This window comes from Homalodisca vitripennis, chromosome 7 (assembly GCF_021130785.1).
Source record: "Homalodisca vitripennis isolate AUS2020 chromosome 7, UT_GWSS_2.1, whole genome shotgun sequence".
Taxonomy (NCBI): Eukaryota; Metazoa; Arthropoda; class Insecta; order Hemiptera; family Cicadellidae; genus Homalodisca; species Homalodisca vitripennis.
In genome coordinates, this window is record NC_060213.1 from 75,205,354 (window position 1) to 75,277,442 (window position 72,089).

The 72,089-nt window shown below is 31.0% G+C and overlaps 1 protein-coding gene across 2 annotated transcripts; it reads right to left on the reverse strand.

The window, feature by feature from the left end:
• Nucleotides 1–30,391: 30,391 nt before the first annotated feature.
• LOC124365984 (cytochrome P450 4c21-like) lies at nucleotides 30,392–56,909 on the reverse strand. 2 transcript variants are annotated; one of them, XM_046822151.1, is made up of 13 exons: nucleotides 56,884–56,909; nucleotides 52,400–52,604; nucleotides 50,068–50,174; nucleotides 47,994–48,084; nucleotides 47,457–47,639; nucleotides 44,337–44,400; nucleotides 44,085–44,217; nucleotides 43,513–43,576; nucleotides 40,633–40,733; nucleotides 37,000–37,068; nucleotides 34,566–34,734; nucleotides 33,278–33,457; nucleotides 30,392–30,899 (listed from the first exon to the last, which is right to left on the reverse strand). In XM_046822151.1, exons 2-13 carry the CDS (start codon nucleotides 52,566–52,568, stop codon nucleotides 30,742–30,744), a joined length of 1,488 nt encoding a protein of 495 aa, XP_046678107.1. In that variant the 5' UTR covers nucleotides 52,569–52,604; nucleotides 56,884–56,909; the 3' UTR covers nucleotides 30,392–30,741. The 2 variants fall into 2 exon arrangements, with proteins under 2 accessions (XP_046678107.1, XP_046678108.1); XM_046822152.1 differs by having other exon boundaries at nucleotides 52,400–52,505; nucleotides 56,884–56,907.
• Between the last annotated feature and the right edge of the window lie 15,180 nt (nucleotides 56,910–72,089).

Below are 72,089 nucleotides of genomic sequence, written 5' to 3' on the forward strand. Positions count from 1 at the left end.
CTGATATATATTTCTAGTTTTTACAGGACGCGATTCGTTACATAACTCACAAAATCAATCCATGCGTCCTTCAGTGCTGACACATACTGGTGAAATATTTAAAATTCAACAAGTTTTCGTAAAAATTACACATACATTGGATGACATAAAGTAGAACGCTCTGCTTATGTAACAACAGGAATCAATACAAACATAAGCAAAAACTGATTTTTGATTTTGCTTAAGAAATATTTAATAAGCACGTTACGTTTTCAATGAGATAATAGTACAATAAAAACAGGATGTTTTTATTTATATAAGTTAATAAATAGAATCTGTAATGTTTATGTTTCTAAGCCCATAATTTGGATATATTTTTGTAAACTAATTTCGAAAGAGCCAGTGACAAAATATTAAAACTTGTTATTGCTCTGCTGTGCTGGAACCGGGGGTGAGGACAAATAAAGTGTGAAAAGCCACGAGGCACTTTGTTTGTTTTGCCGCCAAGATAACGCTTATTGTGGGCAAGAGAGGATTCGCTCGGATATTAGTGAGGGGTGGAGAGGGGAGCAAACCTAATCTACACAAAATAATACCAAAATACACTAGACCCACTGAATTTACAATGACTGTGGAAGTTTTACAGTTAAGTTTAAAAATAAATTCGTCCATAAAACCGTTTTCAAGTACTATAGTGTTAGCGGTTACCTTTTTTGATTGTAATTGAGTTTCCACGTTATCTTCTTTGTAAACAAAAGTAACTGATAACAAGTTTGTTTTAATAAGCAGTAATATAGCGGGTTACACATACTGATATTGAATCGAATAGTTTAGGACCCGAGAGTCTATTTGTACTATATAAGCACGCGATACAGTTTTTATTGAAATAGATAAAGCCATTCTGTACTTTAGAAAAAAATGATCGTCAGCCCCTTAGTTTTAGTGGAGGTTGAAATGGGAGGGTATCAAAAGGATGGAAAATATATAACGATAATTTTTTTAGTTTATATCTTTGTAGTTTGATATCCGCGGGTTACCAGCGGAGTGAAAATCAAAGTTAAAATTAAAAATAGGGATGAAATGAATGATTGCCTCAAAGAGGGAAACAACTATGTTATGACAAAAACTATATGACATATCACGAGCGTTACTTTATGCCTTCGTTACATTTAATATTTTTTTATATTCTTATTTAATACCAAGCATAGAAATAAAACCATAAAAATACGTGGAAGTATTCTACAGGTACAAATAGCCCAAGCTTTACAAAGTCCATGTTATCTGTTTTAGTACATTATTATGAAATTAATCTTTACATTTATTATTAATATATATGGCCTTCATGTATAATTATTTTTAGATCCTTTTATTTTCAATACAAAAATATTAAGATCATTCATTCTATTTTCATTTGTAATGAAATTAGTTAATTATAACCGATTTTTTATTCTGAGTTTTTTTAACAGATAGCGATTTTTCCTTGAAGAAATTGTATTGCATATTATAAATTACAGCAAATCTACAGTACTGATACTCGGTATTTGATACAGTTGGCAGAACATCAGCTATAGAATTCTCTCCTCAACCGAAACAGTTTTATATTGCAATTTATTCCACCGGGGAGTGTATCGTTAGAAATTCAAATCACAAAGCATCACATTTGGTGAAACATAGCTCGGCATCAAATACTTGGTTGAAGTTAGAAAGGATGTTGTGAAACACTACAGTTGGTAAACATAATATTTATGTTTCACTGTTGCACTTTCTACTCTCTTAGTTAGTTTTTTTCTCAATTTCCATGTCAAATAAACTAACTTGTTATAATATTAGTTTTAAAGTCAAATATAATATCTAATTGAATTACAGGAATGTCTACAATTTCGTAGTTTTAATAGTTACGTGATTGAGTATATAATATGTGTGGGGTGAAATTTGTTTATTTTGACCTGATGAATACTGTTATATACCTTTATTTAGAGACTTACGCGACACTCTGTATAACCGAATTATAAAGTATGATAAACTAATGGAGATTTAATGGTTATGTGAATTTGTATAGTCTTTAAATTCAAATAGTACCAAACACTGTCTTTTGGTGCAATTGGAAATTATCCTTCGCAACAGTGTAACAGACCAGTTAACGAAAAACTAATATATCTTATCTATTCAGATCAAGTTCTATATGTCGTACAATAGGGTGGGATCAGTTATGGTTTTGCTGAGTAACCAACGGACTTCATAAAATTAATTGTCGGGCTATATAGACAAGAATGTCTTAATGACAACTATGTTGGATACCGCCGATATATTCACCTCAGAAATAAGAACTAATGTAATTTAATTCGTTCATTATTACCGAAAACATCCCTGTTGGATATCAAACAACCGCTAACGATACAGGTCGAGATCGAATGTGACAATTCACATTTAATAAGGAGAACATTTCTTTCAGATATTACATTTTGATTTCCAATTTCCCAACGTCCTAGGAACTAAACATTTTGATACACGTACCTTATATTCGTAAAAGACAAAAAGAAGTAATTTTAATATCATTAACCTTTAGGGGTTCAAATGAGGTTGCAACTTCTAGACGGACTATATATTTATCTTTGTACCTCTCCATGGCCTTTCACGATTGAATTTGAAATAAACGTAGCTTACGCTCTAAGACAAAATACAGATTTTAATGAAGATCACCACAGTGGTTCAAAAAGTGTTGCGGACTCTAGAATAAATTTTCTTTCAACTTTCCGCTGTCCTAGTAAGGTGAAAATTAAATCACGCGTGTTTTATGGTCTTAACATACTACAAGTATTATTGAAATACCTTACACCGGAAGTATTCGACCTTAGTATAAGTTTCAGACCAAAGTGTGTATGTACTTTCTCGATCAAAATTCCTAAGACCTAAAGTAGATGAACATGGACAGAAGTAGTCGCATGTATATACAGTAAACAGAAGAATTTTATTCGAGAGTTCATATAGTTTACACTAATTTAGAGTGTTTAGCGTTTTTATTAATTAAGAAACCACACAATGCAGTATGTTTCTTCAATAAATAATTACCTTTTAAGTCTGTACACTTGCTTTTAGAAATGTAAGAATTTTCCTATCATACAACACTTTTAAACATTCAGTAACGTACAAATTTTGTTCGGCTTAAGCAAAAGGGTACTAGTTTATATAACCTAGCCACTATTTTAGAATCCAGAAAATAATGTATATTACACTAAATTAAGGCATACCATGGAAATGAATATTAAATAATATATATCTGCTATTAAACTTTGTATATACAGGGTGTACATAAAGTCCTGCACGGGTATAATATTTTCTGAACGATAACAGATAAAGAAACAAGATTTGGTACATCAATACTACACCTAAAAATCTACTTTTTGAAGGAACTATCAGTTTTCTGTAATATCATGGGGACGTCCCGCAAGGAGTCAGAAGGAAATCTTAAATAGGAGCATAGGTCAATATGGACATCATTTTAAAGGGCTTATCTAGCAGAGTTTAATGCCGCAAACCGCACTCAAAAAGATTGATCCAGTACAAAATGGCGGCTGTTCAAAGATTTTACTTGGTTACATTTTATTAGTAGCCATAACCCCAGTAAAGCAAAACTGCAACCAAACGAATACTGCAGCTAACTACTACATTATGCTTGTCAGTTGTACAGAAGTGAATTATGACATTAGTTATCCTCAAGGGTTACAAATTTGGTCCTAATATATTGATAACGGGGAAAACCTGATAACAGTAACAATTAGAAATCTCAGCGAACTATGACGATCGGAAACACTTCCTGTTTTCATAAAGTGTTGAACAGTTCTCCCTACAGTTGTTCTAGAAATTGGCTGCCTCTCGTGAAAGTAGTCATTAAATAAATAGCATGCTTCCTCGTGTGATCGTCTGTTATTTCCCCAACCATCATAAGAAGTGTTATACGTTCACGTTCGTCAAGCGACATAGTGTAGTTGAAGAACTAAAAGCAATACGACAAACTCTTTTGTACTAAAGCGCACTGATAACATGGATGGACAGCACTACTAAAACAAGAAAACTAGAATAGCCTACTATGAATAGACTGGCTAATAGGAAAGTCCTAACTGCGACCCAAAGATAAGAGATTTCTAATTGTTACTGTTATCAGGTTTCCCCGTTATCAATATATTAGGACCAAATTTGTAACCCTTGAGGATAACTAATGTCATAATTCACTTCTGTACAACTGACAAGCATAATGTAGTAGTTAGCTGCAGTATTCGTTTGGTTGCAGTTTTGCTTTACTGGGGTTATGGCTACTAATAAAATGTAACCAAGTAAAATCTTTGAACAGCCGCCATTTTGTACTGGATCAATCTTTTTGAGTGCGGTTTGCGGCATTAAACTCTGCTAGATAAGCCCTTTAAAATGATGTCCATATTGACCTATGCTCCTATTTAAGATTTCCTTCTGACTCCTTGCGGGACGTCCCCATGATATTACAGAAAACTGATAGTTCCTTCAAAAAGTAGATTTTTAGGTGTAGTATTGATGTACCAAATCTCGTTTCTTTATCTGTTATCGTTCAGAAAATATTATACCCGTGCAGGACTTTATGTACACCCTGTATAAAGATACATAAACCCGTGCTTATTAGCATGAGCTTAATTATGAAGTCAAAACAATCTTAACGAATTTACAAACTTCTTTGATTGCATCGTTACTCACACAAGAGTTGTAGTCTTAACTTTGACATGTAATATAACAATTTTATCTTCAAATTAGAGATTTAGAAGAGTATAAAATAGTTATTTAGCTTTTAAGTTTTTAATGTTTGTTGATTTGAAAACTACAGTCAAGGTAAATAAGTTATGAAAACATATGAGAAGTAACATAATTGATTTATATTTAAAATACAAGTAAATGGTATTTCATCTTTACTTATTTACGAAATTTACGTTTTTAATGATCTAATTGACTTCCACAGCACTAGCTAGATTTTATGAACATTCATTTTTACAATTACAGTTATTAAAATTCACGGAACCTATAATTAAGTTAAATCACGTGTTAACAATGTTACTGTAGTACAATGTCGAGAAGGTTAACTATATCTTATTATTATATTTTATCTAATCCACTAGAACTACAATATATATCGTATTATTCTAGGTTAAGTTGATTTATTGTGTAAAATACTTCAGGTCAAATTACTCGTATGACAATTTTAGGTTACCATGATGAACCGTGATTCGAGACCCAAGTTGAAGTGCTACCAATTAATAGTAATCTATATTAAATGTAAAAGGAATGAATTATCATATTTTTAAGGTAACGAAAAAGTTTATTTCCTTCTAAATCATAATATTCATGCAGTTTTTCACGTTAAATGTAAGTAAAGATCTAACCACTGGAATTTTAAATGTATAAATACTAATGGCTAATTGCTGAGTAAATAGATATTATTATACTTTATCGAAACATGTACTAAAAACGTATTTCGTGATTTCGTGAAATAAAAGTTGACTTAAAATATATGCTGTGCTATTATTTATTTTCTCTTTCCTTGACATATTTCAATGCAAATTTCACTAATATCTATGTTTAATTTTTAATAACTACACTGACTTACAAGTTTAAGAAAAAATGAAAATTTAACCTGAAAACTATCATTAATTTTGTTAGCAGTTTTAAAGTAAACAAAAATTTAATTAGATTTTGGACATTTGTTATCGTTATATGTTACAAAATTGTAAAATAAAACATTTTGAGGATCGAAATCTACCTCTTCGTCTGGCGTACAGAAAATGAATTGAATGAATAGAAAAACGTAAATAGAATAAAAAAAAGTTTTTAAGAGTTTTGTACTTTTAAACATTTGGAGTTTATACTTATTTGATAAAGTATTCCGAACGTATTTGGTAAAGTATTGACTTTGTTTGAGTTTGAGAGCCTTCGTAGGCGGCGCTGTGTGGGTTTGCGAGTTTTCTTAAAGAAGCTAATAACTGCTAAGGTAGACTGCAGTGTACTGCTTGCCCGTTTGGACTTTAATGTTCCCCGCCCCTCGTCTAGAGAGTTGTTCAGTCCTCATTTTGCTTACTCAAATCTAGACACAAGTTCCCCTACCAATACAATGATGCGGCTGCATAACGCTCTGCCCGATCATGTTGATATATTGTCATCGACACTGCTTTGAATTCTAGTTGTTTAAATGTTATCAAACGATTGGGTTCAATTGTAAGAAATTAAAAATATAAAATAAAGTGTGTACGGTATTGTTACTGTTAGTGTGTCTATTGTTTTAATGAATGGCATTGTGTAATTTAGTACTATCAATAATTTATTTTTACTATAATAGGGTCTATTTATTTGTTATTTTTTGTTAAATATAGAAAGCTATAAAGAGCATGGACTGGGATTTAAAAGTATATTTTTAAAGTGATTTTTCTGTGTAATTTTCTAGTAATAAGATATAAATGTATAATATATTAATATGTTACAATGTAATTGGATTTTGATATCTGTATTGTAACATTTAAATAAATAAATACCTAAAACATGCACCATACGTCATTTTTCGTTGGTGCTGGGTGACGTGTGTTTACTTGAGTTCTGTGCAGTGACGACGCCTGGATTAATTTTCTCCTGTCAGGACTACAAGCAGTTTTCGGGTTTAATTAATTTCTTTTCTTTTTATAGTGGAAGTCTATTGCTGCAAGTTATATGTTTTAAGAACATTTTTATTTATTAATTTTCTATACATCTGACGAAGGGTGTAAATTTAAAAAAGTTTAATGTTATACAATTTGTACTATAAAACGAAGGAAAGTGTTTGAAATGCTTTCATTCTTTCAAAGATTCAATTAACAATAATAAACTTTAAACAAAGAAAGTTTAAAATTAATTTAAGTAAATATAAAAAAAATCCTTTAATACTCAATGCCCTTATGAGCGAAGTATTCGCTCTGTTCAAACCGTCTATGCATAAATACATACACAATGAGCAAACTTAGATTGTGTCAGGACATCCGATTGGTCCACCTGTAAATTGAGAAATACATGTCGGTAGTTTAGATTTAGCTGTTAAAACGTTTCCATCTAACATTTTCTTATTATTGCATATTATGATAATATAATGCAAAAAATACAGAGACTATATGGCTTGGGTAATTGAGTAAGTCATTATTAAATAGAGTAAAGAAAAACGAATTAAAAATCTTGAAAGACAATTAAAGTTTGATGGAAATAAAAGCAATCTGTGCATTTGGACTCTAATTACGAAGGTTCAACAAATTCGAGAGGATGCTTTATTATTCTTTGATTGCTTCATCGATTAGTTTTGACCTGCGAACGAGTAAAACAAAGTAAGTTAATTAATTTTGTTAGTCTGTGGGAATCTAGGAAGAGACACTGTTTGAAGAACATTAAACATTGTTTATCTACGTCTCGTTTGACATTTATGAGCTTCCTATTAATTCACTGTTAAAGGAGTAACACTGTCATGTTTTTTAACTGTAATATGAGTAGACTTTTTGCCTAAAATTAGGTTAACTGAGGTGATGTTGAAAATAAAAATAAGAATATTACACCAGACGATGCTTAAACAAACTCCACCTACTTTAAAATGTTGAAGTGCAGAGGTATCTTCAAATATAAATAACTTCAAAAGATACTGATAAATGTTATTAATATAAATCATGATTATAAGTAATTTATAATTATAACTAAATTTGGATTACAATAGCCTACGTATTATTTTAATTTGATAAAACACTGTTTGAATATAAGTAAAATCAACTGAACTACTCTTGTATTATTAAATTAAATTTTCTTGTTTACAATCTTCTCAAGAACAATAAAGAGGAGATAAACTCCAGAGTTTAGCAGAGTATAGTGGTTTAAACAGCGGGGGTTGACATCGCAATGTACGTGACGCAATGCTGCTCCGCTTATTTCCTGTCATTTCACTCTTCCTTTAAGGAGAAAGGTTTCAAGTATAACAACTACTTTTAAATCCTTTTCACTTCTAACAACTGCTTTACATTTACTCAAGAACTGGTCACAATAGGCTATGATGTCGTATTTTATTCGAATAGTTCATTGGTCATGAATTAGATACAGACTTTCAGATTTTTCTCCTAACCAAACCTTCATTAGTGATATATGGTTTTGGAAGGTTTACATTATTAAATTACTTTTTTGCGTTTGAAGTTCGTTGAATTTTCAACACAATATTGCCCTGCTTTAGTTTGGTAATATATGTAATAGAGAGCCATTAGATAACATTTTTTCAGTAGTTAGGTTTTCAGAAAGCAGCAAGAGAGAAATATGACGGTAATGTCGGCATGCTGATGCAGTCTGCTGACATGAATGGTGAACTAAAAGTAATTGTTTCAGCACTACTTTCTGAGATGTGATCCACAGTCACGCAATATTTTTGGGAGATTGTGGGTACTAAACGAGATCATTTACATTTCCTCTTTTGGCGTATTGGCGTTTGCACTTAGCGAAAACATGTACAACTTTACCAAACATGACTATCAGAACCCAGAACCCAAAACTTAAAATTACAAATATTCTACCAAAGATTGATCTTATAGATACCTCAGTATGTTTGTCATTTTACGTGGTAAGCAAATTGTTTTCAATAGGGCAACCATTAAAAAAATTGTAATACTGATTTATTTATAAACCTATAGAAAACATATCAAGTGTTCGGAAATGTTTATACCAGTTGCAAAACATTTTGTATTAACAATGGGTTTGTATTACAAATAGTTTTCGAAAAATTTATTATACATACATTCCATAGAGCCCAGGAACTGGCAATAGTAATGCTGAAACAAGTACAAACTTGGTACAAAAATTGATTTTATAAACTCGTAGGCCAGCATGTTACGCCATTTTAAGAAACCTATATGTTATTGTAAAAAAATGTAAATATGCTTCTGACAAACCAAATACAACAAAGTGCCGTCGTTATAAGATGTTACACAAGAAGTATTGTCAAATTTACCAATTCTGATGTGGCACTCTCGTCGCTTCTGTTACGGAATATATCAGAATACCAAACGTTTGAGTTATGGAGATCCAAGTCTGATTGACGTGTTTGTGTTGTGCACGAGTGAATTGTTTCATTCTGTATGGTGAATTCAACTTAGAGATATTATTGAATACAAAACCAAAAACATAACATGGTTGAAATTTAATACGTTTTAGTGCTGATATACATATTGTCGTATTAATAATTTTGTATCACAACTCATCATGGAATAAAAGCTTGAATAATGTTAGATGACGTAGCTATGCTGGAAAGATTTGATTCAATGTGAATGTTGAGTAACTCCAGTTCTTTCCTCTTAGTGCAGCGTCTGGAATCTGACGCTGTCAAAACGTGACTCCTAGACTCTGGAGTCAAGTTCGTTCGTAAATATGTTCGAATCCATAAAAGGCGGTGACGAACAAGTTGAAAATGAATTCTTTACATCTTTTTGGCATCAAAGGCATCTAGACTACTAAATTCTAGCATTCACATTAATGTTAAATTTATTATTTTTAGACGTAAAATAAGTAGGTACTGTGACATTCTGTAAATAAAATAAACTTTTCAATGTTAAGGTAGATGAAAATCTAAAAGACCTAATCTATGGATCCATGGAAATGATTTTATTTGGCGAAAACCAAAATCATTTGATCGTTTTCAGCTTATGCTAGTACATTAGAGTAATGACTGAATTTACAGCTTTATTTAAATATATTTTAATTAAATACACGGTCTTAGGGAAATTAAATTAGAGTGATTAAAAATACACTGCCCAGAAATAAAGATAAAGAATATTATATTAATTATTGTATTACATACTCCTATAAAAGTTCAATGCATGGTTTTACTTTTATAAATTAACAGAATATTACATTGATTTGTATTTATTCATTCGTTTTTTAAAACAAACATATTTTTTGAATAAGCTGTTTAAAACTGTTATAATTAAAATGTATTAAATGACCGGTAATTAAATACAATTTCTAGAAAATCACCCGTCTCTCAGAAATGTTTATTGTTGGAGTTTTATGAGCAGCTGGTTTTAATTAAAGTTTTGATTTTAATTTTCAATATATATATATATATATATATATATATATATATATATATATATATATATATATATACAGGGTGATTCATGAAGTTCTCCCCCCACTTCTACAGCACATTGTACTAGTAAAAAATAATGAACAAATGTTATATAAACATAGGTCCGAAAGTACTAGAACCAATTATGAACGAGCTGTCCAACTTGATGATGATATTGTTATTAATGCTGTTCATCGCAGTCCAGGTGTAAGTACACGACGTATTTCTAGGCGGATAGGAGTTTCGCAGTCAACGGTGTGGAGGTCACTTAATCGAAACAAATTTTATCCGTTTCATAAACAAAAGGTTCAACATCTACAGCTAGGGGATGGTCCGCTTCGCTTGGAGTTTTGCAACTTTTTGAATATTAATAATCAACTCTACAAGCGTATTTTGTTTACGGACGAGGCACAATTCACTCGGGATGGTGTCAATAACTTGCACAATGAACACTCATGGGCAGAATAAAATCCACATGAGGTAGTGGAACAGAACTTTCAACACCGATTTAGCGTCAATGTCTGGTGTGGCCTTTTGCACAATCGGCTGATTGGACCTTTCATATTACCTGGACGCCTAAATGCTGAGTTCTATTTGCATTTCCTTCAAGAAGAGTTGCCGCAGCTGTTAGAGAATGTTCCTTTACATCTCAGAAAAAATTTGTACTTCCAGCATGACGGAGCACCTCCCCACTTTTCACGTGCCGTTTCTGCTTACTTAAATCATCAATTTCCTGGACACTGGATTGGTCGTGGAGGGCCTCACCCTTGGCCACCAAGATCACCAGATCTATCTCCATTGGATTTTTGCTTCTGGGGATGGATGAAAGACATTGTATACAAGACAAAAGTGAATTCTCGTGATGAATTAATTGCCCGTATTATGGATTCGGCTGTGCAGATACAGGGAAGTCCTGAAAAATTAAGAAACGCAACAAAAGCAATACACAAACGTGCTGCAAAATGTATTGATAATGATGGCCTCATTTTCGAACATCTATTGTAAAAAGGTGCGTACGGTTGGCCCAACCTGATTAATTTTGCTTAAAACTAGTAATGTATTATACTGAATAAAATCGATTTTTTGGTACTTATTTCTGTTTTTATTTTAGACTTTGATTATATCAATTTTCTCAGAATTAAATTCTCTACAATTGATGTTTGTTGATTTTATGTATTTATTACCAATTTAACAAAGTTATTGTACATCAAACTTAAAAAAACATTGTTTCGTGCCCCAATTTTTTGCATTTAACCCTGAATCCCTCAAAAACTACTACATGTACAGTTCTGAAACCTATTTTATTAGCTTTATCAGGTAAAAATACATAAGAATCCACGATATTTCTTACTTAATTAACCTTTCCAAAAGTTCAGTATGGCTTTATTTTACTCTTTACCCAGGAATTCAGGCGAAATCTTTCGCTAGCTGTAACTCGCTAACGAAGCGTTTTCGGACCTATGTTTATATAACATTTTTTCATTATTTTTACTAGTACAATGTGCTGTAGAAGTGGGGGGAGAACTTCATGAATCACCCTGTATATATATATATATATATATATATATATATATATATAGAGAGAGAGAGAGAGAGAGAGAGCAACTATCGTAATAATATCACTATTTATAGTGGCAAGCGTCATAAATTCTATTTTGTTTTGGAATAACACAACAATCACTGAAAAATGAAATACGAATTTAAACTTTATTCGCCTTAATCATTTATACTGAAATTAAAATGTGTTAAAATAATGATGCATTTGTTATTATAATATGAATATTATTGGAGCCAAAAAAATTCAATTAGGTAGTTTAAAAAATTGCAATGACATAAAAAGTCGTTATGGTTACTATGACGTATATTAGTATTTGGAAATTGCATCATATATTATATTATATAATATCATATCATAATTTTGTATTCTTTAAAGTTTAGAGTTGGAGCACTACGAAATTTCTTTGAGAAAATATTCATGTTACAGACCAAAATATATTTAAGTTCATAGTAAAGATAAATTTAAAAAGAAATACTTTTTAATCTTCATATCTGTAGTTAAAATACACAAACCGTAAGCTACTATACATTTACAGCGATTTTTAAAACGTGAAATATAATTTAGTTTCTTGTTTACCAAAGTGATTGGGCTACAAAACCTTTAAATGTTGTGAACCATTACGTATTTCGATGGTTAATCGTATGCAAATATACTCCCCTCCTCCCGCCCAGAGATACAAAAGTTGCTACACTGGACATTTTAAAAGCAATAAATATATATTTAGTTATTTCAAGAGTTGATTTTTTGGTGAAACCTTTTGACTGCTTTTAATGTACAGTTTTGCCTTCTGTCATATCTGGGATCGATAACATATGTGTTCACTCCAATAAAACTTTACGGACAATAACATTGGTCTAATATTGTTAATAATATAACATTGTTGCAACATTGAGAATAGTATAGAATTTGTATAACATTGAAATACTTCTTATAACACTTCTGATAAACGTGATTAAGCAATTCCTGCGGCTCTCAGGATTTATGTTAAATCCGTTACTCCTTTAATCCCACCAAAGTTAAACACATTAAACAATTCATTTAAAACAAGTTATTTGAGTATTTATTGGAGTTCAATACCTACTCAAAAATAATACATCGTGATTTTTTTAAAATGTTTGACTATACAGAATATTTATTTAAATTAATAAAATGAATTGTTAGTTTTTTAAATTTATTTGAAAAAGGCTTCTCATAATCACGAAAACATTGTTTTTACCACAACTGAAATTTTATTCCGTGTAGCCTTTAGCTATTTTAGTCTTTAAATATTTAATAATATATGTTGTAAATGTACAATAGAGTTCATATAAGGATTTATCTTTAAAACACTATAATGAGATTCTAGAGAGGTAAAAACGTGGTCCAGTGTAGACGACTACCGTGTATCCGGTGCCGGTATGGGGGTTGAGAACTTGTGTATTTGAAAGTCGAGATCGCTCCCATTACATGTTTTGGTGGTTACAATATGTCACAGTTGATATCTTGTGTGACCTATTTTTCAGTTCTTTCATAGACAATCTATGCAATAGAAAATAGTGGAAGTACAATCTTATTGTTTAAGAAAAATGACAAAGTCCAATCAAACAATTTAATAGATCGCTTAAGTTATAAACGGTTTAAAATATTAAATATTGTTCTATTCTACATATGTGGTACTGTGGATATTCTATGGAAATTCGAAATTAACTTCAATATATAATGCATTTTTCATGTTCTTTAAGATACTACTATGTGCTATTGTAAAGTACCGTCATTGTTATTGAACGCAGGAGTTTCAGAAATCTATGAAACAATCAAAAGAAACCCTTCAGTGCTATAAGAAAATGTGATGTTTGTGATGTTTTATAGTTAAAGAAATACACAAGTCTAAGGAAAACAGGAAAATACTGTTCAAGAACGTTTTTTGATCTTCTAAATACCACCACTTATTACAGCGAGTTTTGAAACCAAATCCTGCTTATTTATTTTTAAGTTTTCTGGATTAAACTCTTTTATCTTGAGACAGAAAATCCTGCTCTTCACAACTTTACAATGGAACGGTTCATGTTTTTATTTTACTAACTAGGTATTAAAACTTTAGCCATTTAAATGCACTTTATGTACTGATTGATATGGAAACTCAACATACACTATTTAGCACATTTATTTCGGTATTCTCTTTAATATGGTCATATTTCCTGAATAGTGTTTTGTTGAGTGCGGAAGTGTATATTGCCTACTAAGATTTCATAGTTGACTATGTTTTTATAGAGTAAATGTTGTCGAGTTTATTTTAAACATTATTTGTTTCATAAATACACATTCAACAGCCTTATAAAAAATTGTTAAACACACAATTGAATATAAAATACCATTTTCGGTATTCTTAGGATGAAGATGAGTTAGTTTTGGATGAAATAGAGGACGCAGTAAAGTATTATAAGTGCGATTTTATTAATTATCTTCTCCCTATAACCTTAAATACAAGAATACAAGGACTCTGTCCAATAAGAAATCTTGCTGAGTCAAGGACGAATACTAGTGCCAACGGACAGGAAATTGTCTGCGATTCTTCCCACCCGCAATATACAAACAGAGATTAAAATATACCAAGATAAATTAAAAGAAGTTAAAACATGTATTTTCTACGATGTCCAACACCGTAGTTACGCCTCTAAAGTTTCTTATTCATTAATTACTTTATGCAATAGAATTCAGGAGTATTGTGTAAATTACATTTAGACTTGCAAAAACCATGGCGCGGGGAATGACACAAGGATTGATTTTTCTCTGGAGGGGATTCATGTAAGTTCAGAGTTTACCTAGGGGGTGTGACGCCTTTAATCTGGTCTCCAGGGGATATGGATTCAGTCCTTGGACAAGCCCAGTTCTGGAATTATTCCCATCATGTTACTTCAAAATGAGGCCTAATTCTTTGGCGGGTATCGGATTTCCGGGGTGAGTGGGTGGAAAGTTGCAATAGCCTGATAAAGTCATACCCTTCACATTCACCTCCAACTGAATACACTCTCTAATTATTTAGTGGTATGTGGCCTGGATAGAAATTATATTAGTAACATATGGATGTTTGTAATTTAGAATTTTAACTACGTATAACGTACTTCCTGAAGTGTTTTGTTTCAAAATATGTAGTTATTACATCCAATATACGTAGGCATTTGTAAATAATTCTTAGAGTACATAAAAACATTACATATTTGATTTGAATTCGGCCAAGTTATATTCTATTTGCTGTTATTGAATAAATTAACGATGGACACTCAGGGAGGTCATATAAACTGTTCTCGTGTTAAATAAAAACAACTTACAATATTTATCGTAGTTTTGACTTTCAAACAAAACAACAATATAACGAACCACACCGCGTATAGTAAGATTGGACAATTACGTTGTGGACCATTAACTAAGAGATAACATTTGGTTTTAATTCAGAATTACCTCAGGCATGGTAATACGGTGGTCTTTATTACTACAATTAGACCTCCAAGTGCAGTCTTTTATCTGGGATTAAAAGAGAGATAAAGCCACTTTAAAAACTAATTCCTTTTCAGATTTATGTACCGAAACAAAAAAGTTTAAAGGTTCTCAAAGATTCAACCGACATAAAGTATTACAAAACTGTTCATCAAATTCCGGATATGAATGAGTTTGTTCACCAGGCACATATATATAAGGAAAGCGAATGTGAGAGGTGTATAAAAATTGTATAACAAAGTTAAAACATTATAGCTCATATGCGTTATTAAGAAGGCGACATCGACAGGTCCTTTTTTTAATTGTTTCTGTACGCGCAACGATTCTCGATGTAACGGATCCGGAAATTCGACACTTGTTGCATAAGACCCCATTGGTTTTAGGCAGAATTTTACTGACTTTTGGGTTAAAAGGGGTAGCAAGCTCTCTAGGGGTAGCAAGGTAGACTCCTTGTCTTCTGTAGGGTCTTTCAAGGCTCCGAGGCATTAGTTTACTATAACTTTAAACCGTTCAGTATAAACAGAAACAGACAGAGATGATATAATCATAATGAATAATAAATTCTTATAACTTAAAAAATATAAGTATAACCGTGTATAGAAGTTTTAATTGAACTTTGTTTTTAACTCAACTGCTTTTATTAAAAAATCAATTGTATTTTTTAACTTAGTAACTAAATAAGTTACCTCTATAAATTGTAACACTGATTTATAGTGATTTAGCCTCTGCATGGAAATCCGCTCCAGTGACATTAGCGTTCTAGAGCTGCCAGGCGAATAATTTAAAGAGCTGGTTCTTTAAGAGAGAAATGATAAATGACAAGCATTCTAAGAGACGGAGCCTTCCTAAATATCTTTTCTTTGTCTGAATCCTTCCAAATTAAGTACGATCCTGGAACTGTAATTAATGACTGCCATTAAAATTAAATCATGCAACAAATTAAATGCTTTTTATTGTAATATAAAAAGATAAACCACGTTTATCAAGCAGTAAGCTGTGCATTTTTAATGGAATTCTTGAACAATAAGTTTATGCTTTTTCCAAAGAATCAATAACATACTAATAAGCTAACATTATAAGGGTAAGTTAAATATAACGTGGAAATTGATATATCCAAAATTAGTATTGAAATGTTAGGTTCTGTTTATGTAATATAAAATAACTTATCTACTACGGTAAATCGAAGCCTGTCACTCAAGGGGCTGGGAAAATGTCATTTATGTCTGTCTGTCTATACGATATCTCGAAAACGAAAAGACATATGGACTAAACGCACGAGTCTTAATTTCTGTGTAGGCAACACTGAATTTGACGATGTTGCTCTAGCTCAATGGAACTTTAATTAGCATTATGTAATATTTTTGATTCATAGTAAACCATGATGACAAAAAAATGGCTAAATAAATTTGTAAAGTATTTGAGTACAATCATATGAGGATTTAAAGTGACATATAACTCATTTAGCACTAGAAAGCTAATGTTAAAATTCTGTAACAAGATTAAATTTCAGCGCATTCTTACATAATGGGATCCCCCTAAAAAAGCGTAACTTTTATTATTTTAAACACTGCTGTGAATCTTAACTAAAGGAAAAAATGTGAATGTATTATGTAGTAAGATATCTGAGAACGATTTAATCTTTAGAATTAAAATTTAGCAGGAAAGTTCATTTCTGCATGGTCATGAATGAGTTCTATTGTGGTTGGATGTCAAAATTTCTTTTCTAGAGCAGAGTGTAAAAATGTTTTTTCTAATTGATGTCTTTCTGAATCTGTCCACAGGAAATTTCAAGAATGAAATGAGCTTAAAATGTTATGCGTATTATCAGCGAAGCTGTTACGCTGTAATTTTGTGTGTTAGTTTTGCCACAACACGGGTAGCGCGCGTGTTATGGATATACGTGTCAAAGGGATAATTCACTCTACTTTAAAACTGTTTAATTTATAAGAGTTTTCTTCATAACCGCGGTTATGTAAATATCAAGCAATGTAAAAGAGGATGATAAATAAATAAAACCACAAATTCTGCTTGGTTGAATCATTTTTCATTCCATTAAACTTCTATAAACGCTTGCAAACCGCATGCCTCCTCCCACACTATGAGTGTATTTTGCAGGAACGCATCGCATTTAACTCACGGTGGAAAAACACATTTCGCTGCTGAAAGCTTTTTGTTGTCCTACAAAATGCCATTGTTCCTGGAGTGTGTTTTCTACTGCATGGTGAGCCTGAGTCGTTGTTTAAGCTGAGAATACAAGCGAGGAAAATGAAGCGAGGAATTTATTTACTAGTAAATAGGAACAAAATGGAATATAAAACGCAAGACCGTCGATATTTCAATTTACAATTATTATGAGTACAGTGATTAGATATAATCCTCCTTAAATAATCCTTGAACCAGGTAATGTTTTTATTTAAAGAATACATTTTTATACTTGAGCAGGCTGAATGAAGTTCACATCATCCAGAATCTCCAAAAAATATTTTACGTATTTTATCAACTGGCACTTGAAGTTGGTAATTGAAATCAAATGAATAAATTAAAAACTCTTTATTTTAACAGACAGAGTTAGGAGTACATGTCCCTTTCTTACACTTAACCTATTCGAAAAATAAAGTAGATAACAAAATGATGTAGCCCTATTATTCTTTGAATATTTAATATGAAAATAATGAGGGACTTGAATTGAAAAAAGGATAATTGACAATAGTTACGAAACAATGTTATTCCTCGAAGAGCTTCTGAAGGCAAGTCCATATAAATCTATACACAGGTTTTCATATAAAGTATTATTTTTAATTATTATTTAGTATTTTTAGTAATTGAATTGAAATTTTTATTTACTTTAGGGTTGTAATATTATTTTTATAAAAAATGTCATTTGGTTGAATAAATATGTTTATTAGAAGGCCCATTAAATAGGTTAATAATTTGGCACTTACCATATGTTACACTTTAATATTTGTTTCTTATAATTAGTTTTTATTAAGTGAATAATTTAAGGTACGGCGTGATATGCTTCTAAACTCTCAAGGTAATAAGCAAATCATAAACGAAACCCAATATAACGGAGTGTCGAGGACCTGACAGTATGTAAGGTATAACGAGCGCCTTCAGTCCTCTGTCTGCAACAATATTATACCACTATACTGTTGTCATCGCACGCTAGGCGCATACTTTTTTTGCTGCCCTTGGCCTAATTCTTAGTATCAGTATGTTTTTGTAAATATTAGTACAAATTTAACAAGTTTTTGTGAAAATTACATATGAGAATTTGGTCACATTGGATGACATAAAGTAAAACGCTCTGCTTATTTAACAACAGCAATCAATTAGTTTATTACTCCATCAATTATAAAATAAACTTGAAAACCAAAGAATAACATAATTATACATTTAGGTAAATGTATATATTATTCTAATTTAAATATTCCTATGTAATATTTGCTCAAATACCTTTAAGAAACAGAAATTAATTTATATAGTTTTATTTAAGAGAAAAGCACAGTTAGATTTGTCATTTCTCTTTGAAACTATTTAATACAGCGCTTCACGTTTTCATTGGGTAATAGCGCAATTCAAATACAGGGTTTTACTATTTACAAAAGTCAATGCGCAGAGTCTTTAATATTATGTTTCTAAGCACATCATTTAGAAGTATTTTCAAAAAAATTTCGAAGGAACCAGTGACAAAATATCAAAACTTGTTTTTTTTTCTGCTGTGCTAGAGCCGGAAGCGAGGACAAATAAAGTGTGAAAAGCCACGAGACCCTTTGTTTGTTTTGCCGCCAAGATAACACTTATTGTGGGCAACAGAAGGTTCGCGCGGATATTAGTGTTGGGGGTGGAGGGAGGGATCAAACCTAATATATTCAATACAATCCAGAACTGCACTAGTATCACAGAATTTGTATAATCACACAAAATAGTTTTTATTGAAATCGATAGAGGGACTTGTTGTATGAAAGAAACTTATCGTCAGCTCCTAGTGTCGGTGAAGGTTGAAATGGGTTTCAAAATGGTTAAAAACATCAAACGATAATTTTTCAGTTTATATTTACCCTGGCTTGATTTTTTCCGCAGGTTACCATAGTAAAGATAAAAGTTGCTACTAAAAACCTCTAATGACAAAATGAATGATTTAGTCAAGGAAAGAAAAAAAAATTATATTATAACACAAAGCGACGACATAAAATATCACGAGTGTTACTTTACACCTTAATTTACATGCAATATTTTTGTTTATTGTTTTGTATATTTGTATTATTTTTGTATATTTTCATTTTGAAAAAATGAGGTTCCCAAAGTAATATGTTACCTTATTCCAATTAATTTTGTGCATGATAATTAGTGTTTAGTTTTTATTAAGTGCAATTTTTGAAGATAGTGTGTATAGAATAGACTGACACACAACATGGCAGTTGTGGTTTCTGAATTATGCGTGTCACAGTGCTCTGGTATGTTTTGTTAATTTAATTCTAGATCGTAATTATGTGTTAGGTTAGTCATTCACGTAGGGAAGAGTCAGACTGCAGATCGCGAAAGTAAGCATTTATGAAAACTTTTAAAATGTGTACATTATCTCCCTGATTTTAATCTCCATTTAACAGTATTGAACAATTTTTTTTTTAAAGTAATAAAAAAATATTATTAAATACAATTCTTTGTAAGAAATCAACATTTATGCTTTGGCAATATATTATGTAATTTATTGTTAACCCCTTGGCAATATTGTACATGTGTTGAACTATAGAGTGATTTTTTATAATAATTTAAATTATTTTGTAAACTAAACAAAACCATACATTTACGTATTCTCATACTTATGACAGTCATAGAGCATTATCAGACTAATGCTGGAATACATTTTAAACATTCTTAAAACACTACTCTCCTCTAGTGCTTTATACACTCCAATTTGAACGTTACGTCACTTTCGATATTAATTCTATAGATTTTTGTCATTTAAAGAGCGATAATTTTATACAATAGTATTATAATAACCACCATAAGCTGAATTGTAACTTCTTGCGATGAAATTCCTTACTATCAACAGTATTAATAATCGGCTACATTTTATGATGTATCACATCCTCATCTATGCGCCACAAAAGGCCATGCTAAGAAAATATGGCAAGATATGATCAAACCCTGAATTGTCCTACAGGACTTCCCACGTGTCAAAAGTTAGCTCAAGCTCTAACATCGCTACACACTGACAGTTAAAACACGGGGTAACTCTTCATCCAAAAATTTCTGAAGTACTTATTGGGTTCCGTTTACAATATAGCACCTTCTTTATAGTTCTTGGTTACCATTTATACAGGAATGGTACGAGGTGTGCTGCTTCCTCGGAGGGAATTGGACTTTTATTAATAGATTTTGTACTGATGAGGGTAGGGGTGGACCATAGGGGGTCATATTGCCCCCAGAAACTCAAACTCAAACTTAACAACTGAGAAGTGGAAACAAGGTAATGCGTAATTTAATTTCAAATTGTCCTAGCGTGCGTTTCTCGGGGAGCTAGCAGAACTTCATATAGCAGATTAAGTAGTGTTACAATAGATTTAAAATTGGATTTGAATTTATTATAATGGCAATGGTGTTCCCTGGTGGCTTTATTTTTTGTTTATGAATAATTTATATTGTTACGAGCATGTAACCATGGCTAATTTGTATACAAACATCCGTGTATTGAATTACTCCTACAATTTCATTAACACTTTACCTATTGTGGGGGAACTCTAAAGTCGAAGTGAAAGCACTTATGATGTAATACGATAGGATCCTAAGATATTAAAAAATTGAATTCGTTATATAATCAGGAACCCATTTTTCAGTGTTCATGATTAAGATAGGTTTCGCACTTATAATTAAAATTCATTGTATCTTCAACGGTAAAATGGAGTTTACTATTTTCCCTCAAGGAACAAAATACATAGTAATGAGTCAGCGCTCGTTGAGGAAGGTTGTGTCTGATAAGAGCTCACGTCTCTCTTGGGAGTCTTAAATTCGCGAGTGAATCAATTGTCAACCTGCCGCGCTGTGTTAATACTATGGGTTTTTGGAGAGTTTTATTTTGGTGACTGCCACATAATTAAATTTTTTTAAAATGTCTATGTGTTGGATGTGCCTTGAACACAATTACGGTTAAGCAGATAAGGTTGTCGTGCAAAGACTGTGTTAAGGATTTTCACGCAAGTTGTCTAAAAATGAGCAAGGCTTGATGTAGAGTGTGTGACAGCGGATAACCTAGTGTGGAGATGCCAACCTTGTGCTTCAGAACGGCGAAAGAGTATGAGGTTAGAGTCTCAAGCAACGGAGGGGAAACTCACCATAGAAGACGTTATGAAGAAAGATTATTGAAGTGGCAGAAAGCCAAAAAGAAATGGAGAAAAAACTTCAATAAGTCGTATGAAACACTCTACAGTAAAATCGACGAGAGTACCGAAAGCCGTCAAGATACAAACTGAGGAAGGAAGTGGAAAAAATGCCTCGCAATAGTTGATGGCCTAGTAAATGAGAATAAAATACTCAGGGAGAAAATCAGTTCTCTGGAAGCACGCATCGAGGAGCAGGAGCAGTATTCAAGAAGGAACACTGTGTTGAAAAAAAAAAAAAAAAATCCATTGTATCCCACAGGAAAAAAAATGAAGACGTGGTGTCTGTCGTAAAGGGAGGTGGAGAGGAAAAGCGTTGGACTTCAATATATCCAATACAATGATTGATGCCTGCCATCGTCTGGGAAAAAGATCTGAGCCCAACAGTCCTCCGCCTGGAATAGTGCTGAAGTTTGTAAGCCGACTAGATAAAGAAGAGCTGCTAAGAAAAAGACGTGTCAAAAGTAACTTCTCTCGACGCGGCACATGAACCTGGAAATGGGACAAGCCGGTCTATATCAACGAGAGTCCCTGACACCGATGAAGAGGAAGCTCATGGCAGAGGCACGGAAGTTTAAGCGTGAGAACAATTATCAGTTCGTTTGGGTGCGGGATGGAAGGATCTTTTTACGAAAAGAGGAGACTTCTAAAGTTATTCATGTAACTTGCCAGGCTGACCTGCCAAAGGTAAATGTAAATAAATAGCTTATGTATGAAGGTTAAATCAGTACCCAGTATCTATTTTCTTTTGTATGTTAATACATTAAGTGTTATTTTTTTATTTTATTTATATATTTAATGTAGGTCAACTTTGAATAAAAAGTATACTAGTTATTTTGTATTCAGTATTAAGTAAATATAAACATAAAATCTTTAATTATGACTAATCAACATTCTGTAAAATAATCCATCAAAACATAAGAAGCCTTCGTAAAAAACTTTGATCTTTTTATACTTGAAATTGAACAGAGAAATACTTTTTCCCCCGATATAATTATTTTTATCTGAAATATGGATCAACAGTAATGAAATAAATTTTTATGAAATACCAAATTATGTTTTATATTCAAAACTGTAATGATACCTACAGAGCTGGTGGGCGTTATCATGTATGTTAAAAATTCAATAACTGTTATAAATTCAACAATAGTAGAAATGCAAAAAACAGCTGACGCATTAAAAATATCATTAAAATTATGTAACTTTGACCTTTGTATTTTGGCTCTATATAGATTATATTCATATACAATAGATTCGTTTATTAAAGAGTTTACTAATATTTTAGATGATTTTTAAGAAGGAAAAAAGTTTTTTAGTTGTAGGCGACATTAACATAAATATTTTGGAAAATCATTATCTTGTAGATAATTATCAAAGGTTAATGGCAGTAAATGGTTTAGAAAGTCTTGTTAATGAACACTACAAGAATTACAGTAGATTCAGCAACATGTATTGATCATGTCTATGCGCGTTTATATGATAAGCGCTCGGTAACAATCGATGTCACAACAATACACGCTGGTATCACAGACCACTCTCTGGTATGCATTGCTCTTGGTGGGGTGGCGGAGGGGGAGACCCGGCCCCCTCCTACCGCCCCACCGGGACGGCCAGCGTATCAATTTATGTGAACTAAAAGCAGCTGTTAGCCGCTGAGGATTGGTCTTGTGTTTACAATAAACTTGATCCGTCGTCAGCTTTTGGATTCGTTTATTAAAAACATTTAAAAATTGTATAAGTTGTAGCAGAGAATCAATATTACAAAAAAATAAATTCAAGAAACTAAAACCTTGGATTAATGATACAATCTGTTACAAGATTAAAAAAAAGAAATTCATTATTCAAATTAGTCAAAAAATCATCCTCAAAAACATTCAATTGAAAAATCATTATATACGTTTTAGAAATAAGCTATTAGAGGAAATTAGGATATTGAAAAATGATTATTATAAAAATAAATTAGAAAGGTGTGAAGGCAATACTAAAAACACTTGGAAAGTTTTGAATGGACATTACAAACCAAAGAACAAAAAATAGCAAAACCATAGTCTTAGATGTAAATGGCAAACTTGAATATGATTCAAGAGTATGTAGCAAATGAATTTAATCAGTATTTTCTTTAATGTAGTAAGAGGATTAAAATTGTCCGATAATGTTCCATCTGATTTTTCTAAATTAAACATAAGAAATTACTTTATAGATAAACACCAACAAAGAACTATATTTTTAGAAACTGTATATGAGGAAGAAATCCTTGGTATAATTTAATTATTGAAAAATTAATACTTCTCCAGGTATAGATGAAATTAGTTCATACACTATAAAAACTGTCGCACCAGAAATAGTCACTATTCTCTCATATTTGATCAATTTTAGTTTTCAAAAAGGAATTTTTCCAACACAATTAAAAACAGCCGTTGTAATTCCGCTATATATAAAGGTGGACTAAGCAGTACGTGTTGTAATAGCTATCGCCCAATCTCATTGCTTTCTTGTTCTCAAAAATCTATGAAAAAACTCATGAAAAAGAAAATTGTTAATTTTTTAAAATAAGACCGATTTTTTTAGTAAAAATCAATTTGGCTTCAGAGAAAATATGAATACCGAAAGCGCTCTATTTAATTTTACCAAAAATGTATACAATGGCCTAAATTCAAGTAAATGTATAAGTGGTTTATTCTTTAGATATAAAAAAAGCATTCGACACAGTAGATCATACAATTTTATTTAAAAAAACTTTATAGGTGTGGTATTCGAGGAATAGCTTATTCTTGGTTTGAAAGTTATTTACGGGATAGGTATCAGTGTGTCAGAATGCACTCCACATATAGTGAAATGGGTAAAATCTTATATGGCGTGCCCCAAGGGTCAGTATGGGAGCAATATATATAAATGATCTATGCGATGCCAGATTTCACAAGGAACACTAACATCTTTTGCTGATGATACAGCCCTTAGCTATGTCAATAAGATAGCTGGACTGATATCCACGTTGCTATGAGCAAAGATCTAGAAATAATTCAGTGGTGGTTCACAATGAACCATATGCTTTTAAGTACGGAAAAAACAAAAATATGTCAATTTCAGTCTCAGAAAAAAATGACAATTATATTTGAACCGTTTTTTTCTATAGATGTGCTGACTGTATTTTGAAATCAAAGCCAAATCAATAATGCTTAACAATGGATTGTTCAACGATACAACATCGGATATTATAAAATATTTGGGAATTCATATGGATAGTGAATTTAATTGGAAAATTCACATATCGAAAATTACAAAAAAAACTCAATAATATTATAAGAATTTTTTATTTTTTAAGAAACATTTGCAATTTAAAAAATACTTAGAATGTTATATTTTGCGCTTGTTACAAAGTCGAATTGAATACGGCATATTTCTTTGGGGAAGTGCGTATGATTCAAATTTAAACTCATTACTTATGCAGCAAAAAGCACTTTGTCAGATTAATAACCCACAGTCATATATTTGAACACTCAACGACCATTATTTAATCAGCTTAGGATTTTCCCTATCAAGATGTTATTTATATATAAAGTATTAAAACAATACATTTGATTTGATAAATACTACCAACTTAGAAGCAAATGAATACAGCTTAAAACTAAGAAATTCAGGAAATATAAGAGTTCCAAAAACCAAACAATACTTTTTTTTACTAAATCATTCATTTTTATGTCACCGTGGATTTTTAATAAATTACCTAACAATATAAAAAACTCAAATAACAAATTAGTATTTTTAAAAAAATTGGGAAGGTGGTTGTTTGAACTAGAGGATATAAATTCAATTTTATATATTCAGGACATAGTAAACTGGTTTTTTACCTCACGGCCCATATTTAATAATATTTTCAAATAATTTGAAAAATCTAATCTAACTCAAAACAAGCAGGTTGATTATAACTATTATTATATTATGTTTTTGATTAGATAATATATTAATTTATATCCTCAAGAGAGATCTAAATTGTTAAATTAAGTTGTTTGCTGATGTTTTTTTATGTGTTAAAATATAATAAGGAACCTCCAAACAGGCTTAGCCTTGGAGGCCCTATATTTTCTCATTTATTGTATGTATAGGCCCTAAGCGCATTTAGATGTAGGTTATATTTTAACTATAAATTTAGTTTTTAGGTATTTTGAAGAAAGTAATTTTTTTATTTCCAGTCTTTTGTAATGATGCAGTCAGACCTGGCAAGATTTAGGAAATTTATAACCCCATTATATTAATTTACCGTTACGTACTGATGTATGTATGTAGCCCTGTAAGAAAATGAGAAAATAAATCATTCTTTATTCTTTATTCTTTATTCTTTGTTCCAAAAAAAAGGTATTACAAATTTCTATTGATGCCAGTATTCATCATTTCAAACAAAAAGTGTCCTATAAATACAGGTCGAAAAATGTCTCGTTTAGCCAGTAGCCACCATTTTTGATATTTTATAAAATATGTATTATCTCTAAAATTAGTTAGACTAATGAAACTCAATTTACAAATAAACTTGAAAAGACAAAATAAAATTTAAAATATAATTGTGTTATTTTCTTCAATATTACCAAAATGGTGTCTGTTTAAATTATTAATGCAAAATATAAAAAAAACCGATATTGTATATAAAAATGTTGTTTTTGACAACAAGTATGTAAAGATTTTTATTACAATTCCAATAATACTTGTTTTAACGAAATCAGTCAGTTCATAAGCGAGCACGATAATTTTAAAGTACGCTTGCACAAGACGGGTTCAGCAACCATTATTTCTTTTAATACGCATCAGCTGTATTCATAGGTTATACAAATGTTTCAAGGTACCAACTATTTTAAAAGTGTTGAAAGTGAAAACAGTACTTTTCCAACGACCAACGCATAAGCGACCACGACCACTTTAAAGATACACTTGCAACAGCTTTCGATTTGATTTTCGTTCATCCCAAATATAAATCCTTTGAAGACAGCTGTGAAGTTAAAATCTGTCAGTGATTCACAGTGACTTGTACCGAAAAACCTTGTCATTTCATTGTTGGCTTCATTGCGATATCTAATTTCAACAAAGCTTATGTTTTATCACACAAAAACAACGTAATTATATATTTGTACTGTAAATCATCTCTTCCACATGTCACCAATTCATTGAATATTATATATATATATATATATATATATATATATAAATATAAATAATATTCAATAATATATATAATCTGTACAATCTGCTAGCGCGGCTCGATTCACTCGACTGGGCGTAGGTTTATAATGACCAAAACCCATCGACCGCTTTTGAGACGTTTCATAATATTATTCAAAGATCAATTTCAGAAAGTAAAATCCAAACGTCCGAAAATCGTAAAATTTATTTTAAAATTAAACCATGGATGAACGACTACATTGGCAGAAAAATCATACATAAAAACAAACTGTATCAATTAGTAAAGAATCATCTAAATAATGAAAAGCTGAAATTGCATTTCAAAAATACAGAAATAAATTACAAATGGAAATAAGAATTATAAAAAACTATTATTACGAAAATATTTTTAAGAAATTCAGTGGTAATGCCAAAGCTACATGGAAAACTTTAAATGAGGTGACAGGACAGAAGGCTAAAAGAACACCCATACAAACTCTAAATATAAATGGTAATTTAGTACATGATTCTAAAGTTATTTGTAATGAGTTTAATACATTATTTCTATCTATAGTAAATCAATTAAATATACAGAGAGTAAAACCTGCAAATTTCGACTCTTTATGCTATAGAAATTGTTTTAAAACAAAATACTCTTTCAACTCTATGTTTATGGGCATGGTCTTTGTTGAAGACTTAAGTGCAGTAATAAAAGATTTAAAAACAGTACTTCACCAGGAATAGATAACATCAATTCTTTTTTAATTAAGTTAATATACCCAAAATTAGTAAACGTTTTATTGTATTTACTAAATTTAAGTTTTGAAAAAGGTATTTTTCCAGAAATTTTAAAAACAGCTGTAGTGATTTCTGTACATAAGAGTGGCCTAATTACCGACTATAATAACTACAGACCGATCTCTTTACTTTCTACCTTTGCTAAAGTGTTTGAAAAGTTACTGAAGAAAAAGCTAATTAAATTTCTAGAAAAAACGAATTTTTTCAGCAACAATCAATTTGGTTTTAGGAAAGGTTTAAATACTGAAGCAGCATTAAAAAGCTTCATGGATAATGTGTATACAGAAATAAATTCAGGGCAGAAAGTTAGTGCTTTATTTTTAGATATTAAAAAAGCGTTTGATACTGTAGATCACACAATTCTTTTACAAAAGTTATACGGATGTGGTATTCGGGGAAATATTTATTCTTGGTTTGTTAGCTATTTAACAAAGAGAAAACAATGTGTCAAAATTGATAATTCTTTTAGTGACTTCGGGTTTATACAATGTGGCGTATCTCAAGGGTCAGTTTTAGGCGCAGTAGTTTTTATAATCTACATAAATAATCTTTGTGATTCAAATTAAAATGGAAATATTACATCTTTTGCAGACGATACAGCTTTATCGTATATAAAAAAATAATTAGAGCAAGAGATGAATTCAGACCTTAAAGTACTGCAGTGGTGGTTTTCAAAAAATAACATGTTATTGAGCCCAGAGAAAACTAAGTTCATCAATTTTAGTTTAAAAACAGATCAGCAAATTTTTAGTAATTCAATTTTGTATCGATGTGTCAATTGTTTGTGTAGTAAAATTCAGTGCCAACAGAACTGTGCTGTAGTATACCAGTGCGAAAATTTAAAATATTTAGGAGTCATGCTAGATAGAGAAATCAACTGGAAGACACATATTGAAATTTTAAAACGCAAACTAAACAATATTCTAAGATTTTGTTATTTTTTACAATACATTTGTACCGAAGAAGTGTTAAGAATGCTGTACTTCTCTTTGGTCAATAGTGGGCTTGACTATGGAATATTTTGTTGGGGTGGAGCCTATGAAACAAATCTAAAGCCACTTCTAACTCAACAAAAGAAATTCATAAGGTTGATTAAACGAAAACGAAGAATGGAGAAATCTTTTCCTCTTTTTGTTGATTTAAATATTCTTCCCCTTAAATATATGTTTGTTTATAAAGTCTTAAAATATTTTATGTCATAAGTGGCAATTTACCAGAATTAAAAAATAGCTACAAAAACAAATTAAGAAAGCAAGAACCAATACCAGTTCCAAAGCCTAACTTAGCATTTTTTTCAAATAGTTATTGTTTTTTGGGACCTAAAATGTTAAGCATAATTTCTTCAATTATTAGTTGTGAGAATATAAAGTTATTTTCAAAAACATTAAAGAAGTGGTTATTGGGTTTTGATAAATTAAATTTTCTTCTCTGCATAGATTCCTAGTTAATTAAAGAAGGTAACAGTAAATTATAGTTTGAATTTATTTAAGTGGATTTTCATTTGCTTTGTAACTGCAGTAGCACACTTTTAATCAATTTTGTTTAGGAGCTTATAAAAAAATCAAAATTTTGTTGAAATTTTCTTTTAACTGAAAAAGATTTTTGTTATAAAAGGAACCTCTCCACAGGCACTTGCCTCTGGAGGCCCTAGTTATTTTTGAAAATATTTCTTTTAATTTACAAGTGTGTTTGTTTTAATTTTATTTACAAGAATGTTAAATTTTTATTTAAGTTTGCTCATTAGGTTTGTACATTGTGTATACATTTGGTTGTTTAGGTTAATTTATTGATGTATTACATTGTGTATACCATTGTATATAATGTGTTATTGTAATATTTTCAAAAATAAATCATATTCTATTCTATTCTATATATATATATATATATATATATATATATATATATATATATATAAAACCCTTCTATTATAATCACATTCCATTATTACTTAGCATTAGTAGTATTTTAACATTGAGAAAAATATAGTAATATTTTATATAACTACATAAATTTACCCCGAGCATCGAAAGCAATTTTCTACTAGGTAATACAAGTATAAAAATTTTGGAAATTCATAGTAATTTAGTGTTTGCATGATTAAAATTAAACACTACTGAGTCCATGTACTCCCTCCATGTACCTTTTCCATTTCTACCTGTGTCATATTCTAAATGATTCTGAATGTCAGTAATATTTACATGTAATGGATGAGCGTTAGTGAAGCATTAATGAGTAACAAATTCATTTCTGTCTGTATGTTTACCTGTCTGTCTGTCGACATAAAATATCAAAATCTAACCGACCTATAAACTTCACTCTTTGCATCACAATTCATTTCTGTACAGGCAACACTACTTTCGATGACGGTAAATGACACTAAATAGGATTTGTCTGAGCGTTAGCAAATGTTTTAATATTGCTTTTATGGTTAGCTAAGATGGTTATGCTATAAATAAAATAGCATAATATATTAATTTGTAAACTAAACTGAGAACAATAATATGAGATATAACATTTACCATATTGACACTTGTAGCTTAGTCATACAATAAAAATGCAAAATGATATTGCATTTGAAAGTCTATGTTAAGACTAAGACACAAGATTTAATTGCAGCACACTTTTGCATTGTAGTACCCTCCGTTTCTCACAGGAAATTTCATCTTTTAACTGATTTGAAACATAACTCAATGAAAAATTTGGAATGTATCGTGTGGCAAAATATGTCGAGAAACATTTTAGACTTTTTTGATGCCTAGTTTTGATTGAAACTTCATTTCTACATACACAAGAATAAGTTCTATGATGTACAACAATAGAATTTGAAGGCATTAAAGTGATTTAGGTCAACAATGATTGTTGCTACTAGTGGTAAAATAATGTGGATAGGATATTACAGTAAAGATTACCAGGAAAAAACTTTTGCACTTTAACAAACAATATTTTTTATTTTTTAAACATACAATGTTACACAATAATAAAAGTAGACTTGTAGGAGATATGCGTTCAGGAAGATAGTCCCTTTTAAAAAGGATTCAAGTAAATATTAGTAGTATATTGAAACAGTTAATTGATAAACAATTATTTGAACTATAACTCATGCATATTGTAACACATCAATCATGTAATAAAACAAGAACAACAATAACTAATCAATTTAAGAGTCGATTATTACAACAACAAAAAACACATTCGTGAAGGTTCATGCAAAAGTAACTAATAAATACATATTCAACTCATATAGTCTTACTATGTAAGAGACTAAAACAAAATCGTTTCTATCGCGGATGAAACGTGACCAGAAGCGGAGTCTTGCTAAACATGACCACCCTTAGCTCGTACTCTAAGTCTGACATTTTAGTGTGTGACGTCACTCGCATCCGTCTCAGGATATGGACCAGGGCTGTCTTCAGGATCAACATCGCGTATGCCTTGCCTGAGAACACAATTTGGAGATTAATGTATATTTAGATGAAATACACTTCAAAGATTATGTTTTAGAATTTTTGGGAGATATTAATATATCTTCAATAAATAAATATTTCAGATGTTACATTTTCCATGTCTTTTAGTTTATTCACTATCTTATATAAGATTGTATTAGATTCAAAGGATATAAAGGACTCTTAGTTCCCGACGCATGTACGTTTATGGCGCACTCCAAATTCCACTAATAGGGTCTCGAGATCCAAACGTGTCTGTCCAATGCCGACATGGAATTTATCACCTGGGTGTGAGGTTAGATACCACCTAGGCTTGTTATCTTTAACCTCGAGTTTCTCAAAATACAAAATAACGTGTTTATTTATTTATTCATCAACAGCATACGCCATTTTACATTATTACAGAAAACAAACAAAGATGGTCAACAGAGTATATCAAGAATTATAAATACTGTTAATTAATAGATATTTAACGAATTAATGAGTGACTAACAATAATATAATAAAGTCCACGAAAAGAAAACAAACAGTAACTACAATACTTGTTATGCAAGCAAATAACAAGAAACTAAATACACAAAATTTGACTAAGTAACACTTAACAATATAAAAAAATCAAGCAAAGAACGTAAGTATTAACAAAACAAATAAAAATTTATAAAAATAACAATATAAATCATTAATTACATATACAATGAAACAAATATAACTAAGAATAAATGTGTATGAATAATGACAACGTAAACAAATCAACAAAATAAATGGTCAAGGTAACAAACAAATACTGTAGAATAAATTATAACAGTCACGAATTGAATAATGAGACATCAAAGAACAGGCTGATTGTTTAGAAATGTCCTGCAGCTGATTACGTACATAGCCCTAGAATCTTCAGTAGTGAGTCCTAAGTTGTGTAAGTGTCTCCTGATATGAGTCCAGTAGTAAGGAAAATAACCCGTATCAAAAGTCCTGTGTTTAGCTTCATCAGCCAGTTTATTAATTTGATGTTATTGACTCTAACGAGTTTCTTACCAAATTATTACCCAAAGAAACTATGCCACCGATGACATTACTTATCGTTGAACCATTTCCAAATATATTGGTAACCAGATGACTTATTTATACCACAAGATAATTCAGGCCCAAGAAGGCACTTTTTGAGAGGTTTCTCACCAAGTAGTTAACGGGTTCATTGCTTCCTAATATGACAATTTCCAGGAAGCCCGCTGAGATGTACTTCGTAATTCATTACGACTAGCTAGAACGGAATAAGTCTGAAGGATTTCCATGCCTGCTTTGAGGGTCGTAAGAGAGGCTTGTCCATCACATAGTAACACTGTCCTTTGATTATTGTATATTAATGAATGAAAAAATAGTGTAGGTAGATTTCAAATTTTTAATCAACCTCAAAAAGAAGTAGATTATCAAAATCTATCTGTTTATATATTAATTTTTTATGTATGTCCACAGATCTTTACAAAAAATATCCAATCGAATTTTGCTGCTTCAGCATAGTTCTTCATAAATATTTAAGGTTTGGAAAAGTATACTACCAGGAAATTGGTTTGAAGGTGTTCATGAAAAGGACGTTTTCGTGTTTGGCTTCAAAAAGACGTTCATATTTGAAGATAAATAAAAAGACCGTCCTTGAGCAATAGAGCAGAACTGAGTTCTGAGATTCTAATTTTCAAATTCACTAAATTTCCTCAGAATTACTGTGACACTTTTCCTAATCTATATCAGTGTTTAAGAAAACTATTGAAAACTATTTTGTAGGAGTCCTTTGAAACATGAAACATGGAGAAACAAGACGAAATAAGTTACTGAAATGCAGTTTATAATTATGATTCTAACTTTAATAGGAGGTACAGTATGTTCCTTGTTCTCGGTTATGAAACATTACCCCGTATATTTAGAAGGAATGCAGAAAGAAAAAAATGTCTATTTGATGCGTAGCCTTTTTTTTACAATACGCGTGTTTCTTGAATTTGGCAGAGCATTAGGACATTTAGTGGTATGGGTTTTGAGTTACTTTCGGATTATTATATAAAATTATATTTTATTTGTTTAATATCTTGATTTAATTTAAATTTGTTGAAGCCAGTTTATTAAGATTTAAGAAATTATATTATTTTTATACTTTGTCTTGCAATGTTATATTACCATGAATGTTAATAATTTCTTACTAAATAAATGTTAATGAAAGTACGCAATATTAACCAATTCGGTATTAATTTTAGTTTAAAAATTGGAAATAAAACGTAAATATTACGAGGATTAGGGGTACTCTTATATTTCCCTGCCAACAAAAGAATATTTGCAAGCTTATGGCTATCAAAATTCAATCACTTTGTTATATGATGTTACTCACCTATGCAGTTGCGGGGGCCAGCGCTGAACGGGACGAAAGAGTAGTTGTGTCGCAGTCTTTTCTGTTCCGGAGAGAACCGTTCAGGCTGAAACTGTTCAGGATTTGGGAACCGTTCTTTGTTCCAACCCATAGCGTGGAGCATCAGCCCCACCCGACTACCGGCTGGTAGAGTACAGCTGGCTAGAATCAAACAGTGTTTACGTAGTTGCGCTAACAAAGTAGCAGGTGTGCTTATGCTAGGTTATTGCATTCTACATTACTGAGAAAGTCAACCATGATGCTATAAGCAATAAGATACTTTTATGAATGAAAATGCACTCTTTACTTTTTATTTATTTGTAGCCGGATGTGGTGTGATAGTACTTCGTAACGTTCATTATACTTATATACCTTAGTAAATCTAAACCCACTAAATAGCATATACATGACAAACCGCAAAACACTCAAAATGAGTTTTTAAACCAAATGTTGCAATTTAATTAATAAAACAGTATTTGCAGATTAATATTTAAAGCATAACAAACTACGTTTTTGTACAATTATAACAAAGCAGTTTTATGTGCATGTCACAACAGAATTAACCATCACATTAAAAGTAATTATTATAAAATTTTTAGCCTAACCTAAATGGTTTTTGGCAAATATTTTATACAACGAAGGAGGTAACCTTATCAAATCTGTAATAACAGTTTCCGATCAGATGACACCTCAGACGCGCCTTGGCATCTTTATTATTAGGTTATTTCGTAAAATATTTGGCCATTGAGGTAAATATTTTTGGGCCGTAGAAATATAGTAATTGTTTAAACAAACAAGACCTGAATTTTCATGTCCTGAACTCTGATTTGCTTTTGGGAATTGTAGTTATGTTTTACGATAGGAAACTTATTCAGGCACCGGAAGGCAAATATAAAAATGTATGTGATAATGAGTAGTGACGGAAACGTCAAGACACCATCCGCGCACGTTAGATGCGCAGTGAAGTGAATATTATAAAGTGAAGGAAACAAAAGCGCATGTTAACTTCATACTCTACTTTGTACGGCTACCCTCTAAAAATCAAAGAGAACTGTGTCGTTGGTTAAAATACTAAAAAAAAAAATACTTTTCAGAATAAACAGATTTGGTCATTTGTCAACTATATCTAATAAATGAGATAAACTATTTTTAAAATCTAATATTAAAAATAATAGAACTCTTAATATAAGCATGCTTCTATGATAGGCTACCAGGCTGCAAACAAATAAGAAAGGACTTACTCATTTTGGTGAACAGATCATCGACTTACCTAACTTAGTATCACTCGCAGCATGTCTCATGGTCATAACAATGCTACCGTGTAGCCTAATGTTTTCTATAATGACCTGGTCCAGGTACGTCATTGCGTTAGTGTCGGCATAGGTGACGTCACGCTCGAGGTCTCCCATTACTTCCTGGATCTCCGTGAATATCTTTTCCTAAACATGAGCGCTAGAATGTAATTAGTACACTGTGGCTGTGATGGCACGATGCAGTTCCCCAACTACATTCTCCATAAATATTTCGTTCTAAACATGAGAGCTAGAATGTAATCAGATACATTGCGGCTGTGATGACACGGTGCTGTTTTCTAATTATTTCTCGGATCTTCATGAATATATTTTCCCACACATGAGCGGTAGAATGAAATTAGTTACACTGTGGCTGTGATGGCACGGTGCAGTTCCCCAACTACATTCTGGTTCTCCATGAATATCTCGTTCTATAAATGAGATCTAAAATATGATTAGATATAATTCGGCGTCAACGTCATTGTGCAGTTCCCCAACTACATTCTAGAATATAATTAGATATACTTCGGCGGTACCATCAGGTTGCAGTTTCCAAACTGCATTCTGGTTCTCCATGAATATCTCGTTCTATAAATGAGATCTAAAATATGATTAGATATAATTCGGCGTCAACGTCATTGTGCAGTTCCCCAACTACATTCTAGAATATAATTAGATATACTTCGGCGGTACCATCAGGTTGCAGTTCCCCAACTACATTCTGGTTCTCCATGAATATCTCGTTCTATAAATGAGATCTAAAATATGATTAGATATAATTCGGCGTCAACGTCATTGTGCAGTTCCCCAACTACATTCTAGAATATAATTAGATATACTTCGGCGGTACCATCAGGTTGCAGTTTCCAAACTGCATTCTGGTTCTCCATGATTATCTCGTTCTAAACATGAGAGCTAGAGTGTAATTATATGTTATTCGGTGGCTTAAGTCACGATGCAGTTCCCTGACAACATTTTGGTTCTCCATGAATATCTGTTTTTAAACATAAGAGTTGAAATATAATTAGATATACTTCGGAGGTGACATCACGTTGCCACATCCGAATTACATTCTCGTTCTCCATGATTATTTCGTTCTATACATGAGAGCTAGAATGTAAATATAGATAATTTGGTGGTGACGTTAGGGCTGAGTTCTCCAGCTACGTTATGGATCTTCATGAATATCTCGTTCTAAACACGATATCTAAAATTTAATTAGATATACTTCAGTGATAGTCACGGTGCAGTTATATACTATACTATAATACACTAACGTAGTAGTTATTTTATTTCATGTATATAACTTGATTATTTTAAAGTGATATCTAGCAAATATTTCATTACTCATTTTAACCCTCTTCAGATAAATCGATTGTATTAACGTACACAAAGCATCTTTAGCAGAGCTATTTACATCGTTGAGGGTTTTAATAGAGTTAAAGTCTATCACTTCATAAATAAGTGGACATTTTTCAAATTAGGTACTGTATGACTTTAGTACATAATTTATTTTAAAATAAAGAAAATTGAACATTTTAAATGAATAAATGTCATAAGAAATATTCTAATACTTATAAATGTTCTATAGTCCTGAGGTAGAAATGTATTGACAGGATTAAAATTCGTTATGTAATTTTTACAACAAGGATTCGAGTTCAGGTCGGGAACGATGTTTGGTAAAATTAGTTGACTTCCACGACGTGACATTAGACTTAGCTGTTCTCCTATATTATACCTTTGGCCCGTCAACAGTTGATATGAGCGAGAGAACCTTGCCTTAAAGGTCGGGTGCTGGAACAATCAGAAGGCTTGGATAGTAAGTAATAAAAAGGGGAATTAGATGGTAGTTTTTTCGTATCTGTAATATGATTGACTCGGCCATACAGTGTGTTGAAATGAGTAAAGATTATGTGCATTAGTAGAAAGAAGAAAGACCTTTGACGCCTTAGGCGTTGGAGCATCTTTAATTGAATTGGGCAGTCTGGTGAGGAAAATCACACCCACTTGCGGGGGTAGGCGTTTATAAACCACAGTTCTGTGTCTCCCAGTTTGATAGTTTGCTCTGCTACATGTCCCATACATGTGTATGTCTTGGAATATGGTTTAAGCAAATTGACTCATACAAAACTAAGTTGTCTCCAAAATAATTTGAGGCACGGCAGAGTCAACAGCTGCAATTTTTTGAAAGCTTGCCGGCACGACTCTCTAAATTTGATTTTTATTTCTCATTTTAAGAGATCAAATTTAAAATATCATGATTTTCTTTACTTGAGTAAAATATTCTCAAATCTGTGGATTATTCTAAATTTGTTATTACATAATATACATATTATATAATTTAAATATATATTATACATAGTTGTATATTTGTGAATCTGATAATAATGTGTGGTAAACGCTGTACATTACCTGGACTTCCGGGTGGTGTCCTAGTGTGAAAAGTGTAAGAGCCAGAGCTGAAACAACTGTGTCAGATGCCTAAAACAGAAAAAACATTTCCTGATCATTTCAAAAACGACTAAACTATTTTATGTGTTCACGCTTAATCAATAAGAGTGTTGTAGATCTTAACATGTAATACATTCAAGAGGCAAATTAGCATTTTAATAGTTGAATAGCTTAGCGAAACTTTGTAATATAACATTCACACATGTGATTCTGACAAAAATACAACTTTGTTGTTCTGTCAGTAACTTAATCATTTTTTGTGCCAATATGATTTATGAATGATTAAGAAATACATTATTATAATATGGTGTTTCTTATTAATTCATATAATATAAAACAAACGGAATGGCGTTTGGCTTCAGAAAACGGAATGAGCAAACATTTTAGGCCCTCATTTATGGATTCTAAGTCATCGCCTAGAAGTAAAAATAATAGTATAAAAGTTAGATTTTTCATATTTAAATTCATAAAATTTCATTTTATAACGGTTTGAATAAGGCCTATACAATTTCTGGCAGTCTGGCACTACTCAGTAGTATATGGAAGCTAGTACTTACTAAGTGCCTCATTATGAGGCCTGCCAAACCCTTATTTTCCAGCAACCAGCGCTTCTCAATTTCACATAGTTCAAATCTTTCCTGCCGAAAGATAAACTCATCTATAAAGTACTTTGAGAGAGAGGTCACTTGGCTGAGTAACAGTTTGCAAATGTTTGAGATCAAGCTTTAAGTCACCTGTTACTGTAGTGTACTGAGATGTTAAGAATCTTGCTGGTTTAGATGCTATCATGCCGGTGTTTACGTTGCAGCAACTGGAAGTGGACGGCCACACACAAGACACACACAACAGACACATGACACATGACACAAATGACACATGATTAGACGTCATGACAAGTAACCCGATCCCAGTTATCTCACTCTAGTGGTTGCTTATATAAGTATATTCACGTGGTGAGAATGGCTGCGTCTTAAATGACACTCCTATTAAATGTTATTTAGAGCCTGAGCTTAGCTCTGAGTATTTTTAAGTACGTGGTCTTAAAGAAATGGGTTTACTTCCAGTTAAATTCTACAGGCATCGATGAAATATCATCCAAAACAATGAAGACTTGTGCAGATCAAATTTTTATACCTCTTGTAACCATTTTCAATAAATCATTCAAAGAGGGAATTTTTGCATCCAGCATGAAAATATCAAAAGTCATGCTAAAAAAAAAAAAAACTAAAATCTGAAGAGAGTACAAATGTGGAAAACTATAGGCCTTAGACTATTTTTCTCTTGTATTTAAGTGCAAAACATTGTTGTGAGAAAATTTTTCCTTAACTGCCCTTAAATAACTATGGTTAATAACAGATGATCTAGGTTTTTCGCTTGGCACTTAAATGCCTTAATTTCCCATTTTCCTGATATATTACAGATGATTGCATTATTTAGGCTATTGTTTTCTAATTCAAGAACTAGAAAACGATTGGTATATCTTATTGTTTTTTCATTACTATGTCGAGAACAACTGAACTCTTAGAACCAACTCACACTAAACCCAATCTTGGCTAAAATGTTTTTACAGGAAATGCATTTGTGCCCTAGGGTGAGCTTATATGAACTACTAACTTACTAGCTATGTCAGCAAACATTAAGTTTCAGAGCGGACCAGTATCTTGCTTAAGATTATCCTATTACTATTACCAACTCATAAGAATACATAACTTTCATTAAAAAACCTCAGTTTTCTAAATAATTTTTTATATAATCAGCTTTACCATTTGAGTTAGGGAGGAACCCATAAAATTACTCTTACGATTCATACTCAACATTGCTGCTAAAAAACTGAAAATAAAATAAAAATTAGTGTCATCGTCCCGTCTACTATTAAGAGAGGATTTCCCTCCGTTTTTTAAATTGGGGAATTTAGATTTGTTAATAGGTCGGCCAATTCTATTTCTTGTTTATTCCTAGCTTCTATGTCTAAGCTAATGTTAGCAATAATTTTATCTTTAGCATTACAATTAGACTACAAAGACAAAATTCATGCGTTATATTTTTCCAACTCGTTGTTAAAGTCGACTAAACTAGAGGATATGATTTTATTATTCAGAGAAATATATTTATCTTCACGAATGAGGTCCAGCTCATTAAATGAAGCATCGAAATCACGTTATCATGGCTATTTCTCCCATTCAAGACGGGGCTCATGAGTTAGAATGAAGGTCCTTAACTAAACCATAATATTGAGGCTAGTATTTAAAATTTATTGATTTCCATTATTTGTTTATTGTAACAAATCCAATATCTTTTTCGATTTGTATATGATCTTTAAAAATGTGATATGCATTTTAGTTAAGCAATTGATTAAATATGTATTTTTAATTCATACAAATCTTTTATATTACTTCTTAAGTTTTCATATTGTTCAAAATATTTTCATATACTTATAGCTAATATTTATCATAAGGTAGATTTCGAATCAATGCGCCATCACATTATGTAAATTTTTTGAGTCCCAAGGAGGTGTTAGCGGGCTCTTTTAGCATTAATGAAGGATGCGATAATGATTAGGCTTGTTAGATTTAACATATTTCCCAGACTCAACCAATAAAATCGGATGATAGATAAATAAAATATTTTAATTGAAGTACATAGACTGTATTTTATGGGGTTTAAAGTGATATTCATGCTTACATTAAAATTATACTAAAACAGGTTGGGAGATGGAAATACCTTCCAGTGGCTATCACTTAATTAAGGAATGTTTAGTATAATTATTATATGCCCTAGCGTCCCGATTATTTAACAGGAAATCGCGTATAAAACGATTTGATCTTAATAATTTTTTTTATTCCTAATTAAGTTAAATCGCTTATATTTCATTTAACTCACTTAGTTAAATATTAAATTAATTTTATCCTACGTCAGAGATTAACGTATTAATTAATAACCACAATTAAGATGTGCAATCCTTATTATTTCATTAAATTTAATGAAGACAAGTGTCAGTGATCTGTAAACTAACATTTTTATGCCATTAAAAATAAATGATTAAACTTATATTAAAACAATTTTCAAATTATAAAATTCAAGAAATTGAACTGCATTTGTGCCTCTTTAAATGTTTGCCTCATAAATATAGTTTTTTAAGTAATGCGTGATTTATGAACTTAACAAAATTTTATTTGTTATTTTATAAACATTTATAAAGAATATTTTAACAAACAACTTTTGATTTTAGAGCCAGCATTAACGTTTGCTGATCTAAATCTACAAACTTCTAGATTAGTTTGAGATTTTCTTTATAAGAGCAAGAAAATTTTTAAAATTCTTACACTTATTTAACTGGTTTATAAGAAATACATGTAATTTTCTGCTAATGGAATGTACGATAAAACATTATAATGTTTTACGAAAAATTCATTATTAAAATCTATTTAAACTATAATACTAACTGACCAATCATATTTTAATAATAACTAAAGGTCTATAATGAAATATAAACATTTATCTGTGCGTTATTTTATAGTTAGAATCATTATTGAATAGATTTCCTGCAAAATATATTTAGTTTATTGAATCACAGTTCTTAGTGTATATACTTACAATTATTGTCATGCTAATAAGTTCATCCCTCCAATCATGGTCCCCTGATACTACTGGCAGATTTTCAAACATTACATCCAGCAAGTTTATGCCTGACAAGCCTGAAAATTAAACATAAATATATGACTAAATTTGTATTATGTTTATATTCAAGTGTTATATAGTTACTTTGTTTTAACATTGAATGATTCCTTTTTATTACTAAGAGAATGTATAAAACTTTAATAGTAGCAAACGTCCTAAAAAAATACTTCCTGATGATGAGGTAGATTATGATGTCTTTATAGTATTTTTGTGGCATTTCTTTAGTTCACGAGGAAACCATACGTACTAGTTCCCTCCGTCCATCTAACTGAAATTAAATTGCATTAGACCATAGGTCACTACACAAACTCTACCTAAATACGTATGCTTAATAAATAAATTGATATTATTTAGTTTATGGATCTTAAGGAACGAATTACGTACAAACAAAATTGACATATTTATTGAAGTACGTGTAATAAAATTAATGTATTGTGCACGTATAAAACATTTTTGTAATTAAGCATCTTAATATTGTAACGTTTAATTTTTTTTAATATGTCTGTGATTTACCATTATAAACATTTGAGTCCAGAATTTTTGGAATTTAGTTGATTAGAATAATATTATAGAGCTTATCCTTCGCAAATTTTATTGAAATATGAAGCTGAAACTGAAAAATCTAAAGACAAAAATCCTAAATATGATAAAGTTTATAAATAATTGTTAACACTTTATTAAAATCATTATAAATACCTTAATTTTGCAATACTTTTAACAAATTTTACTAAATGCTTTTGAAATTATTTCTAAATGATTGGTGGATTATCAAGATTATTCGGGCAATATTGAGATAGCAGGGTTTAATGGTTTTTATCCAAGCAACATTTTAACGATCCAAATAAAGAAACATAGTTTAATATTGATTTTTGAAATATTTTGTAACGATAAAAATTTCAATTTTATACTTATGGAACAAAAGACGTCATATCTTGGAACAAATGATATTAGATTAATTTACAATTTCATACAGTTTTTATTTTCTGAAATTGAAATAAGAAAACACAATAAATGTATAGGAGGATTATAGCGAATTAAGTATAATTAAAGAAACCATTTCTTATTATAAAAGTGATGTTATTTCTTAAAATTCAAATGGGTTTGAAATAACTTTTAAATTTAGAAAATTTAAAGCGGTTGGCAATATATTTAATTTCAGATTAGAATTATTTGAAAATATAAATTGTACTATCTATAAAGTTGGGTTTTATAACAAATTAGTTTCATAACAGCTGAAGACGATAATGTGGTATTAAAAACAAAAACTGTATGTATTGAGTATAACATATTTCTGGAACAACTTATTAATTTGATATTATAAATATTTATAGAAATATTTTCAATACTAAATTTGTTAGGCAGATTAATCAATAACAAAATCCTACTAAATTAGATGTTTTTAATGTAAATATTATATGAAAGTGAAAGAGTGAAATTAAGTGGTTTTTATCATACAGATGAATTACAAAATTTCAACATTTCTGGAAATTTTTTCAGAATTATGAATAAGTTGTATAAATTTTTTAAGAAGCTTTACTGCAAAAATGTTGAAATTTATTACATATCCAAATAATTTATAGAAAATAGGCCAAAGTATGTCATCGATGAAACAAAAAGTTTGACAAATATTACTGGTTCAAAAACATTATTTATCAATATGAGTTTTCAAAATGTTGTTGCAAATGCGTTTTATTATGTTGTTGTTTCTGAGAAGTGTTTACCATATGATGTAATTAAGAATGGAAACTCAGTAATTTGTTAAAAAAATATTTATAAAACGTTCGTTGAATATTGTTGATATTTTGTGCACTGATAGAATTATTCATTCTTTATTTCAATAGAATATCTAAAAATATTGCGAAAAATATATATCAAGATCATCTTAATGGTTGGGTCGGAAGTGATGATTTAATGGTTTTTAATATTTACTGATCCTATGTACCAAATGTAATCGAAAAAGCTGTAATAGTTCATGAGATATACTAGTTTCAACTAATTAACAGATTTTGATCAAATTTGGTACACATATTGATCAAAATTGGTACACATATAGTAACTACCTAATTCTTTCGATTTAAATTATCCACGAGGGCGAAATCATTCCCGATGTTTTAATACTCATGTCGAAATAAAAAAATTATTGGAGAAACCTGAAACTTAAAACACAAACGAGTTCGACTGAAATTGTTATTAAATAACAAAAAATTAAAATCAACCCCAATCATCCCTTATTTTAACACTGATATTTTCTTATTTATGGTACTTTAGACTTAGAATTTAAACAGCAGCGGTTTATGTTCCTTTGAATAGTAATTTGAGTTGATTTTCGGTCTATCCCAAAAGTGTTCTAGAACCGCGATATTACTATCTACTGCTATATCAATATCGGTGAGTTGGCATCTATTATCATTTTCTATCGCTCTTTCTATCTCATGTTTAACGTGTCCTATCTCCGGATGTAGCTGTTTCTTTATTGCAATCTCTAAAACTATACATTTGTGGCCTCCGAGCCAGGTTCTTTGTCTCACTTTCCAAGCTAACCAGTATAAAAAGGGCAATGATATTTACCATATCTTCTTTGTGAAATTTACAGTTAGGGAATTGTGATAAAACCCTTCTAGCTAGAACCAAAGTTGCGGGACGGTATCTGTCTATTTCCATACGTGCAATTAGTAGAAACCTGGATCATATCATCAATAAAAAGGTACAATTATTCCTTCCAAATGAACAAAATAGTAACCATTTACTTACAATAATCATTTAACAATCTATAATAACAAGCAAATATGTACTCACGTTCGGTACTTGGACTTGTGTCTGGAATCCCTTCCTTGCGAACAGTTTCCTCTTCTTTACACATCTTTAAAAAGTTGATGTTTTATAATGCAAAAACTAATACATAAAAGTGCAAATAATTCTGAATATAAACATAGGAGTATTAGATAATCTACTCATGGCCTATGGATTATGTTATTTGAGACCAATAATTAGTTGTTAGGAAGTGAAAAAGAATGTTTTAGAAATGGTGAAAAGTATAAGCTGAAATGTATACCTTACTGAATTGTTTCACGTTACTGTCAGAAAGTAAAATGTGTATAGACGCCATAATTGACTATTGATAAATAACCATCCAACTGTATTTATATGTGATATATGTTGTATTTAATGTAAGTATAAAAATAAAGCATTTAAAGAATTCCATTAAAATACATAATGCATAGTTTGTTTAGGAACTAACTTAATGTAGCAATTGTCAAAAATAACGTGTATAAAAGTAAATTTATTTGGGCGGGATTTGGTGCTATAAAATGTTTTCTTCCCCGTATTCTATAATTCATCTTTTTAGCACATCCAGTACTTCAACATACCTGATTGACAAAGTGCATACACCTGTCCAAAATTTTGATAGATCCCTCCAGCTCCTTCCAATAGAGGAATTTAAACAGCCATTCAATATGTAACCAAACCTTGAAAACACGTAGGACGACTATCCTGCCCACACTAAGAACAGAAGGAAATATGCGTAATTTAGTTTAAGGATAACAAAGCACATTAAATAATTAATTTCCTGCGAAAAGTACATTTCTAATTGCTAAATACGAACTGTAATGTGTGCTTACCTATCAGTTATGGATTTTACATCCTTGAAATCATCAATAATAACTTTTCTTGAAAGGTTCGTCCCTGAAACAACGCAGGATACATTGTAATTTACTGTAGTGCAATGGTTCAGTTTGTGGTTTACAAATAGTGAATTGAAACAGGGGCAGACAATAAAGGCTGTGGCCGTCTTAGTACGAGGTCATAAAAGTTCACCGAAGATAGTAAAGAAGGCGAGTATTGAAGGACTTCACGGAACTAAAGCGAGAATGATGACATAAGTGAAGATACAGCAGGACAGACAGACGTACACAATTATTTATCCCAACTGTGAACCCACTGCACAAGAAAACTTACAGCTTAAGATTACATGCAAACATATACATCTAGAATATATATCATACGTGCAGGATAGTAATGTATTAAGATTTTAAGTAACCTATAGCAATAAATGTTTTTAAAAAGTGCTGCACATAAATCTAAATGTAGTGATAAATATAAGCTAACTACATTATATCAATAATACAATGCATTAATAAATAACTAACAACAATATATTTAAAATATATGTTTAAGCAATAAATATTAACTAGACGTTACGAATAATCTTATTGGAGATTAGGACAGATATAATGTATCTCTCTCTCACTTGAGCTCAGCGAGCAGAACATAAGCTATCTTTATCCTTATTGGAGATTAGGACAGATATAAGGTATCTCTCTCTTACTTGAGCTCAGTGAGCAGAACATAAGCTATCTTTATCCTTATTGGAGATTAGGACAGCTGATATAATGTATCTCTATCTCACTTGAGCTCAGTGAGCAGAATATAAGCTATCTTTATCCTTATTGGAGATTAAGACAGATATAATGTATCTCTATCTCACTTGAGCTCAGTGAGCAGAACATAAGCTATCTTTATCCTTATTGGAGATTAGGTCAGATATAATGTATCTCTATCTCACTTGAGCTCAGTGAGCAGAATATAAGCTATCTTTATCCTTATTGGAGATTAACACAGATATAATGTATCTCTATCTCACTTGAGCTCAGTGAGCAGAATATAAGCTATATTTATCGTTATTGGAGATTAGGACAGATATAATGTATCTCTATCTCACTTGAGCTCAGTGAGCAGAATATAAGCTATCTTTATCCTTATTGGAGATTAGGACAGATATAATGTATCTCTCTCACTTGAGCTCAGTGAGAAGAACATAAGCTATTTTTATCCTTATTGGAGATTAGGACAGATATAATGTACCTCTATCTCACTTGAGCTCAGTGAGCAGAATATAAGCTATCTTTATCCTTATTGGAGATTAGGACAGATATAATGTATCTCTCTCACTTGAGCTCAGTGAGAAGAACATAAGCTATTTTTATCCTTATTGGAGATTAACACAGATATAATGTATCTCTATCTCACTTGAGCTCAGTGAGAAGAACATAAGCTATTTTTATCCTTATTGGAGATTAGGACAGATATAATGTACCTCTATCTCACTTGAGCTCAGTGAGCAGAACATAAGCTATCTTTATCCTTATTGGAGGTTAGGACAGATATAATGTATCTCTCTCTTACTTGAGCTCAGTGAGCAGAATATAAGCTATCTTTATCCTTGACGTCGACAATGGTAGTGCGAGAGAGAATCGATGGGAATTATAGGTAAAAATTAAAACTGACCCAATCTAAAATGCCTCATAAATCGGATTTGCATGCGTCCAAGTGTTGCAACATGACCAGATAGGTATGAACTCTTTACACTGAAGAGTATTCCAGAATCGGTAGGATTATAACTTTGAGAACTTTGGGCTGAGTCGATAGAGAACGGAATTGTATAAACACTATGCATAGTAATCACATCAGAGTATTGGAAATGTTGTACACATAATCCACATGGTTCCAACGGTTACGTATAGATTCATTACCACTCAAAGGTCTGATTAAATTATAAAGCATGTTTTCGAACACAATTGTGAAGGGGGGGGGGAGATGAGGGAGGTGACTCTAAACAGAGTGGCACTATTGCTAAAAATTTAGTCCATTGCATTCTGCTTATATCAGGCACCAGTAGACTACAAGGTATCCTGTAGTGGTTTACAGTCCTTCAAACAAGTCACTTCGAAGAATACCTTAACTTCCTCCGAGAACATGAGACATTCATTATGGATAACATTGCAGAGGTCATTTACGAAGAGGTTGACGAAAGGTGTAGCTAAATGCGACCCTTTAAACCTCCTAGAATCTCCAAAATTGTGAACTGACAAATTCGACTATCATCTGCGTTATCGATTTAACTAGCAGGAATCTTTTATTCGAAAGAAAACTTCAACTAAGAGGAGCCTATGCACTAAGGAATTTATGGGGTCTTTCAATCAAAAGCTATAGTACAGATGGTCAGAGGGAGTGGAAAACAACACGAATCTAAGATCGTTTCAGGTCCTTAATAGTTTGTACGACTCTCTTCCGTGAGCACAATATTATGGGAGCCTCCGCTGTTCGTGGCAGTGTGTGAATTATAGGATAAAAACGAAGTTCAATTATCTCAATTATCAGCGATGAAGGGAAATTTGGACACGAAGTTGGTGTTTTGTGGTTAGAGTGAAAATTCTTTTAGCAACATTTAATTCATCTTGTAAGATGTAGTGCTGATAATTATACAAAATCAATTATATGAAGTTATTTATCAGGAGAAAATATAAATAATATTGAAACAAACGTAGACACAATTATTGGAGTCTAGAAAGCCAGTTGTGCTCGGACAAAGCCTTTTTTTATCAATTGTAGAAAATCAGTTATATTATTGTTTTTATCATAACTATTTGATGGCCAATACCAGTTCTGTTAAACGTTTATACACATTAAAACATCAGGTAATTTTAACGGCTAATGATGATCTATGCCATGAAGAATAATAAAAGTAAATGATACATAAATCAAATTATACATCGATGACTAAATTTTACACTGCTTTTACGGCCCTTATATAATTGATTCTAAATAGTATAAACAATACTCATTCACAAATGAATATAATTTCTTACAACACAATGTTTTTTCCAATGCTGGTTTTAATTATTTGTAGTTTTAATTTAATTTGCTACATATTCTCCACCTCAAAAACCAAACATACTTACTTATGCTAGCATCCAAGGCCATTTCAAAAATCTCATCAGTAGGATCTGCAGGTGGGGAGGAGCTGACCAAGAACCGCTCTGTTAACTTCCTACTCGCTTCATTGAAGACCGGAAGGAAGTGCTCTACATTAGAGGGATGCATCACGGGGTTCATCAGCTTCCTATACTTCTTCCACATCTGAACTGTAGCAAAAGTGTAATTTAATGGAAATATATTTTTTAGGCCTAAATTACATTACATTATACTGTGTATTAATAATTTTAAAGAGGCCTTAAATGTTTCAATCATAATAAAGCACATATTTCATTTTAAATTACACGATTTCTTAAAAATAAATCTTAATGGCCATTAAGGCTTTGATAGACTACTGTTATCCGCTTAAATCATAAATAATATCTCGATAGCTTTGTATTTAACGGCAAATAGGGACTAAGTTCAAACCATCAATGTCGGTTTTAAACTTGTGTTGTATTCAGATGAGAAAGATACTTTGACTAGATATAAGTCAAATTTCCTTAACAATAAAATGTGCTTACCTGGAGCCTGAAGAAGACTATTGCCCAAAAATATTTTGATCAGCGAGTAAACGTGATCTTTTTCCAACATACTGGAGCTGTTCAAAAGAATCTGAAAAGAAGTAATTCAGTTAATAGCTGTACGATTTTAATATCTGTCTATATTGTATAATAGAGAAAAAAACTGCCAAAAGGTGGTCAGAATCTGAGTTCACGTTATCTTAAATCTCACTACAACTCCGATTATGGCAGAATATTATGGTGTAGTTACAATTACTAGGAGAATCCAAGGGTTGGCAGACACAGAATAAGGCTGGCGACACAGATAAACTAATCCAAAAGGCTGGATCAGAATGGAAATCTTAGTTAAACTGGGAATACTCAGAATCTTAATATCTAGGCCTCTGTCACATGCAATTTCCATTACGCGGATTACAAACAAAATGTTCGTAGCATAACAATTGATGAACGCGGGGTGAGGGAATTTACATTCGAAATAGGTTTACACAGCTAATCGTTTCAAATTCAGGGTTAGAGTTAGAGAGGGGTAACCTGACGAAATCTATTGTAATGAATAAATTACTCTAACCTATCTTAGACGAACGAGATCACGTAAACTTAGAAGGCAAAATGGTTGTGTACAGTATTAAGTATAATTATACAAAGCGCTAGAATAATTGTCCGAATCGAAGATCAAACGAATAGACATGTAAGGGAATAGGTTAGTTAAACAAATATAACTAGAGAAAGACCTTACAGTATTAATGTGTTAATCGGAGAGAGCTGGATTGTAGAGGGTTAAATAGTGGTAAAATAGGTTTGTGAAGAGTCACTCAGTAAGTACTTTTTAATGTATTGACGTGTAATCCCTCATATGTGACAGCACAACACAGGTTTGGTACATGGAAATGCCTTGGGATGATCTTGAACAACAAAGTTTTCATTAAATATCACCGTATTGGTATGGCAGAGTAAACAGCACACAGTATTAAAGGAACCTAAGAGGGAGGGGCGAGGTATAAGAAGGGTATTAATAAAGGGTATTTAAGGGGGGTTTTTAAGAGGGATATTTACGAGGGGTATTTAAGGGGGAGGTATTAAGGGGGGCATTAAATTAAGGATGCCCTCTTGACAGCACATAACTCGAGAAAAGGCCCCTATTAAACGGGGCTTGGTGCACTAAAGTTTTAAGAACACGTGAGCATCAGCTGGAGCGAGATATACCAAAACCACGCACCTTGATTAAGGACCGGAATGGTCCATTATATGAGAACCTCTAGCGACGATGCTAATTGGTGTCGGCAGCAAGATACGCAACGCTATCCTCCAATACAGTCCGAGAGGAAATTAGGCTATCCCGTTCAAAACACCTTGGTATGTGACCAATTAGAGACAACAGAAGTGATTAGATGATCGTTGCAATCAGGTTCTTGTGCATACCAAGTAGAGTTGAGTAAAAATGTACCATTTTAAACAAAATTTGTAAATATTATATAAACGTCAAGCATTTTATCATTGTTAATATCCTTCAGCCTGTATAACATGTTATACATGATAATATTTATTCATGCAACAAATATATATAATTTTCAAAGGAAATATTATATTCCAACAGTGTGTTCAATGAGTTTTATTAGTTATATCAGTATTAGTTTAAAACCTGTAGGTTATATTTACTTAATAAGGAATAAAGATGGAATAATAAGGAATAATGCTTATCATTATAAAAAGAAATATATCTGTTAAATAGTATTTCAAAAAGTTTTGTACTTTAGACTTGTAATGTAGTATTAAATTTAATTTCCCTTGCCCATGATTATGCCTAAACTGCTTCGCAAAAACGCAAGAAGGACCATTTTTTGAAACTGTCTTCTCCAAATAGATAATAGGTAGAACCAAAGTAAAGCTGTAAGACAATATATATGCTGTAAATGTGAACTTATAGATTTTTTCATTCCACTTACGTTGTAGTTACCGTATAGCAATGATAAACAGTGACCTAAAAATCAATAAGTTATTTGTTTACTTTTAAATACTACAAGCAACATTATAAACATTAAACAACTTATTATCATTATTTTTAAGTCGTACTTACTTGGATATCCGCAGGGTCCACTACTACGAAAATAGGAATTGGTCCTATCCAAAAGCAGAACATGGTATCGAACTGTGTAGTGACTTTCAATAGATTTTTAGTCACATCTGGAATCAAATAAAAGGTATTATATACAGTAATCTTTAAACTCAAAAATACGAAGATATAAAAAACATTGTATTTTGAAGTTTTGTTTAAATGCTAATCAAAAACGTTATTCTTAATAATTATGCAACAGCAGTGAGCCAGTTGAGAGGGTGACCGTATGGTATGAGACATTGGACTGGTCCAAATTCCATTTAAAAGAGGTCCAAATGGTCTTAAAAGAGGACCTTTTCTTGTAAATACTTCTATCTCGTAATGCTGACTACAATTAAAAAGAAGAATTGCGCCTCCTTACAAGAAGTGAACATGATGTATCTGATTAATACCAGTCAGCACAAACAAATGTAAGCAAAGTACATGTTTGTTTGTAATATTTTATGGGGTTTAGTGTTTTATGATTCTCGTTTCCTCGATGTATGCTAATTAATTTGTAATAGCAAAGGCAATTCTATTGTCTACAGAGAGGTGAATACCTGTACATTGCTGGTATTCTCCTACCAAATGCATCTTTGAATATCAGTAAACTAATGTATCCGTTAGTAAAAGTCAATTATCAATCGACTTCAGATTAGTTATTTTGACCACAATTATGACGTACATAATTTCTTGATCTACAGCATGGTGAAAAAAGCAATCGTTCTAAAGGTTAGTACACTACAATTTAAATTAGTCGATGAAAAATCATTTCATGTTTTCTATAGATTTATATTTTCTTTTCCTTATAGGGCTATCCAAAAAGTAATAGACGTTTTTGAATGGTGCGGCAGTGGACGGGTCTACAGCCGCCATCTTGGTGCTAAAACACTGGTGTTCAGTACGCATCGAGCTGTAGTTGTGCGCTGCTATTGAAAATCCCGCCACTTGAGAATTAAGTTCAGTGATAGGGTTTTTGTTGGCAAAAAAACCATAAACCAATTGAAATCTATCGCCAACTTTGTGAAGTTTATGGAAATGGAATGAATGAAAATAATTGTGTACTGACTTCAAAACCTTTGCTGTAGGGAAGCTTGAATACGATAATTTTGTGCCAGGTTTTTTCCCAAAATCCTTACTAAAGATCACAAAAAAGACTTACTGCATCGTTAACTGGTGATGAAACATGGGTGAAGCATGTCAAGTGTAAAACGAAAATGCAGTCTATAGAATGGAGGCACACACGTTCTCCAAAAAACCAAGAAAATGTCTCCAAACTCTGTCAGAAAGAAAAATTACGGCAACTTTTTTGGGATGCTAAGGGTGTAATTCTGGTTGATGTACTTGAGCGAGGATCAACAAGCAACGCAGAGATGTGCTGTGAAGCTTTGCCTAGCGATGCAAAACAAGCGTAGGGAAAAATTAAGTTCAAATATTTCGTTTTTCCGCGAAAATGCACTCCACTATACAGCCAAGCGTATAAGACAAGTCTTGGATGACCTGCCTTATACGCTGTTCGCAACGCAGTGCTTCGATAGCTGAACTTCAAGCTGGAGTTAATCAGTGGTTCAGATTTTTACAAAGCTTGCTGGAAACGAAAAACTTGTCACGTTATGAAAAATATCTCAATTTGAACGGGGATTACATTGAAAATAGCCTGTGTGTAGCTTTTAAATGTATATAATAAAATGTTTATATTTAAATTGGATAAAATGTTTAGTTCAAAACGTCTGTTACTTTCTGGATAGCCCTCGTATCTGTTTTATTTGGCTAAGTTATTATATATATATATATATATATATATATATATATATATATATATATATATTATTATTATTATTATATATTATAATATCATATAAACGTTTGTGCCAGAATTTTTCGGCTTGTTCCTTATGAAATGACTTTGAATTCAACATTTTAAAATTTTCCTCGTTCTTCGAGACAGTATCGTCAATAGGACGGCATTTTCTTCTCAAATTAAAGTTTGGGTTACATTTGGACTTTCTAACCAAGTTTTCAATTTTTTTTGACATTAATTATATTTCATTTTTTCACGTTCACCCATATCTACTTCAAACATATGGCAGGAGTCTTCAGATGTGCCATAAACTATAGTATTTAATTTTATCAGCAAATAGCATCTGTAAATCTGCAGTTGAACACAGTAAATATATTTTGTGATGACTAAACCACTTAATGATTCTGATATTACAGCCTCCTATATCTAGTCTAGACATTCAGAAATCTCAAACCAAACGCTAATAGGATAAATTATAGTTGCCGTAGACTAGATAACTAGTAATAATCTTACCGGCGATGTTACCGACGAAGAGTAGTGCGTTGCCGAAGATGGGGAGGGTGGGAGGACACGGCAGCTTGGCAGCGGTGGCGAGAATATGTCTGTACTGCCATCTGAACTGTAAGTAAATCGTCAACAGGAGTAGACAGACAGCGTACAGAAGAATCAGGAGAACTGACATTGCCTTGACTGACCTGGCCCGTAACTGCTAAGAAATCTGAACAAAGGAATTTTAATTAACACAGCTCTGACAGAAACATTCTCGTATGCTATTCAGTCCGCTTCATCCAGGCTTTTAAAGCTCGCTAATCACCATTCCGTGATGCAAGGACACTGCACCGTAGGCCTACGTGTCTCCATCCTCTTGTGTCTTAACTTGTTTAAATTTTCTTTAGTAATATGCACTTATATAACAATGAAATTCAATTGAATTATCTGCTATCTGCAACATGTGCATAATAATGAGGTGGTTTTATTACTTGGAATAAATGAAGGGTATTATGGAATATTCTCACGATCGCCAAATGAGAAGCAGATATGCAATGAATGCAGATCTCCTATAAACTTGTTCGCAAAACCTCATTATGGTTGAGACCGTATCGCTGGACTAATCTTGCCTTGACTAACAATAAAGTCATCTGCTAAAAATAATTATCATTCATTATTAAACTCGGTGTTAAATTTTAAATAATATTAACTATATTTGAGCTTTTGCTGAATAAAATTATGTTTTTATACTTAATCGATTGATCATACAGTCAGTTTCCTAGACGTATGTTGGTACTGGAGGGTTTTCCTAAAATAATTAAGTTCTTTTTCTAAGTCGGTTGGTCTTTCACTAGAATTGCTGGACACAATAATTTAATTTCAAAAATAATTACTTGGAGATCCTACAATTCAAATTAGATTAATTTATGGAGACGTTTGATTTTCTATACTTTTCATGTTTCTGTATTAGAGTTGAGCAATACAAGCTAAATCTATATAACCTCATTAGTTCTACGAATCAATGCATTGTTAATGGTTAGCTATAGCTTTAGGTTTGCTCCATGTATGTTGGTACAGCTGTGACGTTCATTGATTCCGTCTTATTTGAATGTTGGCCTCGCCGAATACATAATCGTATTTTTAGTCACCTATATAACACAAATTAACCTTTCATATTAAAAATCCGGCTTCGATGCATGCAAGTAAAATGTTTACGGTATATGTCAACGTCATTAAGGCGTAAAAAATGTTTAGGAAAATCAAGAAAATTTGCTTGATTCCTAAAACAAGAAGGGATGATGTCATCAGGCTTGCCAAGGGGTGTCATAGTAGTGCTTGAAGTGCCAGTGAAAGAGAACCAAGTGACGGTTGCATACATAAAACAATCATTTAAGCGAGATGGCATGCCGTCGCTGGTGGTCTAGTTTCAGAAAAATGTGGTTAAGGACTTTTAGATCACCAAGTTGACAGACAAGACGGAAAACAAGAACACCACTGCAAGGGATATCGATCCAACGTACCCTTCTAACAAGGTCTACGGCGACGAGCATATCTATCGTGATAAAACTTTCTCTTGTCTAGTCTGAAGAAAACGTGTAAAGATACAAATAGGCCTTTTGCTGGGACAGATAATTTATTATGAGGAAGTAGACGGTGAGGGTACTCAATGGGTAAACTGTTTTTGTTTATATATTTTAGTATTATGTCATAAAAAGTTTTATAGTTCATTTTATTAATCCGCTTGAATCTTAATCATTTTAGTACGTAGTTTTTCTTAAATGAGTGCAAAAAACACATATAGTTATTATTTATAAACACATTTCTTAAAAATTTGCGCTGGTTAAGAATATAAAATTGATTTAACAAAAAAATATTATTTACCTAATCAAACTAAAAGTTGTAAATTATACAACTATCAATAATTTAATGGACGGTAGTGCAGAGTAATAAATAATGTCCTTAATAATGGTAATATTGTTATGGTCAAGAAAGTGAACTAAAAATATGTAAACGTCCAGTCAGACTTTGTTAATGTCAATTCTACCCAACACACACGACCATTGAGCATTCATCATATTAGATATTCTTTTTATGCAACCAACACCTGCAACACCGTATAAGAACGAAACATAAAAAGTCGCCGTGATATGTTACTTTTACCGCAGCTTTTACAAAACAATTACCGAATAAAACAGCTTAGAACCTTTTTTTATTATAGGTTAAATTTATTTAACACCTCGTTTGACAACTGTGGTGTTACCTTAATAATTAACTAACGTTACTTAATCAAAAATTGTCTAGGACAATAGACATATTTCATACCTAAGAGTTACTATGATAAGTACAGTAATTTAAATTAGAAATATACAATTACCGACTTATTTATCGATTCTAAAATGGCGTCTGATTTAGTATGTAGATGCTGGCAGTGTTTTAATTGAGGAGTGTGGCCTTGGAAATTTTCCACTGATATCTCACTGACCGCTGTCACTGTGGCGGGTTGAGGAACAGCCTAAAGCTTGCCACTGACCGTTACAGTAAATTTTTATTCAGGGGGCTGTCTTCTCGGCCTATCTTATCTTAGTTGGCTGAGCGTGAGCGAAGCCTATCACTCAATGGTAAGGAATCAATGGGCTTTTCTTCTGTTAGTCCGTCGATACGATATCTCAAAAACGAACTGGGCTATAGATTGGAAATGTTGGAAATAAAGTTTAATTTCTATATGAATGAGCAACACTGAGATTATTCATGTCACTCCATGGGATTTCGCTTAGTGTCAGCGAAAAATTTCAAATTTGGTTTATGGCTAACGAGAAAATAGCAGAATAAATAAAATTGAAAACAGTTGAGTATAATAAAATATTAGATTTTACCATGTGATATTCAATACATTTAGCGTATTCACACATTATAAAGAAAAAAAATGTAATGGAAAGACAATGTTAACATTTAGTCGCAAGATATTATTATTTTACGCGCACTCTTGCATTGTAATACATTCCTTACCTCACCGGAAATTTTGTTATAATTAAACTCCTTAACTGAAGGCACAATAAATGGGACAATTCATTACGAGGAACAAAATCATTGATAAAGAAATTACGTCATTTGATAAAGATACAATACATTCTCGGCTTTAATATAGAATAATTTGTTGGAGAAAATAATAATTCATATATCTAATAAAGAAGCCAAGATTCGCACACAGCTATGAAAAATTTACAAGTTATTATTACAAAAAAATAAACGAAATAGTTACGATCCAATTTATGTATTTTTAAAGTACCTTGGCTCTTTTATGATAGTCAAAGTACCAAAACTTATTTTACAAAACTAAAACCTGACACAAATTTGTTTTTTTGAATAGAGAATTCCTAAAGTCAATAAAATTACGTTTAGACAACCTCACGACTATAGTGGTTATAAATATTTTAATAATTTACCCAAATCTATAAAAGGTAGCAGAAACATAAAAAAATTTTTCTTTAAATTACATTTTTGGTTTATCCATAATAGCTGAAATCTGGTTTTAATACATTATTGATTTAGTCCCTAAAATAACGCTAACTGTTCAATTATTTCTCTAAGTTTTCATTCCACATCTTAAATCATAGTATTACTGTACTACTTCCTATAAAAAATAATTTAGTTTTTTAAACAAAAAGTGTACGTGTTATTATAATATTTTGTGCAATGTTTATATGTTTAAATCTTATGCATTTCATTTAATTCAATAGCAAAATAATGTTGAGATAAAATTATATTATTGTGTTTTAACATTGTTCCTTTTAGTTAGATTTTATAATGAATTTACATTGATCATAAGAGTAATAATACTGGTATACTGTTAGCATTTTTTTATATTTTTACCTGTAGTATAATTGTACAATGATAGAAATAATTCATTATTTAACTCCAATGTATTGAAATTGCCAATGCTTTGATGGGTATGAACCTGTAAACGTCAAATAGAGCATTACATTTCCCCATAGTTTGAATGTTTTTAGACGTTGAGGTGATGCGGGTAAAGTGAGTGTTTTATGTGATGCAGTATAACGACATACTTACCAAGCAAGTGTACACAACCACAAGACTACTTATTCAGTCAGACTACAAAATCTGCCGTTTTATTATTATTTTTACTAGCCTTATTAATGATATCATACAAAATAAAATATAATACGGAACTTTAATATTTCTTAAGACCTAAAATATCATATCTTTATGACGTTAATGATTTATGTGACTGCAGAAAAACGATGGACTACTATAGTTTACTCATAAATATAACTATTGTGATATTTGTAACTATGACATAGATACACATGTATTTAGATTTCTGCAAGTGAAAGTTTAAACGCATACAACTATCTGGCTATGCAGTTTTTTGTTACATTATAATTAATATACTAAAAAAGTGTACAATTAAATCCACAAGATCAGTACGCAAACAAAATTTAATACATATATATATATAAGTGAACAGATGTGTAATAAGAAGTACATACCGATGTATGTCAGCTCAATCCAGTAGCCGCAAACTGACTAGTTCTCAGTCAAGGATCTCTAGATATCAAGGCCAAGGCTTACTTCCTTAGTTTGATAGGAAAAGCGAATCTATGGAGTTCATAATAGTAACGTATAAGATAACATAATAGCTAAGTTGGTTATAAAATTTGAGTTTTAATGTAGAGAAATAAAAAATACAATTAAAATACTTCAAACATGTTACACAATCTAAAAACATAAAACTTTTAATAAAACAGCAAACGGTGTTATTTGTAAATGCTATTATCAACTATTATTATCGTTCAAAGACCAATAAAATCGCTCGATATTAAACAATGATATCCTATAATTCTTAAGCGAATAAGTTAAAGATAAAACATTCAAATTTAAAAATAGTTGTTAAAGTATATTATATATTTGAAATTGAAAAAATATGGTGTTAAAAATGAAACTACCTAAAAAGTTTTGAATTCCCTACACATATGTTCAATGGTCACTGAAAATTTCCATGACATTTTGTGCATTTTTGTAAATTAAGCTGTTTTTGAGATAGCAAAGGAGGTACACTGAACATGAAAACGTATAATTCTATAGAGAAATATTATAATCGTTATATTAAATATGTATAAATTGTACAACGTTACTGTTTAAAAATACGTTATATATGCTTAAACTTAAATAATTGTCAAAATTCAAAAAGATTCACTAGAAATTAGGAAAAAGTACTCATGAAGCAAACGAGTAGTATAATTAAAAATAAAAACGTTATTATATTTAGAAAAAGCCCCTTAGCAAAACATTTATTTGCAAATTTCAAAATTGTCAATAATAAATTGAGATCGCTAAATTGCCAGTTTTGGTGTCTGTTCATAATTTAGCCAACTTCAATATTAATAATTTAATAATTATTATACTTAATTTGATCATTGCACTAGTACGAACGCAACTCAGACACTCTTTGACGTAAGCAGAGCTTTTTCAATTCCTTCTATAGTTCTATATTATGTAATCTTGTATCTATCTATATAACAGATTTAATCATCCCAGAATACCATTCAATTCAAAAATAAAACAATGGGTATTGTAATTACGCGTGCGCTTTTATGAGAGTGTTTTTATTTGCACACTCGTCTGTTCTGTGAGTACAATATAATCCGAATTAATCAATCGATTTTCATCAAATTTCGGATTTGAATGAACTTGTTCACCAGGCACATTCATGTAAGTAAAGTGAATGTGGGGTATATAAAAGTTGTTTAACAAAGTTAAAAAATTTACAGCTCATATGCGTTATTAAGGAGGCGACAGGTCCTTTTTTGAATTAATTGTTTCTGTACGTGCAATGACTTAATAGAAAGGATTAGGAGATTCGAAACTTCTTGCATAAGACCCCCTTGGTTCAAGGAAAAAGTTGTTTCCTGTACAAGTTGTTTCCTGTAGTTGTTTCCTTAATGTGTACTGATTTTTGGGTTAAAAGGGGTAGCAAGTTCTCTACCTCTCTAGGGGTTGCAAGGTAGACTCGTTGTCTTCTGTAGGGTCTTTCCAGGCTCCGAAGCATTAGTTTACTATAGCTTTAAACCGTACAAATAAACAGAAACAGACAGAGATGAGATAATCATAATGAATAATAAATTCTTATAACTTACAAAATATAATATGTTGTTAACTGAGCTATGTTTTTAACTCAACTGCTTTTATTAAAAAATCAATTGTATTTTTTAACTTAGTAACTAAATAAGTTATCTCTATAAATTGTAACACTTGATATAGTGATTTAGCCTCTGCATGGAAATCCGCTCCAGTGACATTAGCGTTCTAGAGCTGCCAGGCGAGTAATTTAAAGTGCTGGTTCATTAAGAGAGAAATGATAAATGACGAGTATTTTAAGAGATGGAGCCTTCCTAAATATCTTTTCTTTCTCTGAATCTTTCCAGATTAAGTACGATCCTGGAACTGTAATTAATGAGAGTCATTAAAATAAAATCATGCAAAACCGTTTAAAACCTTTTTTTATTATAGGTTAAATTTATTTAACACCCCGTTTGACAACTGTGGTGTTGCCTTAATAATTAACTAACGTTACCTAATTAAAAATTGTCTAGGAGAATAGACATATTTCATACCTAAGAGTTACTGATAATAAGTACAGTAATTTAAATTAGAAATATACAATTACCGACTTATTTATCGATTCTAAAATGACGTCTGATTTAATATATAGATGCTGGCAGTGATTTAATTGAGGAGTGTGGCCTTGAAAATTTTCCACTGATATCTCACTGACCGCTGACACCGTGGAGGGTTGAGGACAGCCTAAGCTTGCCACTAACCGTTACAGTGAATTTTTATTCAGGGGGCTGTGCTCTCGGCCTATCTTCTCTTAGTTGGCTGAGCGTTAGCGAAGCCTATCACTCAATGGGCAGGAATCAGTGGGATTTTCTTCTGTCAGTCCGTCGATACGATATCTCAAAAACGAACTGGTCTATAGATTGGAAATGTTGAATAAAGTTTCATATTTCTATATGAATGAGCAACACTGAGATTATTCATGTCACTCCATGGGATTTCGCTTAGCGTTAGCGAAAACTTTCAAATTTGGTTTATGGCTAACGAGAAAGTAGCAGAATAAATAAAATTGAAAACAGTTGAGTATAATAAAATATTAGATTTTACCATTGATATTCATAATAATAATTCATAATCAATACATTTAGCGTATTCATACATTACAGAGAAAAAAATGTAATGGAAAGACAATTTTAACATTTGGTCGCAAGATACTATTACTTTACGTGCACTCTTGCATTGTACTGCATTTCTTACCTCACCGGAAATTTTGTTATAATTAAACTCCTTCACTGAAGGCACAATAAATGGAAATTTATTATGAGGAAAAAAACCATTGATAAAGAAATTACGTCATTCGATAAAGATGCAATACATTCTCGGCTTTAATATAGAACATTTTGTTGGAGAAAATAATAATTTATATACCTAATAAAAAAGTTAAGATTCGCACACAGCTATGAAAAATTTACGAGTTATTATTACAAAAAAAAAAAAAAAAATAAACGAAATAGTTACGATCCAATTTATGTATTTTTAAAGTATCTTGGCTCTTTCATGATAATCAAAGTACCAAAACTTATTTTACAAAACTAAAACCTGACACAAATTAGTTTTTTTGAATAGAATTCCTAAAGTCAATAAAATTACATTTAGACAACCTCATGACTATAGTGGTTCTAAATATTTGTATAATTTACCCAAATCTATAAAAGATAGTAGTAATATAAAAACATTTTTCTTAAAATTAAATTCTTGGTTTATTTATAATAGCTGAAATCTGGTTTTAATACATTATTGATTTAGCCCCTAAAATAACGCTAACTGTTCAATGCCTTTCTCTAAGTTTTCATTCCACATCTTAAATCATCGTATTACTGTACTACTTCCTTTCAAAAATAATTGAGTTATTTAAAGAAAAAGTGTACCTACGTGTTATTATAATATTTTGTGCCTTGGTACCTTGGCTCTTTTATGATAATCAAAGTACCAAAACTTATTTTACAAACCTAAAACCTGACACAAATTTTTTTTTGAATAGAATTCCTAAAGTCAATAAAATTACGTTTAGACAACCTCATGACTATAGTGGTTCTAAATATTTTTATAATTTACCCAAATCTATAAAAGGTAGTAGTAATATAAAAACATTTTCTTTAAATTAAATTCTTGGTTTATTTATAATAGCTGAAATCTGGTTTTAATACATTATTGATTTAGCCCCTAAAATAACGCTAACTGTTCAATGCCTTTCTCTAAGTTTTCATTCCACATCTTAAATCATCGTATTACTGTACTACTTCCTTTCAAAAATAATTGAGTTATTTAAAGAAAAAGTGTACCTACGTGTTATTATAATATTTTGTGCCTTGGTACCTTGGCTCTTTTATGATAATCAAAGTACCAAAACTTATTTTACAAAACTAAAACCTGACACAAATTTGTTTTTTTCAATAGAATTCCTAAAGTCAATAAAATTACGTTTAGACAACCTCATGACTATAGTGGTTCTAAATATTTTAATAATTTACCCAAATCTATAAAAGGTAGTAGTAATATAAATCATTTTTCTTTAAATTACATACTTGGTTTATCCAATCTGGTTTTAATACATTATTGATTTAGTCCCTAAAATAATGTTCAACTAACAGTAACAGTGTTGTTATAACTGTTCAATTTCTTTCTCTAAGTTTTCATTCCACGTCTTAAATCATAGTAATACTGTACTACTTCCTTTTAAAAATAATTTAATTATTTAAACAAAAAGTGTACCTACGTGTTATTATAATATTTTGTGCTATGTAGTTGTTTCCTTAATGTGTACTGATTTTTGGGTTAAAAGGGGTAGCAAGCTCTCTACCTGTCTAGGGGTTGCAAGGTAGACTCGTTGTATTTTAAGAGATGGAGCCTTCCTAAATATCTTTTCTTTCTCCGAATCTTTCCAGATTAAGTACGATCCTGGAACTGTAATTAATGACCGTCATTAAAATAAAATCTTGCAAAAAATAAATACTTTTTATTGTAATATATAAAGATAAACCACGTTTATCAAGCAGTAAGCTATGCATTTGAAATGGAATTCTTGAACAACAAGTGTATCCTTTTGCCAAAGAATCAATAACATACTGGTAAGCTAACATTATAGGGGTAGGTTAAATATAACGTGGAAATTGATTTATCCAAGATTAGTATAAAAATGTTAGCTTCTGTTTATGTAATATAAAATAACTTGTCTACTACCGTACATCGAACCCTGTCACTCAAGAGGCTGGAAATATGTCGTTTATGTCTGTCTGTCCATACGATATCTTGAAAACGAAGTTGCATATAGAATAAACGCACGAGTCTTAAAATCTGTGTAGGCAACCCTGAATTTGACGATGTTGGTCGTCGCTCAATAGAACTTTAATTAGCATTATGTAATATTTTTGATTCATAGTGAACCATGATGACAAAACAATGACTAAATTAATGTGTAAAGAATCTGAGTAAAATCAAATGAGATTTTAAAAAGTGACATATGAACACATGTAGAACTTATGTAAATGTTATGTAAATATCAAACAATGTAAAAGAGGATGATAAATAAATAAATCTACAAATTCTGTTTGAATGAATAATTTTTCATTCCATTAAACTTCTATAAACGCTTGCAAACCGCATGCCTCCTCCCCCACTATGAGTGTGTTTTGCAGGAACGTATCACATTTACCTCACCTTGGAAAACCACATCTCGCTGCTGAAAGGTTTTTGTTGTTCTACAAAATGCCATTGTTCCTGGAGTGTGTTTTCGACTGCATGGTGAGCCTGAGTCGTTGTTTAAACTGAGTAATACCAGGGAGGAAAATGGAGGCAGAATTAATTTACTAATAAATAGGAACATAATAGAATATAAAAAAGCACGGCCGTCGATATTACAATTTAAAATTGTTATGAGTACAGTGATAAACCTTCGTAAATAATCCTTGTACCAGATAATGTTTTTATTTCAAGAATACATTTTTATACTTGAGCAGGTTGAATAAAGTGCACATCATCCAGCAGAATCTCCAAAAAATATTTTTCGTATTCTATCTACTGGCACTTTAAGTTGGTAATTGAAATCGAATGAATAAATTAAAAACTCTTTATTTCAACAGACAAAGTTATGAGTATATGTCCCTTTCTTAAACTAAACCTATATGAAAAATAAAGTAGATAAAAAATGATGTAGCCCTATTATTCTTTGGATATTTAATATGAAAATAATGAGGGATTTGAAAAAAAGGCTAATTAACAATAGTTACGAAATAGTGTTTTTCCTCGAGGAGTTTCTGAAGGCAAATCCCTATAAATCTATACATAGGTTTTCATATAAAGTATTATTTTTAATTATTATTTAGTATTATTAGTGAGTGAATTAAACGTTTTTAGTCTAGGGTAGTAGTATTATTTTTATAAAAAATGTCATTTGGTTGAATAAATATGTTTTAGAAGGCCCATTACATATTTTAATAATTTGGCACTTACCATATGTCACACTTTAATATTAGTTTCTTTTAATTAGTTTTAATTAAGTGAATAATTTAAGGTACGGCGTCATATGCTTCTAAACTCTCAAGGTAATAAGGAAATCATAAACGAAACCCAATATAACGGTGTGTGGAGGACCTGACAATATGTAAGGTATAACGAGCGCCTTCAATCATCTGACTGCTACAATATTGTACCTCTATACTGTTGTCATCGCACGCTAGGTCGGGGACGCTGCTTTAGCACCCCCTGGAATAAGCACCCTCTCGGGCTCTGACGTCACGGCAGGGGGTTGCTAATTCAGCGCACGGACACGGACCAGGCACTGAATTAGCACCCCCCGACTACAAGGGGGTGCTACATCAGCGCATGAACATGGTCGAGGCCCTGAATTAACACCCCCCTGTTCCAAGGGGGTGCTTATTCAGCGCATGGACATGGCTCAGTCACTGAATTAGCACGCCCTAGCATTCAACCAGCAAAAAGGATATTTATCTTTTACATATTCAATTTAATCATAAATAAAATAGTTGTTATCTGGATTTTTGTGACGATGCCACTTATAAGCTGCTATCTACGATTTCTTTGTAATTTCCGATAAACGATTAAATAATATAATAATCAAATATGGCTACTTTCTCTTTAAAATTACCATAGACTTAATATTGCATAACAATGCTCCGACTAGCAAGGCTTATAGACCTTAGCACTCCTCCCTCTCACACGCATTGTTATATTTGTGTAATAATTTGCACTCATGATTTTGCTTTCTTAATTTTTTCTAAATATCACCTATTAAAATAATTAATTAAATCATATCCTTTATTTATTCTATTTGAGTTTATTCTTTCAGTTAATATGTTTGAAAATGTAATTACCGCACTGCTATATATATATATATATATATATATATATATATATATATATATATATAATATTTATATATATATTAATATATATATTAAATATATTATAATATTTAATAATTTAATAATTAATATTTGATATATATATATATATATATATATATATATATATATATATATATATTTTAAAAAAAACATAAACTTCTCTACGCACAGATCATTAAAGCCCATGTAGGCTCTTTTCCCTTTACGGTTTTTAATTACGAGTATACAGTAATTAGAGACAAATTAAAACTAATGATAAATGCTACTTATGTTTTAATTTAAATTAGCTGTCTTAATTTAGATTTATGGATCATTCTTTTGAGATATGAGATTTGTATATTAAGTTCTTTCATATCAACTTTAAGAATACTATAAAAATACCATAATTTGTTCTCCTCTCAGTAAGATATTTACTGCTATATTTACAGTTATATATTTTTGTGAAAGTAAAAGCTATTTTTGAGTCGATTTTTGGAATATTACGAAAGGTAAAATGTAATTATGGTTTTTATACACAATTCGTCTAGTATCTATGCTGTATCATTTTTATTGTACAGGTATTGAGTACTGGGCGTCCATATCAATGGAAGATCTACTCATAGTCTAGTTAAGGGTATTCACTGAGCATTAACAGTTCAAGCTTGATCCAATCATGAAAACTCAATGAAAAATGTTTCTAGATATAATTAAAACTATGTTATTTGTATATGAATCCATAATTAAACTATTTATTTCATTTAATAGCTTCACGGAAATAGAGCGTTCTTTTTTTAGTTTAATTAACTTAAATTTAAAAAAAACAAATATAATTTTGTAAACAATTTAGGTTCGTATTTTAGGCAAAATAGTTCACTGTCACACAGTATAGAATAATTCTTTGCGGCATTTTTTTCGTATTTCATTTTAATTACATTTCAAAATTAGGTTTTATGGAATGAAACAGATGAAGCATGGAAATTACAGTTTTGACTTGTCATTTATTACAGAAATAGTTTTTCAGTACCTGCCCTTAAATAATTACTCGTAACCATCTGCAGTAAGATTCTAGATTATAATTTTTTATCTTATGCACTATTAGGCATACCGTGAATCATCTGCACAATGGAACAGCTCCATAGACTTAACACTACACAAAAATCCGTAGAATGGTACTCACAAAAATATCTCAAGGTTACGCCCATAAGTATTACTATTGCTTACGTGCAGAATATCCTCTATAGAATCATGCCTAACTATTTTTCATAATTAAAGGAATATATAGAAACATCAAATACAAAATATCCCTTCCGGCTGAGTCGGAAGAAAGGTATATTTCACATGAGGCTACAACTTGAAGATACATTATTGGTTTATGAACTTAACACTGTGATAAAAAACTTATGGATGAGGCATTGGTAGCTAAGAATGAAGTATATTAATCCGTAAAGGTTTCTTCCTAACTAGTTAATGTAAAAAAATGTTTGTTCGACTTCTGTTCATCTTACCTCTAGCAGATATATCCCTCTGGTAAAGGATTATACCCTTGATTATATTACTTTTTATAATGGTATCGATGATAATTAGTGTCATATTACGAGAATGAATAATAGAATTCATATTGGGACTTTTATATTAAGTGATATCAACTATTACATGTAAAATATTCTCACATATATGTTTTGTTGCTCCTTTTATGAGTACCTAACCATAAATGTGGATCATAAGTCTTTTATTACCTACAGTACTACAGGAAAGGAGGGATCGTGATTTGTAATTACTTTAGAACATCAGTTCAAATAATCATGGAATGTCGCATTGAAATTAAAATTGGAATATTTTCCAATGACCTAAGAAAATTGGAATATTTAATATTTAGCAATCTTTATTGGTGCATTTAAGCATCTACATTTACCACCGTAATCAATAGCATATCTACAAACTCCGTATAAATTTACAAGCCAGAAGTAGATCTGAGATCTTCCATTTAAAAAACAAAATATTAAACAGAAATATAATAACTATAAAGACATTTTTAATTTTTGGTCTAGGTAATCAACATGTATAAGAGTGTTTTTTCTGACGTTTTAATCAAAAGAAACAATTATATTCAGAAATAATTAAGGATATTATGACCGCAGTTCAGCAATGTAATGTTAAAATCACCTGATTAGAGCAGCTAAAATCAAACACCTGATTGTTGCAGCCCACATTCAGTGCTGCCATATAATAAAGGCGGATATTGTTTGGTAATTGGTTTAAAAAAAAGCTATATCCCTTATTTCACAACCAATTTTTAAAACTGGTATCGTTGGATTTGTAATTAAATTGAGTAATAATTGAGACCTTGTTACCATATATCGCTTTTAAGATATTTACGCTTAAAGATTTTTTAGAAATCACTATTTTGAAAGCTTGTAAGAAATTTAAATTTTTTATGCAATTATTCCTTAAGTTTATAAAGGTTTATACCAAATTTTAACCTAAACAATCCATCAAATATAAATAGTAAAGTAAAAAAGACAAAACAAAACAAAATTGTGGCTATTTGAATTTGAGTAATTATTGAGTTTTAGAAAGGTGAATATGATTTTTTTTGCCTTTGATCCATGAATAATGTCTGAAAATATGGGTAGAGGTTGTGGAACACTCCGTATAATAATTTTATATACAGAGTGTCCTGTAATTCTTAGGACAAGTCTATATACCGCATCTGCTCAGGTCATGGCAAACGCATTTCAGAATATGGAAATAGATCTTTGGTGCTTAGTTTCCTATCCGTCAGTCTGTAAGTGGTTTTTTATAGACAAATTCGCATTAATATCTTAAAACGAATAAACAAATCCTACCGAATTTGGATCAAATATTTGTGGTAATAAGGACAGTTATAAAAGATATTCATAAATACTTTCGAAATGGCGGCCATTAAATCTGATTAACTTTGAATGTCTTAAAATCCAGCAGGTATACAAGAATAAATCTGATCGTGGATTGTATCACAAATTTAATTACTCAAATACTATCAAACTAATAATAAATAACTCATTAAGAGCTCCTTTACTGTAAAAAAACATGGTTCGTGAAAATAAATTAACATCAGCTTTAGAGTATCTTATCCCTAATTTTTTTTAATTTCTACCATTTATTACGCAAAACATTTGAAATACATGTTTTAGGCCTATCAAAGGATAGAATAGAATCATATATTTGATGTTTAATGAATTTATTTAAATATCTGTTGTTTTAGGACATATTTATTTATATGTCATGCGACAATCAGATGTATATCCAATAAAACCGCTTATCTTTGATTTTGTCATATATAAAAGCATTATTGTCTGAATATTACTGTACGATTTTTCTTGTTGTTTATTATTCTTATTATATAACAGATAACCTAGTCATATTATTTAGTTTTTTTTACATATAATGTGAATAAACTTAAGCTTTATGATAAATAAAACAGTTTATTATTGTTAATTAAGACGTTTGTTTTTGGCCTTCATTGTTCATAAAGGCGTTTATTGTTGATAAATTTGCAATATCTGTAGTAGTTTTTAATCTATTATACAAAAAAGTTGCTTGGCAACAGATATTAATGTATTTCCTGTACTTTAAATGAAGGGACTAAGATGTGAGCACAGTTGGCATAAGATATTCTGGAGCTGCAGTTTACTCGATTTTTGTATTGTGACCTACTCGCTGAGAACCTTAATGTCGACAGTGTTTTATTACAGTAAATCTGTGCATATGATATTTTATATATTCATTAGATTTGTGATAGAACCCTCTCAAAATCATTTTCTTGCAATATTTTAGAATAATTGCCGATGTTAAGAAGTTAAAAGGTAAAATATTTTAATATCCACTATTTTGAAAGTATTAAAGATAACATCATAATGTATTTTCAGCCGCCATAAAAGTTTGACCAAGACTTGGTAGGATTAAATTTATTAGGTTTTCCTTTTAGATTTTCCAAAATTTTCCATTTTTAATAACAACAAAAAACGCACACTAACCGACAGAGGGGAATTAAGCAATGTAGACCCACAATACTCAGTATATAAATGTATGTTTTGACGTAAGAAATGACGCCTTTGAAAATACAGGAGTATATTTATAGCTACGTGTTTTAACATTGTTTTCGAAGTTTTTGTTTTTAATTATAGTTGAACTAACTGATATGGATATACTGAATGATATTGATTCTTCTAGATATAAAATAATATTTAAATTGTTTGTCAAGTGTGTTTGAATTATACTATTCAGTTTAAATACTATAATTCAGTTTATGATGCGTCCTTAAAAATAATTGGCTCTTAGCCGTCGCAAAATTACGATTTCACGGTTCTAAATTTTCCCGTTTTTGATTGGTATTCGAAAAATTAAAATAAATAAATAATTGTTTTTAAAGTGGTTAATAGGTTGATATAATCTCTGACCATTTATATTTATCACACATTCCGGATTTACGCAATATCAGTTCCTCTGCATTGTTCGTACCATGATTTCAAATTAATTTTACTTTAAAATAAACCCGTATTTGAATGCCTAGAACCTAGTTTTTTACTTAAGTATATTTGATGCATAGTATTTTTACAATTGGTAATGAACTGTTTGTTTTTTAAATATTAAATATACCAGAGGAACGCAGTAAATATACTCCTTGCAACATATTTAAATTATTATATATATTATTTTATTTTATTGAAAAATAAATCGCAATATGGTTAAACGTTTATTATTCTATTCCGTTAGGGTAATTATTAATCTCATCAATACGTCGCTGATTTAGCAGCCCCCAGATTCAAGGGGGTGCTAAATCAACACATGAGCACGGTCAAGGCGCTGAATTAAGACCCCCATATTCGAAGGGGGTGCTGAATCAGCACATGAACACGGTCAAGGCGCTGAATTAGGACCCCCGTATTCAAAGGGGGTGCTTATTCAGGGCCTGGACACGGCCACTGTGCTGATTTAGCACCCCCTTTCGTGACGTCAAAATGACGTCAGTAGCGAGGGGGTGCTAAAATTCAGGCGCACCGCTAGGTCCATACTTTTTTCTTCCCTTGGCCTATTCTTAGTGTCAGTGTAAATATCAGTACAAATTTAAGTTTTCGTGAAAATTACATATGGGAATAGGTTACGTTGGATTACAAAGTAGAACGCTCTGCTTACTTAACAATAGCAATCAATCCGTTTATTACTCCATAAATTATAAAATAAACTTGAAAACCAAAGAATAACATAATTATACATTTAGGTAATTATCAATATTATTCTAATTTAAATATTCCTATGTAATATTTGCTCAAATAGTTTTAAGAAACAGAAATTAATTTATCTAGTTTTATTTAAGAGAAAAGCAAAGTTAGGTTTGCCATTTCTCTTAGAAACTATTTAATACAGTGCTTCACGTTTTCATTGAGTAATAGTACTATTTACAAACGTTAAAATTCAGAATCTCTAATATTTACAAGTTTCTAAATACATAGTTTGGAAATGTTTTCTAAAAGTAATTTTCTAAAAAAGTAAGCCTGTGACAAAATATTAAAACTTTGATTATTGCTGTGCTGTGCTAGAGCCGAGAGCGAGGACAAATAAAGTGTGAAAAGCCACGAGACCCTTTGTTTGTTTTGCCGCCAAGATAACACTTAGTGTGGGCAACAGAAGATTCTCGCGGATATTAGTGTTGGGGGTGGAGTGGGGACCAAACCTAATATACTCAGTGCAATCCGGAACTGCACTAGTATCACTATTTATACCTTAATTTACATTTAATATTTTTGTTTATATTTTGTATATTTTTATTATTTTTGTATATTTTTATTTTTTTAAATGAGGTTCCCAAAGTAATATGTTACCTTATTCCAATTAATTTAGTGCATGATAATTAGTTTAGTTTTTATTAAGTGCAATTTTAGTGATAGTGTGTATAGAATAGACAGACATGGCAGTTGTGGTTTCTGAATTATGCGTGTCACAGCGCTCTGGTATGTTTTGTTTATTTTAATTCTAGATTGTAATTATGTGTTAGGTTAGACATTCACGTGAGGAAGAGTCAGACTGCAGATCTCGCAACGAAGATTTACTGATTGTATTGTATCACTGAAAAATGGCAATGGCCCGGAAAAATCCCGTTTCCCTCAAAATCAAGATGAAAAAAAGAAAAAAAAAACAACCTAAAAGTTATCTTCTTAACTGATTAAACAAATATTTTTGCCTCAAAATTAAAAGATTTTAATACTAACAGGAACACTTATTACATCCTGTATTAAGATACCAAAAAGGATTTAATTAATTTTATTAAACACATATAGATAATAAGTTACAGTTTCCATTGCGGTATTTAATTCATCCGTAGGCTATAATAATGTATTACACATATACCAAGTGGTAAATTAAATATTATATAGAGATTATACTATAGTTATTTATAAATCATTTTACGTGGTAACCTATGGTAGTTTAATTTTTTAACTGATATAGGTTAAAGTATGATCTTTTTAAACTGTTAAATCTACAATATTTTGGGAAGCTAGATAATATAAATGTGTTTAGAATATTTAGTAAGTATTCATGAAAACTGTTAAAATATATTTATTTTTAAAAAGTAATGCATGAACTGTATTAATTATATATTTATATAATAGTTATTATTTTGTAAATAAAAAAAAGCCGTACATTTACGTATTCTTATACTTATGAGTCATAAAGCATTATCAAACTAATGCTGAAATACAATTTAAAAATTCATAAAACAATACTTTCTTCTAGTTGTTTATACATTACAATTTGAGCATTATTTCACATAAGATATTAATTCTATAAATTTTTGTCAATTGAATAGTTTTAGGTTTAGTTACTTATAATAACCATTATAAGTTGAATGGTAACTTATTGAGATGAAATTACTTATTAGCAACAGTATTAATAATCTGTCACATTTTATGATGTGTAACATATGGCTTCTCAACCTTCACTTTCGATATTTAGTAACACCATCCTCATCTATGCGTCACACAAAAGGCCACACTAAGAAAATATGGCAAGATATGATCAAACCCTGAATTGTCCTACAGGACTTCCCACGTGCCAAAAGTTAGCTGGAGCCCTAAAATTCATTGCTACACACTGACAGTTAAAACACGGCGTTACTCTTCATCAAAACATTTCTGAATTACTTATTGGGTTCCGCTTGATACCAGACAATATAGCACCTTCTTTAATATAGTTCTTGGTTACAATTCTTACAGGAATAGTAAGAGGTGTGTTGCTTCCTCGGAGGGAATTGGACTTTTCTTAATAGATTTTGTACTGTTGAGGGTAGGGGTGGATCATAGCGGTTCATATTGCCCCCACCAACTCAAACTCAAATTTTGCAATTGAGAAGTAGAAACAAGGTAATCCGTAATTTAATTTTAAATTGTCCTAGCGAGTGTTTCTCGGGGAGCTAGCAGAACTTCATACAGCAGATTAAGTAGCGATATAATGGATTTAAGATTGGATTTGAATTTATTATAATAACAATGGTGTTCCCTGGTGGCTTTATTTTTTGTTTATGAATAATTTATATTGTTACAAGCACGTAACCATGGCTAATTTTTATACAAAATTCCGTGTATTGAATTGCTCCTACGATTTCATTAACACTTTAACTATTGTGGGGGAACTCTAAAGTCGAAGTGAAAACACTTATAATGTAATACGATAGGATCCTATGATATTAAAAAAATTGAAATCGTTCTATAACCAGGAACCCATTTTTCAGTTTTCATGATTAAGAGGATCGGAGGTTTCGCACGTCTAATTAAAATTCATTGTATCTTCAACGGTAAAATGGAGTTTACTATTTTGCCTCAAGGAACAAAATACGTGGTGTTCCAAGAAAAATTTTACAAATTTCTATGGATGCCAGTATTCATCATTTCAAACAAAAAGTGTCCTATAAATACAGGTCGAAAAATGTCTCGTTTAGCCAGTAGTCACCATTTTTTATATTTTGTAAAATATGTATTATCTATAAAATTAGTTAGACTAATGAAACTCAATTTACAAATAAACTTGAAAAGACAAAATAAAATTTAAAATATAATTGTATTATTCTCTTTAATATTACCAAAACGGTGTCTGTTTGAATTATTAATGCAAAATATAAAAAACCGATATTGTATATAAAAATGTTGTTTTTGACAACAAGTATGTAAAGATTTTTATTACAATTCCAATAATACTTGTTT

Excerpts from the sequence above, each read along its gene's own strand:
- LOC124365984 (XM_046822151.1), bottom strand. The coding sequence starts at position 52,568 with ATGTCAGTTCTCCTGATTCTTCTGTACGCTGTCTGTCTACTCCTGTTG. Across the intron at positions 50,175-52,399 it reads CTTCGTCGGTAACATCGCCG|ATGTGACTAAAAATCTATTG; the intron begins GTAAGATTATTA and ends ATTTGATTCCAG. Across the intron at positions 44,218-44,336 it reads GTAAAATCCATAACTGATAG|TGTGGGCAGGATAGTCGTCC; the intron begins GTAAGCACACAT and ends TTCTGTTCTTAG.